Source organism: Hippoglossus stenolepis, chromosome 11 (assembly GCF_022539355.2).
Source record: "Hippoglossus stenolepis isolate QCI-W04-F060 chromosome 11, HSTE1.2, whole genome shotgun sequence".
Lineage (NCBI taxonomy): Eukaryota > Metazoa > Chordata > Actinopteri > Pleuronectiformes > Pleuronectidae > Hippoglossus > Hippoglossus stenolepis.
In genome coordinates, this window is record NC_061493.1 from 20,667,643 (window position 1) to 20,728,590 (window position 60,948).

The window sequence follows — 60,948 nt, forward strand, 5'->3', positions numbered from 1 at the left end:
TCTCAAGTGGACCTTGACTCGGTTCCCTTCGTTCTGACCAAACAGACGTTAAGAAGAATTGGGTCGTTCTACTGGTCTGAACTCATGTCAGGGCCCAGTCAACCCATATTTAAAGGGGAACTCCACCTATTTTACACATATAGTCATAATTATTATTATTATTAAGTGTGTTTCTAAAGGAGTTTTGACAAAATGGCCCTGATTCGGTTGTCAGGTTGCTATGGGGCTTTAACTCGATATATTTCAATGGGTATATAATTGCCGTGTGGAATCTTTTCTCTTGCAATGTTCTTTTCCATTCAACTAAGTGTCATGTTTTTGTACAGCAGGTTTTAATTTCACTATAGAACTGGGAGGACACTGGGGCACATACCTCCGCCAAGGCCAAACAATCCCACACACGTCCGCCATTCTTATCCAAAGAAGAATAAAAGGGAAAAGGAAGTTGTGTGACAATCAGCAGCAAATTGTACAACTTCATGGCTCCCAAATACACAAATGAATCTATTTTGTACACAAAGATCCACAGTTTGATTCCTGAAAAACGGACGTAAATCTTTTACTGTTAAGTAAAGATAAAACAAAGTCCTGTATCTGCCCCTTTAACCAGATCTGCACCAAAATATAAAGGGTTCTACTTCAATGGCTCCATCCCTCCAATGTTAGGTAAAGATTACTTTGGTACTTTTCTATGTAATTCTGTGAAAATGTAAACAAACTGACACGAGTGAAAACATTAACCTCCGTTGTGAAGGATTTCACAGGGTCCTTCAATTCCATTAACTGAAAATTAGGCCTTCAAATGTCTTAAATGGATTTAAATTTTAGGTCTTCAATATGTTAATGTGCATTATACTCTACTTTGCACTTTAAAATTAAGTTTTTTTAGAGAAATAGTTCAGTTTAATAGTTCGTAATGTCTCCATTTGTTTCTCAAAGATACAGATACGAGCTTGATATTCTTTCATATCTGTCGCAGTTGACATACGTCTTAAGTTTCATGAATTAATCTTAATTCTTAAATTTACTTATTGTCCTTGCTGTTAAAAAACCTCACACCCAACCCTAAACACACTGGCTGCATATGAGAGCTGAAAGAAGTAGGAATACACCAGAGAGGGAGTGAGAATAATCTACAGTCAACTCACATCATTCTTGTGTTTTTGGAGCTTGACCTTGGATAGAAATCTATAAAAGTAGCATAGTGAAAAGCTGGAGTGACCCCTTTTAATTCTTAAAAGTCTGTGGCATAAAAACCATGGATGTAGGTATTATTATTTCAAACCGGTGTTTATTTATGCAGAGGTTACATAAAAAGCCCAAAACTCCGTGGAGCTGCGTGAAGTCGGCACATCGCTGATGTTTGAAGAATCTCCTGAGACCCCGGATTTGAGAGGACAGCTCAGCTCGAGCTCCGTTTACATAACGTGAGCACATCTCACCAGGTTTCTCACACTCGGATGCTGCTTGTTCAGAAAGGGACTTAATCACATGAAGGGCTTTTAGGTTCTCTTTAATCCCCACAGTGAATAAAAGACACAGGAGACAGAATCCACATCTGTAAAAAAAACAAAAAACAGTCACATCTATTTTCAGCTAATGTAGACGGCAAAACGACGGAACAATACATATAATCACTACTTATTTCGACAGAACGTATACATTTCAATCACCTGCAACGATCCATGCAGCTTTTGGATGTTATTTTTCCACCAATAAAAAAGGAGCGTGTTAGCCGTGTTAGCAAAAAACAACTTATCTGATACTTTATAACAACCTCAGTGTTATATTACATTCTTTGTAACTCAAACACACCCAAAGTTACACGTTTCACAAGGACACTTGACCAGAAACAGAGGAAAGTGCTTCACGACACAACAAATGATAATAGTAAGACATGCACACGGGAGAAAATGGAACAAAGTTCTCGATGCAAGAAAAGCATTTGAGGCGTTTGAAACAAAAAATGGCAACAAGTAGGAGAGTCGGGAGGGAACGAGTCAAACGGGACCCGAAAAGGTTTCGACCTGGAGTCAGACAATCAAAACTCGCCAACGGCAAATTACCGTCGGCAAATTACCTGTGATCACAGCAGGAAAAGGAGCCGAAGCAACGAGAGCGTTTGAAAAACGGTGAAATCGTTTCCACAGTCCTCGAGTTCCAGAAGTTCCACTAACAGTCTCTGTTTTAAGCGAAGCGACCTTCAATTTGCTTTGTTTTGTTCGATGAGCAAACAGATGGAGCTCGTTCCACCACCACCTCGGTTGCCAAGCAGCTAAGGACGAGCTGCAATTGTTTTTTCTCTTGTTTTTTTTACCGTTTGCATCAACACAGCGAGGGACAGAGTAAAGTCTGAAACTAGCTTCAGAGCTCAGAGCGTGAGATTCGATCATTTAATGATCAGTACAAAGTGTGGATGAAAACAAAACAGCCAAAATCTGAGATTAACAAGAATTCAAAACATGTTAAACGAGACATTTGATGCTTTTTCAGGCTTTTAGTGAATATAAACTTGTCTAAAAATGTTAAAAGTTGACCAATCACACACAGAGGGGGCCAGCTGACCAATCAGAGCAGAGTGGGCTTTATCAGGAGGGGGGGGGGCCTTAAAGAGACAGGAGCGTGTTTGAGAATTGTTTGAGACAGAGGCTGAAGAGAGGAGCTGCAGCAATGTGAGCAACGTGATGTGTTTTCTGAACATTAGAGCATGAAAACCTTTTCAAGTAATGACATCAAAATTATGAACATGAGCAGATTATGTCTCCTTTGAAGGAATAGTTTGATATTTTTAGAAATATAATTAGGGCTGTTCACACGTTTACTTTGAATAATCAATAAACCCCATGAGTGTGAACTGAGACGGAGGCAAAAAAAGGATATTTTTAATTTGAAAGAATGATTGTTAAGTTCCAGCAGATATTTTCAAATATTAAACGAATACTTTGACATTTTTAATTGTACGCTTATTCAATTGCTGGCAGAAAGTTAGATGGGAAGATTGATGATAACATTCATACGTCTGTAAGTTTGATATGATGCTGGCGCCAGTTCGCTTAGCTTAGCATAAAGAGTTGTAAAGGAAACTAAATCTGCCAAACGTAAACAATCTCTGAAATTTAAAATAATCCTACTTATAAAATAATTCCCCCCCCCCACAGTTCCCACCCGGGTGTCAGAGCGGATGTGTGAACCATGAATGATTCATGGGAGCGGATACAAGAAGGCGTATCCACCTTAATATCCACTCTAACACATTCTCGCAGTGTGTTCTGAGAACAATGGGAGTGTTTGTTGATCAGAAAATAAGTGAGTGCGCAGCCTGAAGCAGCAGAATGTGTTGGCAACACGCGACCTGCAGCAGGAAATGGAAGCTGCACACAAAGCACTGCATCGACAAAAAACAACAACATACAGCAACCATTATTAAACACAACAACAAAAGGAGGATGAACAGAGGGAACACAGTGCTCTTATTCCAGTTGTGAGTTAAACAGTTAACACCTAAAAAATCTGATCAAATGTTTCTCCACGCAAAAGTTAATTTCCTATGCTGGTGTGTGGCGTTTTACAATTGACGGTGGCTCCTCTGTGCAGTTAGAGGTAAAAGCTGATCGGTGGGAAGCTGCCAGACGACTGCACAATCACAGGCTGAGGGGAAATGTGTGTGAAATGTGCAGCGGGTTGTGTGAGCTCACGCTCCAGTCTTCCCAGGTATCATCTCAAACTCGTCCCTGAGACTCGGCTCGGATCGTCGGGCTTTCTGGACACGAGAAAAATAACTCTGCGAGATGCTTCTGCTTTACATACATCATGTGGTCGGATACTTTGATCCGCTCACGCTGAATACATCTCCAGCTTGTGCGTCGTCCCGGAGGAAATCCGACCCGTGACCCCGCGATGTGTTACGGCCAACTCCGATCTGCCGAGCGACACCGGGGAGGAATTTAAAACAGGACGTTTTTACATTTTGCTGATGCTCTTGTCAGCCAGGTCGACTCTTAGCGAGCGACAAGGTGACACCAGGACGGACGGGTGTTGAGTTCTGAGTTGGTAGGAGAGTCTATCGTGCGGGGTTGTGTCGCTCTGTCGGGAGAAAAACAGATTTTTTTCTGCTCTTGATGTGGAAAGAAGTCAAACACGTTTCTAAATATGCAGCAGACACACAAAACACCCGCGAGCACGACTCCGGTGACGTGCAGGTCAACGTGCGTCGAGACGTCGGAGCTAAAATTGGGCTAAATGTGAAAGAAGTGTTTGAACTGAGCAGCTTCATCTGGGTCTTTACATTGCGTCTCTGTGAGGAGTTTGCACAGTTGTCATGGAGATGCATATTGATATGTATGCTCCATGCATAGCAATTTTACAACGTCTGCAAAGTGCACGCAGATGTTCAATCTTGACATGAAGGAAAAAAGCAGTTTGACAAAACAGTTCCAACTATATTTGCTTTAAACGTTTAAAAGTAGGAAATAAACAAACTCAGAAAGTGAAACTGCACTGAACCAGTTTGTTTTCCACTTCATCTGTAAAACCATGAAGATTCGGTAAAGTGGAGATAAGATCAATTCATTAATTAATATCAGCAGCTCTGTTTAAGACACTTGTTTTTCGACTTTATTTTTCTGCACTGACAAGTATTATGTTCAGATGTCAAAACTGATTGTAAACAATATATCTCACTGCGTAGGTTGGATCACTTTGGAATGTGCAGTGTAACTAAAACAGTAATTAAATCCAGCCCAGTGGTAAATTTGAGTCACTTTTTTAATTGAAAAAATACTTTTGTCAAACATTTGTTTCCAAGGTCAAAGATGAACCTTCATGTTTTAATTTACCCACAATGCTTCGTACCTTCTGTCCTTTAAACAACAAATCAGTGCTTACAGAGAAATGTATGTGTGATGGTTAAACAGTGCCGAGCGAGATGGTGAAGCTCAGTCATCACGTCGCCTAATTTAGAAGTCCTGCGACACTAATCACAGGAACGAGCGGGAGTCACGGACGCAGCCCGAGCGTCTCAGCCCACCTCAGCCACCAGACAACCTACACACCTCAGCACTTCACCGACGATTCTTCACTGTCCTGGAACAGATGCTTTCAAATGCAAAACAGCCGGAGAGCGGGAGCCTCGCACGCCGTGTCCAAAGACAAAGGGGAGGATGTGTTCGCGCGGTGATGCTGTACACAAAGAGGCACAAAGCTGGACGAGGAGACGAGCGAGACACCGGAGTGTGAACACCTTCTCCTGCCCCCCCATACAAACTGCAGAGTATATTACAGGCACAAAATGATAATACAATACAATTAACTTCGAATGGTTTCACCGCACACATTAATCTCTCCCTCAGCTGGGTCACAAATGACTTTCCTCCCTCCGTAAGGATGGGCTTTCTAATTGCACGTGGCTCTATATGCTGTGATGCTCGCTCTGTCAGTGGCACGCTCACTTAGCGAGCGCCGGGGACTCATCCCTGGTGCGGAATAAATAAGAAAAACCATCTGGACATCAAGCAAACGCCAAAACATGTCTCTTGAAATGCAATTTCACAGCATTGTATAAAAAAGCTGACATCTTGAAGCTGTGCGAGTCGAGACACAGCGTAACAACCAAACTATAAAAAAGCAGATTTACATCCACACCTCTGTTTCACCTTTGGAGGACGACTGAAATCTGTATTTTTAGTTTTTTTTGCTCACTTTGTGTTTTCTTTTTCAAATGACCTTGTTTTGTCGAAGCGTCTTCAAACGAAGCCGAGGGAATGAAAACTGACAGACAATCTGCTTTCGATACTCCCTCAGTCAGAGATGAAGGCCTGAATTATACTCGTTACAGATTAATTACAGCCTGACAGGAGGCCGTCACGCAGAGGAGACGGAGCGGCCGAGCTCGTCAGACTCCGACGTGACTCAGATCCTCTTCCACTACCGTCCTGCAGAAAGAAAATGTAAATGTGGCCTTTGCGATGTACAGCGCCCGCGGACATCTGAGCTGCTGAGGGCACTGCGAGTTGAAGGATGGTTGTTTCTTCTTCATGCTGGTTTTCTTTTCTTTTTTTTTGTTAGTCTTGGAGCCATCCTTTGCTGAACTCACAGAGCAGCGAATGGATCGATTAGTCAGCGCAGAGCTGTGCGCTGTGCACCTCCCCCAGCTCTCAGCTGCAGGAGAAAAGGACTAAATGTTCAAGAAGCAGAAGATATGATTTCTCTGTCGGACCTTAAATCCGTCAAACACACAAGTGGCTGGGTTTAGGAGGCACCACCGTAAACCAATCAGCCCTGAACAAAAGGTTTTGAGAAAGATATGGAGTGAACGAAGTGCTGAATTTGATATTTGTGCACATTAGGAAACTTGCTCTCTGTCGGTGTCGAGATTCAGTTGGTCTTTGACGACGATGGTGATGATGAAGATGTGGTATCTCCCTGCTGCTTCAGCCAGGGTCACGACAGCTGCCACGGTGGGTTGAAGAACTTGATGGCGTGAGGCTTGGCCCACTTGGCGAACACCGATTTCTCAGTGATGAAGCGGTGTCCTCCGTAGGGGGCGCTCTCGTGGAGCACGTACTCTGCGCACTCGTCCCGGCTGCCGGCCTCGTAGTAGTGGTAGGGAACCTTCCTGTAACCCTCCGTCCTACAGGGGAGAGAGCAGAGGAGAGAAAGGTTCATATCCCAGTCATCATTGTAACTCATTTAAAGATCTGAACATATTCCATCATTCATTACCTATAACTAGTCAATTAAGAGTTTCCAATTAACCTAACCCGGGTCTACATGTCTTTGGACTGTGGGAGAAAAGCATAGAACCAAGAGAAAACCTCCAGAGACACGGGGAGAACAAGCAAACCTTGGTTTTGTGTGGCTCAGGTTTACAAAGCTGAAGGTCCTTCAGCGATTTGAATGGAAGCTGCCCTGTGAAAGGTTCTCTACCTCAGCAGGGTTAATAAAAACAACACGGAATCGATAAAAACAGGTGCAGTGGAATAGATTCCTTCTGTATTTTGTGCTCGCTTTCTAATAGCGAGCGACGGCTTTATGAGAGGACGACTCTTGAAACAATTCCACTGGCAGAACGAACACAGAGAGAAGAGAAAGAGGCAGAGCGGCAGCCAGTGAGTCCACAGAGAGACGGTGGCTGAGTGCCAGCGAACGACGCCGCACAGCCCTGCCGCTGCCGCTCCTCTCCCGGTGTCACACGGCCGTGTGCACCAGCGCTAACAAATAAATTAAATTTCCTCCTCTGCACCTGTTGAAGTCCCATTACCGCTCAATTGCTGAGGTCAATTCGGACTAAAGCTTCGAACATCATCACACAAAACATCACTTCTTCTCGTTGTACTGGAGCAATCGACTGTCAACACTACTTTGTGTGACACTAAATTGTCCATTCGGAAACTCAGGGAAACTCAATATCCTCCCGTCTCACACAGGAAGGAAGGGAAATAGGCGAGTGACAGGCAGAGAGAGAACGAGGAGGCCTTAACTGCCTCAGTGAATTATAAAATCCTCCTGCGCTGGTTGAATTATCACTCTCTCTCCTGCCATGTGTCGGGGGCAGTTTTTACTTCAACTCCTGCTGTGCACGGGGAACACGGAGGGGATAAAAGGCTGGATTTCCACCAAGCATTAGGTAGAAGCGTTTGATTCGGGGATTGAGGAGCTCAGGTTGAGCTGCGAGAGCGGAGGGCAGACGCAGGGAGGGAGGGAAAGAGGGAGGAGTCCATCAGGGCTGAGATGACTGACTGAGCAGCCATGAGCACAGCAACAGCATCTTGTTTGTCATCCCCCCTGCAGCCTCTCAGCCAGACAGTAATCACTCAGCCAGCAGTCAGAAAGAAGATGACAGGCCGACATACAAATAAAACTTTTAGGCAGAGGGGGAATTGGGTGCAGCAGCAGCAGCAGCGGCAGCCGCCCGCAGCGATGGAGACTCTGCAGCCTGCTGGGTATTCGAGGCGGGAGCCCCTAATGGTATTCACGGCACAGAGAACCCAATATGGATTTCAGCATAGAAATTCAGCCATTAAATCCAAACGGAGGCAGTGGAAATATATTCCAACAGGGCAGTCCGCGGTTATGGGAGGCTGTGATTGGCCACCGCTGCAATGAATGTGAATCTAGCCTTCAGAATTGTGTGGGTATATGTGCATTTTTAATCCCGACATGGGAGGGAGCAGGAATCAGGGGCGGTGTGTGGGTGGGGGGGGGTGATGGTTGGTGTCTTACTTGCAGTAGGTGTCATTTATCATGCCGTAGATATGGATCTCTTTGCACATGTCCATGGCGAGGATGAGGGTGAACCAGCCGGTGCTGAGGTAGGAGCCGGACTGGATCCTGAAAACACACACAAATGCAGATGTTTTAATGTGATATCACACAGTGTATTATTATAGTTATTATACAATGTGATGATCAGGGACTGAAATTATTCAAACAGCCTCAAAATAACCTCAGCGGTTTAAAAGATGTTGATGTAAATGTTTGTACAGGACAGAACGATGACCGTGAGGTATGTAACCGTTTGTCTTTCAGTTTGAACTCTTTTAGAAATCGTAGTTCTCTCAGCCTGTGATGATGCTTGTGGCAGTTTTCTTTCTTAAACTGTAAAAGTGACCCACAGGAATTGAGCTGCGGCTGCAGGACTCAGGCTACAGCCACACTACTATGTTTTCATTTAGAAACGTCCACATTACTCCAGAGTTTTAGAGCTGCTGGTCCAGGTTTAGTTTTAAAACTTCAGGGCTGCACTTTAGTCTGGAAACGATGACGCACACTCATGACCTCTTGCTGATTGGGTCTTTTTGGGTCATGACGTAGCTTTCACTGATTCCTCAAGCTGCTCCACGGCAGTTGCACAAAGAGCTGTTCACCTGTTCTTTCATAATTTAGCTTGATTGGAGAATCAGTTGTTGTCATGAGTCCCAGGCACCGCAGCTACAGAGCACTGGTCACCACCAATATCGAACGTTTTAAACCAAACTCAACACTGCACTTCCTTGGGCCTTGTCCAACACACATACCAAGTTTGACGCTGATGAAATGATCGGCTCTCGAGATAGACGAGCCACAGACAGACAGCGATTTTCCTGAAGAACATCGAGACGATCATCAGATACACAAACCAGGCGTCTTTCAGTTTGTCTAATTTTCAGAACCCACTTACGATTGTGAACATTAATAATTCAAGAGGCCGTGTGCATTGAGGAAACTTCCCTCCTCGATATGAGAGAGAAACATTTCACTGGGTTGTTGAACAGCTCACCACAACAAGCCAACTGCAGCGTGTTATCCCCAGTGAACGATGCAGGAACCCAGTAGGCCAATCAATACGAACATGTATAATCTTTTCATCAGCACCAGACTCGTGGTGTTTCAGTTTTATGACCTATCAAAGTAAAACAAATACAAGCTTTGATCATCTTCACAACACGCCGCTGGGAGATGCATCAAGGTTTTTTTTGCTGAAAACCGGACTTGTAGCATCTGAAGTGGGTCATAAAGTACCCCCCAAAGCAGAGGGCCCCTCACTCCCCAAGGGCCCCGCCTCTAAGTAATAAAAAAAATACTATCAGGAGCCGGAGCCTTAGACCTGGTATAAATTCCTGAGTGTGCACAGCATGACTCTGATAATGATGCAGGGAGAGAAATGACAGTGTGGTGCAGTATCGACAGAGAGATTATGAAGGAACCACACAGGTGCCACGTAAAACCTTCTATTGACAGAGATTTAACTGGAAGAAATAAAAAATAAAAACATTTACAAAACCATTACAAATGAATTAGGGATGCAGCAAGTGATTAGTTTCACTATCGACCTGCAGATTATGTGGTTAACTGATTGTTTTGTCTATAAAAGTGCCTGTGACCATTTCCCACGGGGGAGGTTTGTTCACACGGCTTGTTTCATTCAACCAACAGAAACATATAGATACTATAGATTTATGATCTTATGAAACAAAAACACCATAAAACACCACATTTACTTGTATTAAATGACAAATAATTACTTGATAAACGAAATATGTTTTCTTGTTGATCAGTTAATTGATAATTGATCAGTTAAGCCACATATAAACAAAATATTACACTTTCTATTTATCAGTATTTTATAATATTTAAAGAGTCAAAACAAAAATGGATTCTATTTAGAAATTAACATATTAACCATCAGTTAATTGGTAAAAATAAATGAAAAGGTAGATCAGTTAAAGACTTTATCAACATATGTAAATTGATCATTTAATTTCTGAATTAACTGAAACCTATTTGGACAGGAAATCATTTTGACAAATAAATGAATTGCTTGGCCTCAATTGTCTTCCATATCGAAGATGACCAAAAAAAAATAATACCACCGTACTTTCCAGAAACAGCAAACAAAAGAAACTGCAGAATTTAAGTCAAGTTTCCTAAAATAAAATCAGTGTTTTTGTTCTGTGATGAATTCTGTCGGACACAAAGGTGTAAAACCTGTCTGTCATTGTGTGAAGTACCATGGACAGCTCCTGACTCGCTGCCGGTTCCCAGGATCAGCACCTTGGACAGCGGTCAACACAAACTCTTGGTTCAGATTTGTCAACAATTTCTGAACATTTTTCACTTGTAATCCCGTAAGAAAAATCAAGGAAACCTCACTTCACTGACAGTGAGTGTAGGTGTGGATGTGAATGTGAATGTTTGTTCCTTCTGTACGTCGGGCCTGTGGTACACTGGCGATCCGTCCATGTTGTACTCCACCTCTCACGCTGTGTCAGCTTGTCTTTAGAGGACAAGCTTCATGGTTAATGGGTGGATGTATGAATCACAAATAATTAACTATCAAACTTCTGTCTCATCGGCGTGCTGTGAAAGCAGCGAGATCGATGCGGGTTTGAATGACTGAAGGTTAATTTCAGACCGTTCAAGTCCAGATGCTCATTGTTCAACTCTCCTCATCACGGAGGAGCGTCTCCTCCACATTTCTCATTGTGTGTGTTGTGTAGCAGAGATGATGGAGAAGACACCTCATTTCTTGCCTCTTGTCAAATGTCTATTAATACCAGTTTTTCCATTTACATACAATTATGAATTATGATTATCAGCGATTATGAGCATAAATCTAATGAAAGCAAAGATAAAAAAGATGGCGGGGGGTGGGGGGGTCGGGTTGTATGAATGGATTAATGAATTTGCTTTAAGTCCTGTGTCCAACATGTTGCAAGACTATAATTAAAATGACCTGATAAAAGCTGTGATTTGTAAGAACAACACATGTGCAGCAGGTTCAAAACCGAAAAAGTGTAGGAGAGAAATTAATTCTCACTATATTTAATTTGGTTTGATTTATTTATGTGTCTTCAAAAACACATTTTTCCTTAAGATGCAATGATTAAAACATGATCCACGGAAAGTGAAACCCAAGACGGATAAAAACAGAAATAAAATCTTTAAAACCCAATAAAAGTTACAGCAGCAAGAGGCCATCAAAACAGACTCATATCTGGTTTTCATTTCAAATTCCTCGTGTTACAGTTTTCAACCTCACCAATACTGACATCACTCAGGATGCCAACAACTTAAATGCCACAAAAAAGTCTAAACATTGCATTCGCTGGGTTCACACACACACACGATGCTGCTCTGACCTCTTTGAATTTATTATTATTTATTCCAGAGTTGCTGCAAATGTTATGCAAACACATGCATCGTGAAATGCAAAGGGGTCAAATTGAAACATAGGAAAAAGAAACATTTACATACTGACGGTTCCACGCTTCTGTCTCTGCTGCTGTTAAACAACGAGCAGGATGCAACCTCTTGTTCAAGGACACTTGGACGAAGCTGTTTATCGAACCAGCGAACCTTCTGACGACGGACAGTCTCTCGAACCACACGAGCACCTTGATGCCGCTGCTGCTCTTCCTCGTGAAGTACGTCTATCTCCGGTGCTCAGCAATAATCGCTGTGGTGTTTCTGCTCTACATTCTAAGACACCAGTCAAGTGGAGTTCTCGTGTCCTTGTTTTCCAAGCTGATTGGTTTTTCCAGAGGTGGTGCATTTATTGTATTTTCACCTCCACAAAAGGAGGTTTGTGTTCATCTGTGTTTGTTTGTTGGTTTGCAGGATTACAAAAAAACTATTAGACGGATTACAATGGAATCTAATGGCAGGATTTTATACAGGAAAGGAAAGAAACCAGAAGATTTTGGTGCAGGATCCAGGATTACTTTCCACTTTCTTTAACATCTTTGTGTTCCTCCTAAAAACCCTAAAAGCCACTGCACACTTGCACCATATGGTCGACAAACAGTGAGATACGACCAGGTGATTAAAGCATTTAACAGCTAAAGACACCGATTTTTACCTCAGGACGTAAAAAGAAGAGTCACAGTTGGACAAGAATTCAGATCATTGTTAATGATGTTTAAATGTATAACTAAAGATGTTTTTCATACAAACAAATATGAGTATTTACAACACAATATACTTTTATGATTTGATCGTTGGTGTATGTACAGTAGGACACTAACGTGACCACACAGGAACAACCAGAAATTAATTTAGAATCCAATCAGCAAACTAAAGACTTCATTACTTTTAAATGTGTGATGAGGGCTTCAATAGTACTTTGGCGTTTGAGTTTGGAAGGACCAGTAAACTCACACACACACACACACAGTTCACACACTGGGGCCACGGGGAGGCGAAATTTCCGAAAATACAATTTGTCGTAATAAGGGAGCGGAGGAGCACAGGCGGGAAATGGCACATTATCGCTGATACACAGCTCGGCAGCTCTCAGCTGTCAGAGCTGTCAACACATCACTATTACCTTGCATTATTCATTAGCCATTTGCCACACTAACAGCAGACGCCCAGGCTCTTACACGCACACACACACACACACACACACACACACACAACCATTCATACATTTACACAAACATACACCACTTCCCCAGTGGAGAGCTGAATGTCCTGGAGCAGAAAAGCTTGCTTGAGTAAATAAAAGTGGGTGGGACCTGCTGACCCGATAACCAACATCTCAACGCAGGAAGTGGACGTGGAGAGAACGACGACACGAGTCAAGGACGGGGAACAGGCGACGTGTTTACCTATAGGAAAATTACAATGGGACAAGTTTGTAAAAAAAGGGACGTTGTTATTGTGTGGCCAATTTAAAAGAGAGATGGGGGGAAGCGGGGAGAAGCTGCTTCGGCAGGCGGCGAATAACAACCAGGGCCCGAGGACAAAGGGAATGCAATTTGCTTGTTTTATTAAAGCAGAAAAACAGCTTTTTACTCAGAAACGGCAAACAAAGGTGTCATGAGGTCCCGCACGACGCAGCCTGGCTTTTTTTCACCGAGCCTTTTATAGTCCCCGCTGCCACAGCCTTCTTGAAAAATGAAACTAAATAAATTGTGTTTGGGCACAAAAACAGAGCTGGACAAGAAAAAAAAGAAAAGACAAAAATGCGAGAAACAGACTGTAAAAAGCTCGGATCAATCCCTGTTATCGCTCCTTGCAACACGAGCCGGAGACAAGTGAGGCGGGAGTGATTGGGACTGACATGCTCGGATGCTGCGGCGCTACCGGCGCTGGGAAATGAAGGGTGTTTGAGAAATGAAGTCAGACACTCTGAGAGGGGTCTAAGTAAATAATCCCCCGAGTCTGACTGAGCTGGAGCTTGTTGTGCTTTACCTGCCGAGCGCCAGAGGCTAAAGAGCGGCGGAGAACTGGCCGGGATCAGCCTGAGTCTCCGCTGCAGACGAAACTGTTCAATAATTCGCTCTTGACATTCACAGCGGGGCAGCCGTTCACTTGTGTGTGTGTGTGTGTGTGTGTGTGTGTGTATGTGTGTGTGTGTGTGTGTGTGTGGGTGTGTGTGAGAAACTCAACCCTGACGAGTGTTTCAGTCGAACTTCGCTTTACTCTTTTTCTTTTGCCGTCAATCATAACGTCTCAATCCGTTTTACGTATCATCAAATAACTTTACATCCGTGTGATACGTACGACCTGAAACCTCTTTGAGAACATTTATTTGACGTGTTGTTTGACTTTTAAGTTTGGTCCCATCCACTAACATGGAGGAGGCCTGGTTTATGGTCTACACTGCAGCCAACCACCAGGGGGCGATCTAGATGTTTTGGCTTCACTTTTCGATCTTTACTCAGAGTCATTAAACGATACCACTCACGTCTGTGTAGGCTACAGCCAAGAGCCATTTAGGTTAGCTTAGCATAAAGACTGAAAACAAGGGAAAACAGCTAGCCTGGGAAAACAGCTAGCCTGGCTCTGTCCTCTATCGCCACCTACTGACCTGTCAGGATTCTGTAGATTGATGACTCTTGTTTTCTGATTGGTCGGGTGTCAGTTGACGGGTTTCGAGCTGTTATCTCGACCTTCACCGGCTCTGGAGTTCCGTTACCATGGTGATTCAGCCCAGTAAGAAGTGAACCTCACTTTCCCTCAGGTTAACATGAACCATTACAATCCACTGAGAATCCCCCAAACCTTCAGAACCAATGTGATTTGATGATCTGTAACTGTGTTGTTTTGCTTCACTCTCGCTGCCCTGATCAGTGTCCGTCTGAGGCAGACAGATGTTTTCACTGAGGAAGCTCTAATAAACACACAACAGACACACAACGTCAGACAGCAGCTGGTGAACACGCAGCTCGGAGCAGCAGCCACATATTTCTCCCCGGATTTGGGGGGGGGGCACGAGAAACAGAGATGAAATCACAGAGAATATTGGACATAGATTTTATCTGGAGGACAGACACATAACAAATGAATGTTAATGTGGCTCTAGATCTCTGGAAGTTTGTAGAATATTCACCGCGTCGACTTTATTAGCTGACAATGTTTATGTTTCTCTCAAGTGGCCAAAAAGGATCATTTAATTCTGCTTTAGTTTCATATTATTCCAGATTAAACCTCAATTATTCCTTTATTGGAAGTTATCTTACACTCAATAAAAAAAACTGGGCTGAAGACTTTAATTATTCAGGTTTCAAACGATCACAGTTTGAAGGAAACTTTAACGACTGAAGTCTTCTTCATTTAATCAGCAGAATTATGATGTCACGGTGAAGAGTAATCACCAGTGACTCATCACATAACTATTCTTTTTTTTTTTATGATGTTCACTACAGCAAATCAATTAATTTTCAATTAACTGTTAAGCCTCACTTCTCTCTTCTGATTAATACTAATTGAGCTGTGTTTAGCATCTGCTTTGTTCCCTTAAAAAGCTGCTGAATCACTGACTTATTACAAAAAAAAAAATGATTTTCAGATGTTTAGACTTCTTCTACACATCTTTTGGCTTTACTTGCATTATAAAGTATAATTTACCATTTAGCTCTAAGCATGACGTTGACATGTGGACTGTTGCGAACCAGAGTTAAGTTTAATGTTAACTGGACACGTGCAGTGATGTTTATGCTGCCTGAACTATTTCAGTATAAAGCTCAGGAACCCAAATCGTCCATTTGTGATTTTTGCTTCACATCTTTACTTACAGGAGTTTTTAATGGTTTAATGGTTCCATGTTATAGGGTTAGGGTTATTTTACAGGTTATTCTTATTAATGCTGTTGTTTCTACAAATCCGAGCTGCACCTCTGGTTCTTTCAGCTTCCGTCCTCCATCCACTTACTTCACACTCAATCCAGCTCGAGCGTCTCATCGAACCGAACAAAGTCTCCTCCCTTTATAAGAAGAGAGTGGACATGATATCAACCATCTCTCTCTTCCCCCTCTTAATCTTTTCCTCTTCGGTTCTGCCTCAAAGAAACTGCCAGTGGAGCAGAGCTCTAGTTGCACATTGTCTGATGTTACACAAGAACCATCGAACCACTGTTTTCAGAGTTGCTTCATTAGATGTTCTGCTTTAAAACTGATCTGAGCACCGACAACATGAACTTGCCTCCATGCTTCTTTCATCCTCCAGATATGAGCACATGTACTTCTCTGAGCATCGTGTCGCCCCAATGCAAAGAACGGCTCATTACTCATTTACTTTATAACAACAGGCCACCAGACGAGTCTTTACCATTTGTGTGCAGAGGAACAACAACAGTGAACCAGCTTAGAGGAGCCCTGGGACAAAACCAGGGACAAACTCCTGAGCAGAGCGTCGAGGAGAAAGCAGCTTTTTATTTCTTTTAACATGGAACACAGCAATTTATTTTAATGATTCAAATGAGCAACGCTGCTGTGTGAGCTCGCTGAAGCGTTTCTTGATTCTGCCGGGAGCAAACATGAAGCATCGGGGGGGTGACCTCTGCAACCTGCGCCCCCGAAATTTTTTTCTTTTCCTCAAGACTGGTTGTGTTTACTTTTGTACCAATATGTAGAACAATAATGAGTAAAGATGCAGAAAAGCTCCATAGTTTGTTTGAACGATGTCACATCTGAGAGAAACTCGCTGTTAATTCCTTTGAGCGTCTGCTGTTGTTGTTTTTGCTTTCGCTCTGATGACTCTGACTTTCAACTCCTGTCTTGCTCTTCAGTTTTAACCTACTTCATTAGTTTGACGTGTAGAATGGAAAACACATTTTAAACACACAAACACACACACATTTGTGCAGCTAACGTTATGAGGACATTGCATTGTCTTCCATTTCTTGTGGACAGTGATCCAAACCTTAACCAGGACGTCAGAAATTACAATTAGCCTCAGTTAAACTTTTGGTCCCCATCAACGAGAGTGTTAGAAATAAATATTGAATAACAAATATATACATACTCTTGATACTGTGTGTTCTTCTAGGGTTCGACCAGAAAACATGTTGATTACTTGTATCTAAAATAAAAAAACTCACTGTTTTAATTGATAAATTGACAAATGCTGTGCATCTAACTGGAGGTTCTAACAGTCCAGAGTCTATATCCCAAACTTGTTGACTTGCAAATAATGTGTTTATATGATATAACATCAGCTAATGTACGTGTGTTTTCCGCTGAGCTCCAGTCCTGCACTGCTTCTCTCTTTCTACCTGAGAAACAGAAACTTTTCATTTTCTAACAGGGTCATGAATCTTTGAAAGTCCTTTTTTCAAAAGCCTTTTTGAAGTATTGTATTTAACATAGCAAAATGTCCATTTACAGAAAATTATTATTTGGGGGACTGAATGCAGACAGGGTCCAACGTTTGTCTACTTTTTTAATTTCAAGTTCGTGGCACTTTGTCTGTTGTCCTTGTTTGTTTATGAATTATTTTTTAATTCAGGATATTTTGTGAGTTGGATTTAATATTTTTGTATCAAATGAATTAGTGTCTCTTAAGCAGCTGTTGCTCAGATCAAATACACAATACATTGAATAATGGAGATGACTCATAGAGGATTTGGTGAAATAAACAGCGGCATTGACAATTTCTTAAATGTTGCATCTTCTCCAGATGCAACATTTAAAACAAACTTATGGTGCAATTTAATTTAACTATAGTTGTCGTTTTCCGTTTTTTGTTGTACAAACTGTGACTCTTTCCCTGGTTTCACTGTCCTTCAGCCCCCAAATGCATCGACCTCACAGAAACAGACGATGGTTTTAGATGCTTTACTGGAAACTGAGACAGATATCTGTGAAGCAGGAAAGCTCCTGCTTCTTAACGTTCCCTCTAACAGCAACACGTGAATTCTGAAGCTACGTTTCCAGACCAAACAAACATGATTTGCAGCAGGATGCAGAATCTACTGAGTGAACACACACACACACACACACACACACACACACACACACACACACACACACACACACACACACACACACACACACACACACACACACACACACACACACACTATTTACAGACTGATCAACAGGTGCAAACAGGTGCAACGTGTGTGTGAGTGTAAACAGGGTCGAGGACGAGCTAATGAACCGAGACTTCAGAGGAAAACAGACACAACTGACTCACAACAATAACAGTTCATCCACATTTATATTAATTATTACAAAAGCTTTACTGACTTTTAGGCAAAAAGGTCGTTGAATCTATTTCTACATTAAAGCTCTGTCAAACTTTCCTTTAAATTCATGGGGAAGGTTAAATTCAGTGTAGTGTTTCCTCTCAATGGTGTGAAACTGCCTCAGACTTTACTTCTGTTACGACTCCACAAAAAAAACATCTTTTATCGGTTTGTGTCCTTAGTTGGATTTTAAACCTGTTTTTCAGAAGTAGCCCCCCGGTGACGTTCTACCGCTTTCTTTTATAAAATGGCAATAAAAGCTTTCTACTCTAACGTCACACAGAGGTGCAGCACATCCAAAGAATCAAGTGATAGCAGCGAAAACTCAGTTTATTATTGAAGAGAAGTAAACGTAACCGACAGTGACTAACAAAGGCTGATTGGAGGAAAGCGCCTCAGACAAACCCAGAGGATCATATAGGAGGTTTTTACTCGAACCACAGTCAACACAGAACTAAACCCAAAATAGGTTAATGTCAGCGCTAATTAAAAATCCAAAGTTGGGGCAGTCTAATAGCTGAGTAGTTAGGGTGATGATAAATTAGCTTCAGGGGGCATTCTGGGGTTTCCGGTGTAGACTGGATCTCAAGTTTCTCCACGTAAAACACAAGCAGAGACTTTTTAAAGGTGTTTTAGGTCCAGACGACCCTTTGGCTGATCTCTGTTAACGAGCTTTCTGCTTATGAACGCATATGTGGGGGCGTCGTGCAGACTGGAATATGGCGAGTGGATTAGCAGTAGAAGGACCCGTTTACGTTTCCATCACCACCAGCCTGGGAGCAGTTTTTAATGGGATTGTTGGGACAGGAGGCCGATGGTGACCTGAACAGCGGCTACGGAGACAAATCCGTCCAGCAGCTTATACTTTTCTTCCCGAGCTCTGACTCCGGGCGCTGGATTTTCATCCCTGAACTGTGAGTAAGCAAGTTGTGCGAGTTGTGACATCACAAGCCCACTAAAGTCCTGACACCTCGTTTTAGGGTAGTTTCTGAATATGTGGGCTTTTCTCCATGGATTTAGCACTTTGACACTTTTAACACTTCTAACGTATTGATGATTTCTTTAAAAGCTAAATATAAAAGAAATTACAGGGATTACTGTGCTTGAAATTAAGGAAACAGGTCCTTGTCTTCAGCGAGATCTCACCCTTCCTACCATCCCGACAAAACTTTTTCAAACATCACTGGAAAGTCGGCACCACAGGATTTTTTCCAGTCCAGAGGAATTGCACGTGCTTATTTCAATTCTTTCCCTTTGTCTTCGACCCGTCTTGAGCGTGTGCACCATTAGGTTTTCTTGAGGGTTGGAGACATTACAATCAATATGTTCATTCAGAAATTCCTTAACGTTCTTCTGCAACGCTTTACTCAGCCTCAGTTATCGCCTTTATTTTAAAGAATCCCAGAAGGAAGTCCGTTCAATCGCTCTTCTTCGTCTTGTGATGAATAATGTATTCTTTTCTCAGGGATTAGTCATTCGTGCCACAGTCCTTCAGGGCCTCATGATATTGGATTCTTATTCCTCTCGGGAGTCTTTGTTTCTGGTTCAATATTCTTTCAAATTTTCTCACTGTCCAATGTTTTTTTTCTTCTTCTCTATTTTCCTGTTCACACTCAATCTCCAACACTTTTATCCGTTCCCTCCACAATATCAACTCTTCTTCTTCTTCTCCTTCACCTCTTGCTCTGTTCCTTCCTCTCTCTGTCGCTCTCTCTGTTCTGACCCTCTGCTCTCTGCCCTCCCCACCCCTCCCAGTTAACGGCCTTGCTGTCCTCAGAAAGCAGATGCCAATATTTATACGAGTGCGGCGAGAGGACAGAGGACAGAAGGCTGGTTCGAAAAATGGACAGAGAGGTTCTAACTCCCCGTGTGGAGGCAGACGCTCCAGCAAACAGCCGACAGTCGTGACACCCCGCACTCATATATCGCACAGTGGGTTTTGTAAAGTGAAGTATCGGCTGAATAATCCAGGGAACAGCGAGCTCTCTGCCGCCTCAGTCAACCCGTGCTCCACTTTAGCGATGATGGAGACCAGGAGGGAGCGAACACCAGACTCGGTGCTGACACAACCGTGATACAATGAAAATAGGAGAATTTGATTCCCTCAAGTGTCCCAGAAAAATGTCAGAGCCTCAAAGTGAGCGGCGGCTGCTGATGATACATTTATTCAGCGAGATTGTCGACGTTATTCAGCCTTTTCTAAAGTGAGATCCCATTTCTGTTCAGTTCAGTGTCTGTAATGTCTATTTGTGTTGTCGAATGTCATAATTATCAACTCTCAGGACAAACTTTTAGGGTTGTTTAGATGTGGTCTAGACAGATATTATCCAATCTGGATAAAAATTTAGTCTGTCCACAGTTTAGATTCTGTTCAGTCTGGTTATGTCTGATGTTTTTGATGAAATGATGAACCTGTCACCTTGTGCAGATGCTTCATGGGTCATTAATGTTGTTATTATATTAGAAACAAGCGTTTGAAACTGAGCCTGAACCCCATTGATAAAGTAAATTACTACACACGTCACAGGCCAACACTGACGACAATGAACTGACAATCAACAGTAAAGGACGTAAGACTGAGGACATGCACAGTATTTTAAAAATGAAAAATATAAAAATCGCAGCATATCAAACCAAAACACAAGCACCAGTCACACTAGTGCCCCTCGGCCGTCTCTCTTCCTGAAATGTAAAATGATCAGTTGAGATGTTTGAAGTTCTGGTTGCACACAGTGTAAAGTGCTCGTCTCTCCCCAGGTCTCTGAACCGACGCCCACGTCTCCCATTTGTTCAACATCATCATCCCACACCGGCCTCTTTGTTGCGTCCATGGCTGCGGGCGCGATGACACTGAGCTCCACTGACTTCTGTTGTTGACTTACAGTATTAAAAACCCTCAAATCTGCATGTTTACTGGTGCCGACTGAAAAACACTGCTGGCAGGACACAAACCACTGAACAGCCAAACTAGAAAACCTGTCTTTAGTATCACGCTGGTTTAAAATGGCAAAACCTGCATAGAGGCAAATGTTTAGTGAAGCTCACGACTTGAGAAGCAACTTCACACGTTGCTTTTATTGAGTTATGAGATTCTATAACTGTGCACTTCGTCCTCTGGATTGAAGAAGTATTTATTTAGTATGACTGAAATAAGGCGGTGATTCAAAGAATGTGCATTGGGATGAGAAAATAAACCATTAAAGAATATGTTCATTATTGTTGAATATTATTTTCAAGTTTCATATATTTGGTTTGTAATTGTGTTCTCGTTATTTATAGAGAAGTTTATGGTTAAACTGTAAAATATCCACATTTCTCTGTAATGTCCATATTCTACATAACTGTTTAATTATACTTGATGTGTCACTATCTAATGTGTCTAATTATAAGTTGTGGGTGTTGGAGATGATTCATTCTGATGATAATAGACCTGAAATCTCACAAATATTGTTGCTTTGATTTAGTTAAGTTCAACTTCTTTTAAAACTCTACAGACAAAGAAACATTTTCATCTTTTTCTTAGTTCTGAACTTGTTCTTTCATCAACTGATACATGTTGACTTCTGCTCTAAATGTGTGTGAGCAAACTATAACTATCACAGAGGTAAAGACTTTTCTCATGTCATAATTAAAGTTCCATAAGATATTTAATGTCTTATAGAACTTTTTAAGCACGGCTCTAATGCTGCCACGTTGAATATGGTGCGGTTAAGAATAATACGAGTCAGAAGCTTTATGTGAATTTTAAAACAAACGTAGCCGAGGACGAGTGCTGTGTCTAAATCTGGGACTTGGTTCCCTGCGGACTCTGAGCCCCGTTAGCATGACGGCTGCTGTGTCCACTGTCGCACCGCATGTGGAAAACATCTATCATCCTGCTGCACTCGCAGAAAGAAATACACCAACACCCAAATGACCAACCAGATGGTCCTAAATAGCAAATGCCCAGAAAAATACATATTTCTCTCTCCCCCCACATCCTGTGTCCTCACGGCGATCTCCCCGCCTCCTCCTGACGAGCGGCGCTCACGGCGAGGGGCTTCCACTGATCTCATCTCCGCCTGGCAACCAGCACTTTAATAATTCTCTCAGAGCAGAAGAAGGCATCTGATGCTTTTATGCCCACCACCACCACCACCAGCACCACCACCACCACCAGCACCACCAGCACCACCACCAGCACCAGTCCAGCAGTTTTCTGTCATTAATTTCCCAGCACCCCAGTGAGTCTGAGGCAGAGACTTGAGGAGAAGACAACACATCTTAATCTGTTTTCTTTTTTTCCTTTCAGTGTGAGGTGAATTTGTCTGAGCTGTTTGTTTTACAGCTAACGTTTCCTCTTCTGTGTCCCCGAGCACACGCAGGATTTTATCTCGGATTCCTCTCGGATGATATTAAACCCTCGTTATCATTCATAACTCAGAGCCTTTCAGTGTTAAATTCATTAGCTGCTTACAGCTTTGACAATGAATCAGAATTAACTCCCTGCTTTTCCCTCAGAATAGACAGGTGCTTCTTGCCATTAGCTTTGTTGAACGGATCCAAAGTCTGACAAATCCTGCGACGAATTTCCACACAATAGAGAATACTACGTTCCCAATATTATACAGCCCCAAGGAGAGGGCCATATTTTTTACCACGGCAGAAAAAATGTGCGTATGATTTGTAATATCGTTTCCATTTATTCTTTTGAGTTTAACTGATTGCACTCGACTGCTTCAAAAGTGAGTCAAAGTCAAACGCAGTCTGCCTGCACTGATAGTTGTTTCACACAGTCACCGCCCACGGATAATTTTCCCCGTCTCCGTCTCTGTCTCAACACTTCAAAGCAGATTCCTCTCCGTCGGAAACAACTGGGCAGATATTCCTGACTGATTGTATAACCCCCGTCTCTCCTTTTAAAAAAGACAATGCCAGATTAGTCGACTGGAGCTGAGCAGTGCATCAAAGTGTACCACACACGCCAGGCACATTTTTCGGATACATTTCCGGGGCCTGTAGCGAACGCACTAATCCTCAGAAACGCACAATGGGCGGAACAGAACAATCCCACTCGGGTTTCAAGTCATTTTAGTATTTTTAGTTATCAGTAGCTCGCGCTGCGTGCCAGTAATCTGAGTATCTTCAGGATTCAGTGTCTGTCTTTGAATCTCTCGTTGTCTCGTTGTGGGAAAAAGCTCTGAAACAACATTCAGACGACCAGACGACACCTAAACTCTACAGACAACAAATTTAGAGATTTGAGAAAACAGAGGAACAAACTTAACACTGCAACATCACTGCTGCTTTAAACTACATGTACATATTACCCAAAGAATGACAAGTGAAGCCAAAGCGCCTTGATCGCCCCCTGGTGGCTAGCTGCAATACAAGTCAGAAACCCGAGCCTTCCTCATGTTAGCAGATGGGACATGGTCCAAAGTAAAAAGTTAGCAAGAAGTTTTCTGTCATTTCAGCTCCTTCTTATCACACAGATGTTTGTTCAAGTGCTCATGAGTTTGTTTTTTATTCGTTATGTGATGCTATGGAAATGGGTTGAAGCATCACGATTGACAGCTGAATCTGACTCGCGATTGGTCGAGTGTGATTTCGGTGGGACTGGTTCCAAATGAGCAGGATGGCAGCGTTTTGTATTCGGGATATTTTGGCTTCATTTTTGGATGGCGAGAGAAAGTAGGGACAGATTGTCCATAATCACTCTCAATAGTCTTTTGAATTTATTTATCTCTTCGGGCATAAGATAGATTTCATGTTTCCATTTACTCTCTGCCATGTTTACTCTCTGCCATGTTTACTCTCTGCCATGTTTACTCTCTGTGTGATGTGCCTCAGTTTTCCACTGCTCTGTTCTTTCCCTTCCTGTTTTAACTTAATCTTTTTTTGTATTTAACTTGCTTGTGTTTTCTGAATCTTTCCCTCAACAGACCCTCTGTATTTTACCTCCCTGCTTGGATTTTTGTGTCCTTGTTTGTTTGCTTTTTTTTAAACTTTAACATCTACCTGCCGACTTGTGCTTTTAGGTTCCTTTTCTAAGAACCGTGACAGTCACCAGCCTCACAAACAAACCCCCGCTGTGTGTGTGTGCACGACAGCTATAAACCATTTATGAAGATTATTTTGTTGGAAAAAACGCAGAATAATAAATGATGGAGGGTCAGGAGAGGTGAGCAGGAGTCTGAATGAATAAATAAGCCATTTTTATGGTTCCAGGACAAAACAAAAAACAGAGGAAGTAGAAAAACAGTGAGGTAAGTGGCGGACACAAAAAGATCTACTGTTCAACATTTTAATGGGATTCCTGTCCAAGACCAGGAGAAGGGAAAAACAAGGATTAGTGAAACAGATGAGGACCAACTTCGGAGATTTCTCCAGAGACAAAGATCAAGACACAGACGTGAGACCCCGAATTACACACAGAACTACTTATCATCATTGATTTCAAAGCTCAATAATCAATTAATCTCACTGGTGCTGCTGAGTAAGTGAGAGCAGGCGCCTCTCGTCGGCGACGCACCTTGGAGAGCTTCACAATGGGGAGTAATCCCTTGAGAGAAAAAAAAGTCCAATAACCACAGCACTAGGCTGCTCTTAAGCCCCTCTCCTACAGTAAAGAAGATTTATGGAGGCTCACAAAGAAATGTGTTACGGCCTTAATATGCAAAACCCATCTCGCTCCGGCAAACGCAGCACAGCCCCTGGTTTTACAGGAGGCTTACAGCACACGCTGCCATGATTTTACATTTTCATGTTCATCACACCACATTATGAAGATGGCAAATGATGCCGCGCACAAATCAGAAATCTGAAAGGTGTGACAGATGGAATAATGGAGCGATTATTCTTCCTTTAACACATCACACATTCAGTAATTTGACACATTTACACAAAGCCAGATCTCCCTATCCCTCCACGTGCTCCGCCTGTGTGTCTAAACTATTCATAACTCGTTCATAGTTCAAATCCGAACACACACGCATGATGCACAATTTAATTTTCAGCGTGACACTCTCCGAGGACTTTATTATCTCCAATGTCCATCCATTCTCGCTGGAAAATCATCATTTAAAAGTTTTCTTTAGTTTTTGATTCATAGACATCCGAACTTCCAAGGAACTGCTACTTTCTCATTATCTCCACCAAGGAAGATGTGTTTCGCTGCTGTTTGTGAGCAAGATTACGCAAAAACTTCAGAACCAGTGTTGTTCAGCCTTGGTGGGGGGGGAAGTGTGGACCAAGGAAGAGCAACATATTGAGTATCAACACTGCTCCTGGAACAATGAGCCTGAGGACCTGAGGGCAGCTGGAAGGTTTTACATCTTCAATCGTGAACTTTATATGTCCTGGCTTTTGATGGTTTTTTAGATTTTATTATAATTTTCTTATTGAATTATGTTTTATTATTATTTCAATGTCAGCATTTCTTTTTGGGCTCATCAGTCCTTTGTGAGGCATTTGGAACTGCACAGTATGAAAGGTGCTATACAAATTAAGTTTGATTGGATGATTGATAGAACAGTATATGTAACTGTCTCTGTGAATAATAAGAGAACAGCCTCGACAGCCCGGTCTATATGAAAAGTGGCCTGAGATGACTCCTGTTATTCTTCGGCTCTATATAAATAAAGTTGATAACTGTCAGGCTCTGTCTGGGATCAGTATGATTAGTGTGTCAGTGCATCTTCAACTCAAACGGAATGTGAAGCAGTAATTCGCTGCATCGGCTGATTGAAAAGAAACGCTGGTGTTTGTCGGGCAAAGCAAAAAAAACGTCTGAAACATTGTGTGTCGCCGGCTGAGAAACTCTCCAACAGGCGTCGCTCGGTTTGGGGAGATGAGGACTTGACGATTTCAGAAGCAGATTTTAATGCCGCTGCCAAGATTTAACTCTGTTCAACACAGGGTCGTACAAACATAATCTGAAGCGACTCGTTCACGTCCTATTTAGAGCTGCACACGTAACGGAGCATCGCTGACAGGATACATCACAGCCGATGCTGCACTCGTTCTTCTTTCTCAGGACACTGACAGGAGATCCATCTTCATCTGGCTCATCACCAGTCGGTATTTTTGCCGTAGTTTTCAGTACATTTGCCTGTGTTACCTCAGTACAGTGAGCACGAGGACACAATTCTTCAGCCGCTCTAAACATCAGAGGAAAGCTACTTTAAGTCAGAAGGTGTTAGAGGATCTCAGAGACGTGTGTATATACGGAGAGAGAAGGAAGTTATCTGGCCTGTCGGGAGACTCGGGATTCAGCACATGCTGCAGTTAAAATGTCAAAGCTGGGAGAAGAAGAGGGGGGGCGAGAGCGGGAGGAGGCGGGGGCAAGTGGTAAAAATTTACAGCGGTGAAACACTCATGCCTGACCACAGCTCCGGGTTTCACACACTCTCAGGCTCTCACCTTCACGCCACAACACACACACACAGTCACACACACAGTCACAGGTCACTAGGCCACTAGTGGGTGCAATAGACTTTGCATTAACTTCCTGGGAACTTACACTTAACATGACTACTTCCTGTCTAACGCTAACCAGAACATGACGTTTGTCCCCAACTGGACAACATGTTCCAAATTATCTGGTGTTCCGTCTGAGATTTGTCCCCAACGACTGTGGAAGACATCAGACTGTTTATAAAGATGGACGACACGATAGCTCCTAAAAACTGTAGCCAAATCAACTTGATCGCCACCTGTTGGCTGCCTGCAGTACAGGTTATAAATCCCACCTCCTGCATGTTAGTGGATGGGACATGGACTAAAGGACCAGTGTGTAAGATGTAGAATTATCAATCAGCAGAAATATGTTATCTTCATAATTAACCTGAAACTCAGAGACTAGATGCCACTAAACCCAAATGAGCCTTAAATGAAAAAGTTCATGTTCACGTTCATTTTTCTTTCTCAAAGATGGTTACTGACGTTTTTGTGGAAGTAGTGGAGACACGTCTTTATATACAGTCTATATGACACACACATGCACACACACATGCACACACACATGCACACACACATGCACACTGGCATGAACCACTGGCTCAGTCAAAGTCACATTAATTCCTTTTCCGCTGGAAGCGCTTGGACAAAACTTTCTGTGTGAACTGTAAATACATTAATCTGCAGAGAGGATTAATGTGGAGGCAAAAAAAAATATTAACAGACCATTAGTATGGCTGCAAGTTATTTATTACATTTAACATCACCCGGTACAGGGCAGGACTCATTTTTTTACAGACAGATGATTAGTTTTTGGAAGTTTGGTTATAACGCCGTCGACATCTGGGGCTGCTACTGCCAATTACATTCATCCCCAGTTAGTCTGATAATTATTATATTTAAGAAATGTCAAGTAAATGACTCACGGTTTCCTAAAGGCCAAGATGACCCCTTCGAATCCTGATGAACCGTCCGTGGCAAAATAAAAAACGTTCTCACGTCACAAACTGAGGAAAGCGAAACAATAACTTGATTGACAGAATAATTGCTGATTCATTCTGAAAAAATAGTTTCAGTTTGACTCGATGTGTTTTTCTGGAAAAAGCCTGTGAAGCTTATTATTTAATATAAAGGTGGAAAATCTCAGAAAACCACTTTTCTCAATTCTATTGTCAATTACGTGACTATTCTCGTTGTTTATACAGTTTTTTTATGACCTACTTTATATTCTACCGCGTTTATTTGTATGATAATTTTCTTTTGGGCATCTTTTGATTCTCATTACTTTCTGCTGCCGGAGCTATAACTTCTCAATCGGTGAAAACGAGGTTTCATCTTCTGATCTCGAGCCCGAACGTGGACAATCTCACTCTTTTTATAAGACTATTAAATTCTTATGAAAAGCCAGAAAGAGTCTTGGTTACACTGGTGCACAGATATAATGTTAATACGCACTGACACACTGGGCGGCTCTGTGCTATGAGGCTGTTTTATCTCTGTTAGGGTGATATTTTTCTGAAGCCACAGAGACATTGGATCTAATAAGGCTTATTAGATGTCTGGGTTGCTCACGTGTGTCGTGATCGGTGTGTGTTTTCGCCGTCTACCTGCGTTACTGCTCCGCTGGTGGATTAAACAACTCATGTGAGTCACACACGATTGTGTGAGCGTCCGATGCAGAAGAGGTGACGACAAACACGTATCCCTGTTTGTGTTCAAATTGTTGGGGACATAAAAGTAATTTTCTCTTATCAAACCACTTGTTTTTTTTACTCTTTTAAATTAGCGCAGAAAATCCAATCAGGTATAAAAGTGTGTGGACAGTTGTGACAACGTGACGGAGGCAGATCTATAAAGAAAGAGTTTTCTATTGTGATGTGGAAGACCTCGACTTCCCTGTTGACCTCTGACCTCCAGCCAACACCTCCTGAGATGAACTGGAACCCCGACTTGGTTCAGTTCAGTCCTGTTTGTTCCACCTATGTTTTGCTGCTTGAGTTTTTCGTATTGGTTTAACTTAGTTTGAGTTTTGGGATCTCCTGAGGTTATTGTGGCCACTGTAAGCCTGCTTCGTGTTTTTCATTAAATTCAACTTCCCCTGCCTCAGCCTCCGTGCCTGCATGTCGGGTCCTTCCTGCGAGGACGTGACACGTTCCACCATCTTTTAGCCCCTCTACCCTCGGGCAGACACTTCAGGTTCATCACATCACAAACAGATTCAGAAACAGCCTCCAGCCCCTGAGCTATAAGAGAAGTGAACGCTACAGACCAGCGACACTGACACTGATCTCCAGCGACTCCCAGCACGACACAAAACCAAAGACTGTGCATGCATATGTTTCCACGCTAACATCTAACAACACCTTAAATGTATGTAAATATGCACTTAACATATATGATGGCATATTATTTAAACCAATGAGATATATTCAGAATTTACACCTGTGCACATTATTACCCTCGTCGAGGAGGTTATGTTTTCACCCCTGTTTGGATGAAGATAATATTTGGGGGAATGATATCTGTGAGTGTGAGCACTTTGATGCAAACCTTCTGGATCTAGAGGTAGCTGGTTTAAATGTGGTTTCATAGTGCTCTGGGTTAGGTTTTCAGCCGTACGTTAAAAATTGGGGCTAGAAATTTGCCACTAGCACCAACGTGTAGGTGAGATAATGTAATGTGGCCTTGGCTCTGAGGCTTGGTTGAATTCACAGGGACTGTTCGGCGTTGGAATTGCTTTTTAATCACGTACTTTATGACAAATCTGTTCTATTCTATTCTACTCTGTAGGTTTGGATATTTATTCAGAGCAGGATGGATATATCACATATTGTTTTTTAGTTTTTTAAATGTACACACAGTCTGAATGGAGGCTGTAAGAGGATGAAATGACTTTTCATTTTAGACATCCATCCTCTGAGGATCATTACATCAAATGCAAAATGGCCTTACAGGAAAAGTGCTCTTCACCTTTAGCTCCTCTTCCTCCGACAATCACTTAATTTCGCTCTGAGACAAAAACGAGGTCACGAGAACACAGGAAACGACCGGTGGCTGGTCCCCTCGTCCTCTGGGAGCGGACACTGGTGACTTCCTTCTTCTCCTGAACTGACCGGTTCTGACCTGTTCAACAGCTCCCTCCCCCCCCCCTAAACGCCCGTGTTTCCCGTGGATTCATTTAATACGATAATTTCACGGCAATTACAAGCTTTCAGCGCCACAATGTGATGTCGTTACACGCTCGCTTTCAGTGACAAACTCCGGATGGAGAGCCACGCGCTCGGCGCTGATTGTAAACGCTGTGTACAGTGAATCACGGCTCCATGTGGAGAGGAACACAACGGATCCTCCTGCTCTCTTTCTCTTTAAACCACTTGCAGTGATAAGCATGAAATTAAAGCTTTGTGGTGAGATGCTGCAAACACCGGTTGCAATCTTCCACACGAGCCAAAACAGCGACGCTCCCGCTATCGGCACTTTCTTCTTCTGTTGACGTCCAATACACAAAGCAATTACAGATACAGTCACGTACGGCGCACGCTGTAAACAAGCCCGCGCTCAGGTGGGGAGTCATTTGGCATCGAAGCCGGTGAGTGCTCTCGGTCATATTGTGACTCAGATTGCATCGACAGAGCTCAGTGATCAGAGATTTCTATCTGTCGGAGCCTGGTCCTCACTTCCCCTCGGCCCTCGTCTCAGACCATGTTCCCCACCTCAGCTCCAGGGACCAGTCCAGTCGTTGTGTTATGAAGTTCAACACATCCAGGTTTTGTTTTAGTTATCTGGCTTAACTGAGCTTTACATGCTGGATAACCAGTTCTATAGAGCTGGTCATTACGAGGCTCAGTTAATCTTGGCTACGAGTGTGTTTATATGAACGAGGTGTGGTCTTTAATTACAAGTCACATTGTCCTGAACCATGAATTTAATATGTAATGAAAAATATATTCCGATACCTGCAGGTTAATCTGACCATTTGTAATCAAAGGTAAAACTGTGTGGAAAATATCTTTTAGTAGATTTTTAATAAAAGCCCGGAGGTTTATCACAATCCATTCATCACCACAATCCACTCATGTTCTTCTGAGCCACAGTGAAAGAATAAAAGCATTGTCAGGAATTCTGTTGGGATTAAAACATCTTCATTCAATTAAAATGAAGATATAATATTTATTATCTTGTTATTTAGTGGAATTCATTCTTCCTCCATTTATTAGATGATCTTAAAACATTTTTAAAAGCTCTTCAAACTATGCTGTTTATTGTTTGTCACTTTATTTTGTCCCTGTCAGGATCCTGTAGGAACGATGACTCTGGTTTTCCTGTGATCTTATTGGTCAGTAGCTTTGATCTGGTCCTGTGACGACCTGGTCACCACGTCGCCTCCCACACCACAAACAGAATCCCTGAAGGGGGTGTGAATATGAAATCTGATAAAACACAAGTCTTGTGAAATCTGCCGCTCTTTCACACAACAACTAGAAGCCCGATTCACACTTTTTTGTGTTATAATCCATTTGAGCTTTAAATCCACGGGGACGTCTTCTCCGATCCGTTCGGCGCGAAGCTGCTTCGGGCGTTTCAAACTGACAACATCGCAAAAAAAAAATGTCCCAGATCTGCAGCACACGACTTTGCTCCAGAGCCCTTCACACTGACAAATATTGAACAGGATTTCAGACTGTGATTACAACACAGAGGCTGTTGAACTAAACGCTGTTTCATTTTCAAAACTATTTTAGGATGAGTAAGCGCGGAGAGCCAGGGGCACGTACACTCACATGAAGTGGACGGCTGGAGATTATGAAGCATGATTACACAGCTGTGACATTCACGCTAATAAAAAGAGATTAAAATAAAACTCACCACATATTCCGGGGGCCCAAGAGAGCGGAGCATCTGCTATTTGGTTCATCTACGATTAGACTGACTCGCCCTTAATGATAAATTGCAGATGAAATATCAATTTTTGGTCCCTGCGCCTGCCTGTTATTTAACCAGAGGGATCATCGAGCCGTTTAAGGATAACATCTGTGCTTCTGTTCAGTCACTTGTCTCGCTTTTACCATTTGTTTTTTTTTACCATTGATTCTTGTCCAGGATGAAAAACAATGTATTTCCTCAGATTATTGCTCAAAACAAAGAACAAAGCACTGAGTCACAGTTCCTCTGTTTCTTACTTAAATCTATTGTGCGAGTTGTTTATCTGACGACAAAAAGAAACCAAAGAAAATAACGTCACCTTAGATTCTTGATGTCAAATCGCTGATGTCTGAGCAGTAGTTTCACTTATAGGCTGCTTGGCCACTTCATCACCATATTGCATCAGACATCAGACACAAATACCAGCTGAGGGGAATAGTTGTTAATAACTTAACTTAATAAATAACTTAATAAAGATCCCCCCCAAATAAAAATTTAAAATTCGGCTCATATCTGATTTCATTTTCCTAAAGATCTCTGCATAATTACTTTAGAAATTCACAAAAATGTCACAAAGCTCTACGTCACTACGTCAAAGAATGTGAAAATATTTGTGGATCTGCACTAAAGTGTAACGGGTTCTTCCCTGATCCAAACCCCATCTTTCCACTGAGTTTCATGGTAATTTGTTCAGTATGTCTCTGTGTAATCCTGTTAACATACAAACACACAAATGCAGATGAAAACATAACCTCATTGGTGGAGGTAACGAGTAAATCTGCATTATCAGCATTATGATCGGTTGAAACTTAAACTGAAGAAAGATTATACGCTACTTGACGAGTCATACCTTTAAAGTGATGTTTTAATGTGTATGTACCATTACTGTTGAACCTCCTGTGCAAACATGAGCATGATATGATGAACATTTCTGAAAGTGCACTTGCAAAATACATTATATATAATGTTAATCTACTGGAATGCTGTGAGCTCTGCATTAGAATTGAGGGAAATGCAAATGAGTGGTGAGCCGACAGTAAGTGACACTTGTGGTTCCGCCTGTGGACGAGCATGAGCACATGTGGTGCCGTTTGATGAACTGGCCCATATACTGTATCTCAGGCGTTATCATGTGGACGAGGACACATATGTCCAGCACAAGCTCTGGGATAAATGTGACCAACATTCACTCTGACTGCAGAAGTGACTCGAAATGTGAACTGGATGTTAATACTGCGTTTGTGCATCAAAAGATATTCAGGGCATTCCAACCTGAAGCTGAAACTTGCACCTTGGACTGGACACGTCAGGGATGAAAGCTCTTTGTTTGATTAAATACCGGAATGTGCCAATAAAGAATAAGAAGAACATGGGCTGCAGAGTCCATTTTAACATATTTTAACAAGCTCTTACATGTTTTCATGAGAAAAGAAAGGAGAAACATTTGATGGTGGACGATGGATGGATGGAAAACACAACGCTTCTTTCGATAACTGTTGCTATTGCACAGGCACAACAAAATCAAGATGGAATAAAAACCACCAACACAGATTGTGAAATTAACCTTATTATTTGTGGTGGGAAACAACGTCCACCTCCACACAAACACAAACTCTCTCTCTACACATGTTTTGAAGGAGCAGCTGGAAGCACAGACCCAGGTCACGCAGGCCCAGGTGGCGGCGCTGTAAAGTGACAGTGTGATTTAAGTCCCGTGTCGTCGTACGCTCTGTTATCTGCCGCCGCTAACAGGGCCGCGCAGATTCCGTCCGACAGCCAACAACTGCAGCTCAGGAGGCAGAGCTGATAACGGAGAGAGGTTCGGCCCGGCGCCTCTTCCAGCAGCAGTGTGCAATTACACAGGTTTAAGCGGCTGTCGGACACATCTACATCTCGGGGCCCCAGTCGGACGTTTCATTGTCTTGGCTTTGGTATCGATCCAACTGGTTTGTGTTCACGTCTCTGAGATTATTTTCTCCTTTTGGGCAGATCACTGAAGGGATGAGGGGGCTGATGGGGAGAGAGAGTCCAGGACACCACAGGGACGTTACACCTCGGACCCGGTTTAACATCTGTCTTCGGCTCTAAGTTCAGGTCCTTGGATCTGATAACACTTTCTGAGGTGGTCTGGGTCGCATGTGGCCACGTTCTTTTCGCCGTGTGAACGCGAATCTGTCGTGGGCCTCATGTGAAGGATCATCGACTCAGCTGGCGTCCTCTGTCCTCTGAATCAGACTTGTAGCAGAGAATGAACGTCCTTCAATGCTCATATTTTTGATTTGTTCGTGGCCACTATCGCGATATCAACACATAATGATTTGTATTTTTATCAAAAGGGTAAAAATCGTCCTTCATAGTAGATCTGCACACAGCACATAATTAATTCAGCCCCTCCCGACTGTGCTCGCTCTCTCTCTCTCTCTCTCTCTCTCTCTCTCTCTCTCTCTCTCTCTCTCTCTCTCTCTCTCTCAGGATGAATCTTATCAGCAGGTGTGAGTTGACCACTTGTGATGTCACCTCTGAGGACAGATGTTGACACCAGGTCGAGGCCTTGGAGAACATCAGGCATCAAGATAAACCTTTTCTCTTTATTTGAAAACACAGTTTTGTTTCCCTTCCTGCAAACAAGGACCTTTTTTCTACACTCTCCTGTTTTAATAAAAATGATTCTCAGTCTACTGTGTTTTTCGATAACTGGATATTAAAAAGCATTTCATCCCTGTATCTCCTAAAGAAGAACCCCTCCTTGATATTTCGAGGACCTGCTTGGTTTGACATTACACAAACACATTTTCATCGTATCCTTTTTTTTGCAGATGACATGAAAGAAACCAATGCACTTCACTGTTTGTTTTCTTCTTTAAGAAATGATCCTATCACTTTCCCAAGAGTCGACAATTACACTGACTTCACAGCAACACTTCACAAAGAGAAAACATGTTTTTTCCCCCAAAGACTTGTCGCACTTGTTTGTGTGATTTCCGAGCTGTTTTTCATTACCACCATCCGTTTTAATTTTCTCCCCGCTCCCTGATTTCCTTTAAGGGGATGTGTTGTGCAGCCGCAGTAATCGACTGTGTCCCAATTCCGTAATACAAAGCAATTTTAAAGCCGATGTTGATATTGTTTATGCACTGAAATAGTGAAGAAGGAGATTGTGTGCAAAAATGTAAAATGCTTTATTTTAAATAATCATTATAATAATAGCATAACCGCTCCTCTAGCTCAAGATGGCATTTCTTTCCTTCTTCACCACCATTGTATGGAATAACCATAACTCCTTACGAGTGACCAATACGAACACGTCACTCTCTTCTCTTGGTTTGAATATGTAATATAATGTAAGTCAACAGAATATATATATAACATATATTTAGTTGCTTTTAGACATTTTAATGTGAAATTGCCACAAATTATATATCTTTTAAAGTTTCTGCCCAGAAATGACTGACAGACACTTTTACATTTGTTTTTTTAAATTACTGGCTGATGATGATTAGCCCACACACCTCACATCCAGCACTGACAGTAAACCTGCACACACACACACACACAGACACACACACACACACACACACACACACACATAAATGACAGGTTATTATATAATAACAGTGTTTTAAAAGACTGAGAACTTCTAGACATTAATAAATGTGTTTTGCGTGGCTTAATGGCTTAGGGGAGGAATAAACGGTTTATTTTTAGATGTTTGACTGTCACATTGCTGTGGACTAATACTTTGCATAGCTGGTGTGAAAAGCTCCACATAATAACACTAACTGTGCCTTTCCTCCCCCTTATTACAGTAATATATACTGTGTTACTGCTGCAACAATGTTTTCGGACAAACACACACAATTGCAGACAGGCGGAGACGTACAGTCAATCCTCTCAGAGCTCATCACATATTCATTAGGTTCATTGTTGCAGCCGGAGTTTAGACTCTGTTACCAATCAGAAATGATTGAAGTGCTGCATCTCACCCAGGAGCGTTATGTCCTGTAATGAGATTCTTCTCCCCCGAGCGTCCCTCCCTAATCCCACGTCTCTATCTGTGCTTCGTGGACCTTCGGAAGTGCTGAGCCGAGTCGAACACAGACGCTCGACATGAAATTCAGTGTTAACCCTGCCATCCTGAATGCCAGCGAGACAATGGAGCTGAAATTGAATGGATGCTGTGCCTATTACCGAACATGTTAATCCTCTTAAGAAGTTAAAAGAGGTCTTGATGACATGCGGGAGGAGACAGGCGTGTGGAGCTCAGCGGAAACGAGCGACGGCTGCTCCGAGGAATGAGGTTCATCCCAAACAATAGCGGGCCCAGATTGGCTCTTCTAGTCATTAACCTGTGATTCTCTTTGGGGGAAGTGATGGAAAAGGGAATAGCCAGGTGGGTCTGTCTATACATCACTGACTGTAGAGTGTCCCGTCTCCAACAAACAGACACGATGCATGTCACAAAACCAATATGCAGACCAATCCCCAGGTTATCCTCTACTCATCTGCAGCTTTCCACAATGTCTGCAGATTCAGAGCGTGCCAAAGATGCTGTTGTTGGAGAAGTTGTGAAACCAGCTGCTACTGGAGGGTTTAGAGACGCTGCCAGAATCATGCTACCTCATTACCCAGATTTTCCCCAGACCAGCATTTGGCTGATGTCGATAACCCCGGCGACGCGTGATTCTGAGGCTCCACATTAAAGCTTCTTCTTAGCCGATTGTCTCCAGCGACATGTAGATTCTCTTCAGAGGGAAAGTTAAGTAACTCGCTTCGATAAGGCTTCATGAAAGGGAGAGTGAGAGACGAGGGAAGCCCCGAGCATTGGGCAGAGCATCAGCAGCGATAAGGTCGATATTATAGCAGCGAGCAGCTCAGCGTGTCAAAGGTCTCAGTGGTGAATTTGTCGAGTTCTGCTGGACTAAAAGCAGAAGCAACAAATACACAGTGCTTCGCTCACCTGTCTTTCCCCGTCTCCTTCTTGAAGACCATGTCGCAGTAGTTCATCCTGTCCTCCGTGGTGACGTAGATGCGTGCGTGGGGGTAGTTCTCCGCAGCCTGCCGCAGCATGTTGTACACGATGCCCTTCCCGTCCTTCCTCATGTTTCGCAGCGGCCCCCACACCACGTAGATGGTGTCGTTGCCCTGCCCGAAGAAGTACTGCGGCTTCTGCAGCAGCAGGGGGACGCTGGTGTGGGAGACGACCCTCAGCGTGGTGCGTCGGCCCACGTCGTGTTCGAACCCCCGAGTCGGAGCGTTGTTCATCCGCCAGATGCAGGGCGAGCGATCGATCTGTGGGCCGGCGGCCTGGCCCAGCATCTGGCCGGAGCTGGACACGATGCTGCAGAGCTCACAGTGCAGCTTCAGGGGCTGGAGGGGAAAACCATGAATAAACCAGTGTTCAGTGTTAGAGCTGTGGCAGAAAGGTGATGGTTTCATTCTGTACGCCTGAGTGGTAGTGTTGTACTGGATTGTATTATACACTAAGTAGGTTGTATACTACCCTTTAATACAATAAAGAAAATATTTAGAACCTTATATTTTGAATAACCAGTAGACGTCACAAGCCGATCACATTTAGGAGTTATTCAAAACAGACAAGACCCAAATGTCTATTTCAATTACATTGTGTGTGTTATGTTGTGGATATTATGTTTAATAAATCATACTAATCATCGAGAAGCTAAAAATGCAAGAAGTCTTCAAATTAAGGTGTTATTGCCGATTTTCTATTCATTAAAATTCACAGTATAAAACATCAATAACTAGCATATGTCACATGTAGGTGTTATTCTAACAAGACCAGAGATATATGCAGCAATCATATAATATAGCAAGTTTCACACATCATACAAAACTACAAGTCTTGAAATAATATATAATGTCTAATAAAGGAACTTTATCTGGTGAGGTAATTGTTGACTCCTGCAGAAGTTAAATTCCAATTAATACCGAGACAGTTGAAAGTAACTGGAGAGTTTTAATGTCTTTTAATTTAACTTAATCAAACTTGAATTCATATTTTTCCAATACGAATGGTAACCTCTGAGAGTGGTTCTGTGAAATACAGCCTCTCGTGTTTCTTTATGGTGTCGTACTTTGTGATCTGCTTTATATGCGAGGCAGCGATATTAAAGTGAGGTTTTGGCAAGTTGAGGTTGTGTGATCGCAACATAAAATAAAATGCATTTGGTAATTAGATATAAAAATATTCACCGGGGTTTTACGGCCCGACATAATTTTCTTTTATTCCCTAAGATTGATGTCGCTGTGCCCAGAGCTAACATTGATTAGGTTAATTGAACACGAGACCTCAGAGTTACAACACGGCGACAGCGCAGGGCAGAGAAGCGAGGAAGTTGCGTCATTTATCTTACTGTATTTTTCTTTTTTTGTGTGTGTGTATCTTTTATTACACTCCAGTGGAGCGTGGCCATTTGTAATGTTTCTTCGATACCAGCTCTTCGCTCCAGTTTGCGAAGGGAGGAAGAAGAAGAGAAGAAAGACTCCTCGGAATGCGAAATGAGAGATTTACCTAATTTGAGATAATACGCTTAGTTTGCTTTGATGAGATTAAATTGACTTAAGAGAACGGAGAGTTAGGAAAGGAGAACTCCTTGTGTCATGACTGCGTCCCGTTTGATCATTTGCTGAATGGAGACTATCTGTGATATCGCCCGTTTGAATACAAATTCGTGTTTGTGTTGCCTTCTGGCTGAACGTTGGTGCTGAGAACGTGAAACTCTCCCTCACATGTTCCGCGTTGAATCAACAACATGAGAGTTATTATGTGCAAACACGATCCCGCAAGACGAGCCGGTGAATTATATTACTACCACTTTATCAGCACTCGTGTTGTTGTTGTGCTCACGGAACACAACAGAGGGTCGACTGCTAAAGAGGAAATGACACCAAATCTGTGGATTTTCTTTCTTGTCAGACATCAATTACTCTGACATGAGCTACCTGCTATTTCTTTTTTTCCCCTCGTGAATGGATTCACTCACGGGATCAAGAAATGATCCCCGGACCTGAGCTGGTCGCTCTGCATTTACTGGCTGGTTGAGACACACATCACAGCAGCCTTGAGCTGCCAGCGGCTCGTCCATCATCACCCGCTCGCCCTCAGACCCTCTCATAACTCCCTCACGCCTCTCAGCACACGCAGATTGTTCTGGGCCCTGTTGGAAACGCTGGTTCGTCAGAGGAAACCGAGCGCCGGCGAGCTGCTGAGCAGTGGTGGAGCTGGGATCTGCCTGAATCAGGGGCCATGAAGGGGGCCACAATTTACACAGAGGGGTCGATTATACGTCCAGAATCCTCATGCACCATTCCTGATTCAGTCAGATGCACGTTTGCTGTTACCTCTACATCTCTGTGTATGTCGCTCGTATATCTCACGAACTGTTCATCTAATCCACCTCACACGTGGCATGTGTATTCTTAGTGGTCGTGGGGAGTGCAGAGCTGATTTTCGGTGCGATTTGGACTCTCCATATATTCAAGGTTAATAAAAAACTGAATAAACAGCCTTATCGGTCAGTCTGCGGACCCGGTTAAATCTTCTTCTACGTCCTTGAACTACAGCAGCGGTTGGTGGGGTCGCACTCGCATCATCTTATTAATCTGATTACTGTCCCCCATATCGGACTGACACAGACAGTCGTGGACACTCATAGAATCACTTCCTGTTTGGCCATTTGTCTTCAAAGTGAAAGCGCTGCGCTCTTTTTGAAAATTGCTCATCGTGTACTTCAAGAAAGATAGAAAATAGATTTCAGCTGGGACCAGTGCGCCCCCCCCCCCCGGATCCGCCCCTGCTCCTGAGCAAGGCATTTACCACACATATAAATAAACACAAGACAGACACACAAGCTGCGTGAAGCTCCTGTTATTAAACAGATTCATTCAAAGATAAAAACAGGCGTCTGGATAGTTTAGAGTCTCAGCAATAAAAGCGACAGTGAACATTATTGGTTTCCCTTGAACACTAATCACGTTTACATGCGTAAAGGAAGTGTACAGAAGCCTATCTAATAATAAAAAATCCTACTGAAGCATTTTTATTTAGTGTGTATCGTAGAGCTGGAATCTAGCTGCCGAACAAATTCATGAATATTACATCCTGTAAATCAATAACAATGTTATGGCCTCGCTCTCCACTCATCTGTGATTCACATTTCGGCTTCATATTCACGGCGGTGCTGTTTCAGTGTGCCGCAACGTAATCGCACACAGAGAGAGCGTTTTTATAATCCCAATAAATTTGGTCCTCTCTGATAAGTACAAAATCCCCCGGCCTCAGATTTTAATGCACGAGTGTGTTAAAAAATAAAGTAGGTTATTAAATAAAAAACTGCTGGCTTAATTCCGGGGACATGGTCTTCATTAAATTATAGCACTGGGATGTGAACTTAACCTTGACGTTCATTAAAATGCTCTAAACACGATTAATTAATAAGCAATAATTATTACATTAAAGTCCCAGTTTAAGATGCCTCCCTGGGACTTGGAAATCCGTCTGCTTAAGAATTCATTGATTAGCTGAAGCTGTCTGCGCGGTGAGAGGTGATTTATTCTAAAAGCTCCTCCCGGGCTACATGCACACATCCTACTACAAACAAGAAAAATAAAGTTTATACCTGGAAAGTCATTTCAGAAAATGGAATAGGTTTTTATCCACATAAGCAACGTGGCTCTCTGGTTGGCTGGGTATTCTATTAAATATCACAGAGATTAAACAGTACAAGCCTAAATAACAGAAACCATTTCTGAGAAACTTCTGTTGTTGACTTTGACTTTGTATTTTAAACCATGTCCCACTTGCTAACATGGAGGAGGCAGGGTTTACGACCTATACTGCAGCCAGCCACCAGGGGGCAATCCAGATGTCGTCCGTCTTTATATACAGTCTACGATTAAACCGCAATTTAATTAAGTTTAATATATAATAATTCACAGTTAATCTAATCTGCATGAATCAGAATTAAAATTGCATCCATAGTTGCATCCAGCGACTAAAACAAAACCCTACATTTCATTTACAGGTTGGTTTTGTCTCGTGATTTATTCCCCTCCATTAAAAGTGTTTTTGAACGCTGCGTCGCGGGTCAGGGAGCTACAGGGATTTTCTGGTTCCACAGTTTAACGCTTTTGATCAGGCACTACAGAGGCTTCCATGCAACTGATTTACATATCATTATAGCCTTTACTGGCTGAGAGACTCCTCCAGTATTAATGACGCAACCTGATATTGAAAATCATCGTTTGAAACTGGATAGCTGCTAATTGGAGATTAAGGAGGGATTTAACAATTGATAATAATAATAGATGAACAGCTGGTGCAATCAAATCCAGACCCAGAAGATTTCCCATTTAAATAATCCAAAAATAGAAGCACTGTCCCCTCGTGTTATATATTGTGTACATCTCAAAGAGCCTGTATATTTTCAGTTATAGAAAGACCAGAGGTTTGAATGTAAAGCGCCACAAGACAAATGTTTCCTGTTTCTCCTGAAAAGCAGAGCAGGAGCCATTCATCACATCTGGAGACAGACTCAATCAAAGGAGGGAAATAAGGCCGAGCATTTCCACGCTGCAGGGTTATGCATTATAAAAGCCTGCCCGAGGTTAATAACACCTCAAATGACGCCTCACTACGGATCGGGGAACGAATGCCTTACTGGCCAGCAGAGATATTAATGCTTCTTTAGCTGTTGCTGTGTATTTAACAGAGGCTGACAGCTCCCACAGCAGGATCCCACTCCCAGTGTAATCACTTACGACACCCGGGCACACCAGTATCGTCTCCACCAGACCTCCGAGAGTCTGGCCTCTCTTTGTCAAGACGTCTCAGGAGTGCGGAGAACTCGTTTGACTCTCACGTTCAGACCAATCACTGCTCTTTCTGATTTGCGATAGAAAGCTCACCGGTTGGTTAATCTGAGCTGAAAAGACGCCTAACTCTGCAGAAGCCGCCGGTCTTGTGCGGTGATTTGCATAAATTCGCCACGAGGAGAGGGCAGTGATTTACGCAGTCTCATCTGAAGGCAGAAGGGGGTGCACACGTACAGGCGGGTGGAGGACGTGATTGCCTCTGGGCCCGTGTTGTGTGGATGAAACTCTCCAAAGGCAGAGGGGATGACGCTCCCCATTAATCTGCCAATTTCAGCCGGCTGAATATAAGGTGCACTCTTCTCATGAAAGATCGTTCCGTCCGTCGCAACTTCACCTGCAGATGTATCGATACCGAATGTCGTGATTCCCTGTCTGCGAAATATGTGATTTCCCTGTGTGGCGACAAGTATAAGCGAAGTTTTCCGTTTTTCAGCTGCCTCCCTAAACAACAAACACACAGCTTGGTTCTTACATTTCATAAGGTGGGAATTAAAATGCTCTGATATATTCAATTTCCATAAACCGTGTGGGGAATATACAGCACAGAGCTGTTGAAGGAAGGAGGAAGAATCGGATCACGGACTTGTGTGTTTGAAATTATAAAGAAATGCCGTGCACAAGAGACATCAGACGGACGTTTTCAGATCCAAAATCTGATGAAATAGATAAAAACAATCCTCAAGGACATGCTGTGCTTTTGTAAAAGTGCATTTGAGAGCAGCGTCATTATCGAGGGGATGTTGTATGTTAGAAGGTCTCACTTGTTTTAACCACAGCATAGTTCAGCCACTCTTGAGACAGTTATTACAAATAATTTAGGGCCAATTTCCAAGATTTCTTTCTTACCAGAGATTTTAGAAAATCACGGCACAGACTCAGCTCTCTTAAAGAGTGATGAGTGATCTCCTCTGGGCTGCGGACGTCGATTCATGCTCTACCTTGATTGTTCTAGATCTCACATGGGTTGACATTTCTAGATCCACTGATTCTATTCTGACATTTCAAACCAATGGCCACTCTTCATCCACACTTGCAGATTTTTTTATGTGGAGTTCTGCAAGGCTCCGTTCTCGGCCCACTTCTTCTCTAATTTCCCTCAGTTTAATGAGAAGAAGACAGAAATCTTACTCATATCATATCATACCACTGTTATTGGCCAGAATCTAAACTCACCTTTCAGCCACAGCTAATTTCTAGTTCAGTTTTAAAGTTTAAAGACATAATGAAACTGAAATCAAGTGTGTGTCTGCTCATGTAAGCTTCTCTTGTACTGAACGTCTCTCACCGTCTGTTGGGGGATGCTGACGTAGCCCAGGTGAGGCTTGAAGGCCTTGTACGGCTGCTTGGAGAACATCCAGTGGCTGCTGAACGTCTGACCGAACACAGGCTGCAGGAGGAAGTAAGGCTTCTCCGAGTAGTTCACCACGACCACGAAGAGCGACACCGCCACGATCAGACTGGTGGCGATCACCGACTTCCTCTGTGGAGGGAGAGACAGCACGAATGAGTCTGAGGAACGAACCAGTGTTTCTTTAGTGTTATAGTTTAACAGCTCAAAGTGCAAACAACAAGTAGAGGCTTTCCAGCTTTAACATTTGTCTGACAAAAACTGCGTGGCAGAATATTTAGTGCGTAATTACAACGATATACTAAACAAATATAGTGTGTAAAAGCCAATATACAATATAACAACCAGGCAAGAACAAGTAAGATGATTTTTGTTTCTTTATTCTACACTTAAAGGTTATGAGACACTTTTGCTTTCTAAATGTATTACACAGATTACATAGATTTGTTATCACACTGTGAAAAACACTGTGTTTATGGGACGGCTTCAAAATGCAGAAATGTGAGACGCATAAAACTTGATGAGAAATTCTGTCAGTAAACATCCGTAAAGGTTCAGTGTGTAAGATTAAGGAGAAAGGATCTATTGGCAGAAACTGAATATAAAATAATCCTAGGGATGTTTTCACTAGTGTTTCATCTAAATTAACCCTTAAATACTTTATATTTAAATACTTTATATTTACATCAGGAGTGGGTCCTCTCTACGGAGGCCGCCATGTTTGTTACAGTGGATCCATTGAGTTTGTATGACAACGGAAGGCTGACACAGGTCTTGTTTGGAAGGGGAGGGTGAGGTGAGGGGTGTTCAGCTGCAACATGCATCCTCACCACTAGATGTCACTAAATTCTACACCCTGAACCTTTAACTTTCAACATGACCGAGTCAAACGCCGTTTTCAGACGTGACCTGCGGAGGATCTCCAGAGAATTGGGTCCAGACTCTCTCTGCCTTCCAGACATGCACAATGCATTAGGGAGACAACCTCCCCCCTGTGGTCTCTATATAAGGGGGCCGGGCAGTAAATCCAGGTGATGTACAGGCTGCTAATAACTTCCATCCCCTTCCTTCCTGTCATGACACCATCAATTTTGTCCAGTTGGCTATTTTGTTTAGTTCTTTGATGAAAATGTTGCGAAGCAGCCAAGTGGTCGTCTGGAGCTGAGAGGTATTACTGCCTGACAGACAGAGCTGAGAGGGATGAATAATGGATAAGAGACAGAGGACGAGGAAAGGTCTCACAGAGGAGAGGCTACTGGCAGGGCAGCGCCGAGATCAATGCTCAGAGGAGAGAGAGAGAGAATCAGACAGAGATGAAAAGTTTGTTGTGCGACGACATCTCAGAGCCTGAGGTGATGATGGATTTCAGTTTTCTTCAGGAAACTTCAATAACGTGCTGCTAATCGAACAGACAACACAGGTGGGAAACTCTGGGTTTTCAGGGGGAAGGTGGTTATTTCCGAGATTCTTTGAAGTTATCTGATGGCGAGGAGATTGAACGTGGCGTGACGTAATGGTGAAGCCCCCCCCACAAGCCAAAGTGCCTGCACCATCAGAAGCTCTGATCTCCAACATCAAACGTCTCAAGGGAACAGCTGGAGGCTTCGCTGCTCAGAGACAAGATCAAACATGTGGGGGGGGGTGGATGAAAAAGACGGTGACCATTTGCTGCCCTCGACGGGCCAATCACATTTTACCAATTGCATGTGCGTTGCATCACGCATCATTTCATGGCATTACTGGCCATCTTTGATCACAAACAGAAGGGTCTCAACTTTGATCTCGTGTGAAGCAGCACAAAGACGACAAATGAGAAATTCTTCTCTGCCGCTCTCTTCTGTACTTAAAGTATTTTACAAAATAGCACAAAAAAAACCTCTCTCCTTCGTGTCTTTTTCCCGAAAAAGCAAAGTCAGTCTGTTCTTTGTCGTTCTCAAAGTAAAAGAAAACAAATGGCAGGTCATTTTCTGAAATTGTCCTGTAATAGCCAGTCATCAAGAGTACATTACGGAGCATGAAACCAATCCCTTACAGAGCTCAATGGTGCTCTGGGACTGGACTAAAAACAAGCTGCAGCATCCATCTGTTCTCATGAGGACAGAAAAATGTCCTTGTCTCCTTCAACCTCAATCTGGCCACAAATCACAGGGGAAATGATGTGTCAGAGTCTGGAGGCAATCGCAGGGTTCTGTGTGGGCGTAGCCGGGCGCTGAACCTCCACGGGCTTCGAGTGCGAGACTCAAACTCCTCTGCTCGTTCGCTCATCCATCAGGGCGATCAGCCCGCTGAGGCGTTTGACGGAGAGGTTGAAGCGCTCCACGTCGGGGAGGGAGTACAGCGGCGGAGTCGGGGGAACGAGGACCATTAACAGCAGGGAGGCAGCGGAGCAGTTAGGAAGTTTTAACGTCAGAGCTTTCGGTCAATGCTAAAACATTTTGCTCGAGGAATATGACTCCGCACGCGGCCGCAATGACCTTGTTTGTGACCATCAGATCAGACAGTGATGGCCATTAACTGCTCGGCCACTTAGGGCTGCAGCCCCGGGACGTTTCATCTAACACACCCTGAGCAGAAATCTTTGAGGGGGCTATGTTGGAAGGTGCTAAAACCCACTCTGAGCAGGTATTGATCTCAGCTCCCAGACAGACTGTGTGGGATTGTTGGGACCCGGGACACCAGGGAGCCATAGTTGTCTCTCCTGCCTGTGTGACCAGATTACATATGGGAGGGGAAAGTAGAAGAAGTGCGTTTGACGACCGCCTCGTCCATTTGTGGCTGTGACCTGATTGAACTGTGAGGAAACTGAGGGATCACATGACCTTAATGTCTGATAGAAGCTGCAAAAAATAACCAGTCAAAGGTCAAAATGCTTCCTCCATCACTGCGAGCAGCATGTTTAGTTTGAGTTCATGACATTTTTCTGCTTTTCTTTGAATAATCTGAAAATAACCGTCTAAACATCACTTTCCAAATCAATCACGGCAGCAATTTTCATACTAAATGTACAGCAAATAGGCAATAAATTTGTAAATTACGGAATAATCAGCAAGTAGCGCTCCGTTCATTTGTGAGATGAATGAAAACGCAAAACAAATTAGCTGTTTATTTCCTCGTATATAATGTGCAATCAAAGTTTCACCTCCATCAGGCTTTATCTGGGCATGAAGAGAATACAATTTCCCACAAAGCCTGGCGCTTCAGCTCAGTAACAACGGGCCGCACTGTAGTTCAATCCGAAAAGCTAATCACGATGGGTATTGGAATAATGAAAGGCTCAACCTGAAGAAAATGGCTCATGAAAAAACATATCTGCTATTTTCAAGTGTCTCCTGGGCATTGGGCAAATAAAAAAAGGGAAAATTACATTTGCAATGCAAAAGCGCTGCCTCCCTGGTACCTGATTCTTCCCACCACGGTCCACCGAGCAGTTAAAATCCAATTTCAATTAAGGCGTTTGAGAAAATATTTACCAAGTCTTCTCCCCCTCTCCTCCTCCTCCTCCTCCTCCTCCTCCTCCTCCTCCTCCCCTCTTAAGCATCAGCCTCTCCAGGACTCTGAGACGGCCGCATAAACACATCTGTGCTCTTGAGATGAAGAGTGGGGTCCGGACACATCACTTCATTCATGTCACATTCCCAGAGAAGGTCTCACTTCAGAAGTCCAAGATAACAAACTGCTCTGATCCCGGGAAGAGGAAGAATCGACACGGTCGTGCACAAGTTCCCCCTCGAGTTTCACCCGGAGGAGCTCTGAGTGCCACAAGAACTGTGGGAGAGAATTAATGCAATTTGTAGATATTATTGAATTTAGATTAGGTTTATGACTATATGAATAATTCCATTCAGGAGCTATTTACACAAGTCTATTGGGTTTTGACTCATCACATGAGCACATATTTGTTTTCTTTTCTATTTCAGTTGCCAGTGAAAGTAAATCATTTACTCCATTAAACGTTGTAATAGCCCAAAAAAATAAACTCCTGCAAATCCCACTTAAGTAAAAGTAATAGCTGCAAGACGGATTCTGCTGCAGATGGAAAAGACGTCAATGTCCTGGTCATCCACATTCACTCCCAGATCGTTGTTGGTGGACGTCACATCTCAGCCTCAAACTCCTGGATGTTAATTAAAGAACACACACTTCTCTTTGGTCTCAGCCATGTTGGTGCAGGTGGTTCCTCCCACACAAGCAGCTCAACACCTCCCTGGATTCTGGCTCCGTCAGCTGGGTGGTGCAACAGGTTCGGTAAAGCAGGCAATCGCCAGGGGCCCCCCCGAGCTGAGAGGGGGGGCCCTGCTCTCCTCACTTTCCTCCTTAGCTCCGCTTGAACCCTCTTGAGCTCCTCTGAAGACCTTCTTCTTCTTCTTCTTCTTCTTCTTCTTCTTCTTCTTCTTCTTCTTCTTCTTCTTCTTCATCTTCATTACTACCAGCGTGTTTAAGTATGAACCTGAATCTGCATCTTGAAACTGTAGAATTACGACATTTGGAAGAGGCAGAGTACAAACACGATGTGTTCACTGAGGCACATCAGGGACGGATGCTGAAGCTGCAGCAGCAAAGTTAATCTCTCATCTGGGAGGTGTGCATCCTGCTGATCCCTATCGAGCCCAGCAGAGGGGGCAGTCCCCCCACACAGCTGTCATGAGGCAACGGGCGGACCACAGGGGACTCGAACCTCTCGTCTTAAAACACAGGATCTCAGAAACTTTCTTTTCAGACAACAACACATTTCTCATAATCAACCACCTCTCACAATAAATCACAGTTACATTTGAATCCTGTCCGATCCAACGTGACAGCGACGCCTTGGCGTTACAAAGCCTGAATATAAACAGCTAAAAGAGAAAAGTGCCTCGACAGAACCAGAAATCCAGCAATCACCTGCACTTAATTATTTAATAACAACATTAAGTGAGTGAACACAATCTGCAGGATGTTCTATCACCAGCAAACTGCACAGGAGACACTCAAACATGAGCCAGGGGACGAGACTTTATGCTGAGGGGTTTTAACGAGAAAGAGATGAGTAACTTCACTTATTAAATGATCTAATAAAAATATATAATCGTCCACAATTTTGTTTATATGATGCTTTATTCCTTCTCTCATTGCAAATCAAGTATCAGGTTTTGGACTGTTGCTCAAAGACAATCTGAAGACGTCACTTTGGGTTCTGGGAAACTGTGATAGGTTTTATCCTGAGATTTATTGATCAATGACTTATCAATAATCAGCTGTTCAATAATCTGAATTGTTAGCTGCAGATCCACATTAATTTAAGTAGTGATATTTATTCCACTGCAGTTATCTCTTACTTATTTATGACTTTAAAACCCTTGTGAACAATGAAGCAAATCAATTAACAACGGCTCTACGGAAATAATGGATTTTTATTTAATTGTCGCATCAGTGTGATAAATCTTGATCTGCCGGGTTTTTAATTTGATGGATTATCTGAAATCAGACATCTCAGTCTGTTGTATATCTTTGTCTCTGAACAGTTTACATCTACAGATCTGGAACAACTGAATCATTTCCTCAAGCTGAATCCTTATGTCAGCTAATGCACGGACTTCACAGTGAGATTATCCTTCAGCTTCCCAATGAGTATATTTGCAAAAATACATCAAAATTGCAATATTAATAGTATATATACAATATACAATGATAGATCATTTTACATTTTTCTTTCATTTCAATGGATTGTTAACTTCAGTTACGTGTTAGGAAGGAGGGATCAATTAGGACACATACAAAGCTCCTTTCTTTTTCAGCCTCTTTCGTTGTATCTTATAAATAATAGATATTCATAAGTATGTCCTTGCTATAAAAGTCCTTGCAATCAAACTTGAGTTATGTCCAATAATGGGAAGCGTTTCCTTTCTCCGGCACAATAACAAAAAATCGGTCAAAGCTGCTGCCCTTGGTGCACGCTCCTTCTGTGGTGTCGCCCTTATCGCCGGTGACATACGAGAAGAAAATCCTTCAATCCAGGTCAAATAAGCACTAATCTGCTCTGTTGGCACGATACAGGATCATTATGGTCCAGAGCATCATCTTAATGTGAAATCTGTTTGTTTTCATGCTCTAACAATAAGGAGGAAGCACATTTATCATCCACTCAAGTATCAGTGCTGCACATTACAGCCTTTATCACATGGTGCAGATATGTGCGTGTTAGTAACAGCACACGTGTGACCGCGACAGACGAAAGCATCCAAAACCCATTTCACTAATGCATATCTGATACCAAATGGAACATAATCCCCACAAGTACAAAGGATTAAACACTCAATATGCAATATTCACTTCTCCTCCCGGATACAGCAAACTTTTTGGGGTGAAGGGGGGGGGGGGGATAACGACGTGGCACCATATGTTCACAGACGCAGGAGCTCTGTACGCTCGGCTGCGTAGGATGATGCTCGCTCACTTGAGAAAGCGAAGAATTTGTCAAGAAGAGAAAAGAGTAAAAAGCGGTTCTCTGTGGCACTTTAGGAGGATGAGCGTCTGTGAGCCTGTCAGACACAAAGCACACACCGATTTTATTTTGACTGCGAGTTACTTAGTACAATTGATTCTCCCGGGATAACGCCGCGCTTCATTTTGACAACGCTCCTAGATAACACGCGTGTGACCCACATAACCACCGGAAAGTACAATCCCCCAGGTTTATACTGGATCTCTAAATGCCAATTCCACTTCCTCAACTCATATTTGCCAAATAGATTACAGAAGAGACGCCAGCGCCCATGATCCAAAATGTCTCGTAGCGAATCGCCCATTCACGGGGAAATTAATTCTGCTATAAACTTTGGACAAGAACAGTTTAAGCTTTATCGTACTGTAATATCTGAGTTTTTAAGTGCCGGCTCTTGCAGACGCAGATGGCCGACGGTCAGAAGAGACCGAACTGCTGGCAAAGGACGAAGCTACTGTACAGTAATAAACCAGCTGCTCTTCGTCCACCCGAGGTGTCTTCACTGGGCCACAAGTCAGGATGGCAGACGACCAGTTTGCCAGAGAAGTTTAAAGGAGACGTGTTCTGCTCATATTCAGGTTCGTAATTTGTATTTACTGTAAAAGGTTTAAATGCTCTAATGTGCAGGAAACACATCACTGTCCTCACATTGCTGCAGCTCCTCTCTTCAGCCCCCCCCCCCGATCAAGCCCAGTCTGCTCTAATTGACCAGCAGGTTTATTCTGAATCATCTCAGGGTTGTGGCCAGAGTAGCCACTCAACCACGTGAAATATCAGCTGAAACAACAAGTCCTTTCATAAGCTTTAGGATCAGGCTTTTCTGTGGTAGAGGAATTTGGGCTTTTTAACGTTACAGATATTTTACAGACACAAAACTACATTAAAAAACTAGTACAAAACTAGTAAAACAATAAAAAAGGCTACGGTACATGTAATACAGAACAGATGCTGCACATCCCGTTTTGTATTTCAACACATTTCGACAGAATGGCAATTGTTCTCCCAGTTTCCTTGTGTACGAAGGACGAAGGCAGGGGGGGGAAAAACATTGACCACGGAAAATCCATTTCAATTTGCCAAATGCCGGAGCAGGATTACTGACATTTAACAGCTGATATTTCCCCTGAAACTCCCTGTTATCAGGCCGTAAGTCCGTAATAGAGCCCCCGTCTCATTGATAGTGATTACACATAGCACGACTGCTCACACAGAGAGATTTAAATATATATCACCAGCGTAAACTGCAGCGTCTTAAAGGCTTAGACATAAAAAACAGAGAGATGCATTCCATCATCTGCAAAACAGCGTCACCAATTTGCTTCTCCACTTGACTAAACAGTCTGAGCACAGATTTTTCCTCAAGGTGCTGTTTGTTAAAGAAATGTGTCTGAAAAAAGAAAGTTCTCCTGAAGGCTGCTGGAGACAGGAAGCAGACGTGCACGCTGCAGTTCCAAGTGACTCAGCAGTAAAAATGACTTTGTCCTGTTCGGAGCTCAGCCCTCAGAGAGGTGATGACTCAGATACCTTGAAGTCACAGACGCGTTGTTCTAACTGGAGAGATTGTTTCTGTCTCCTTCGACGACTGTGACTTTTAGAGACACTTTAGTTATTATGTTTTTTAAAACAAAAACACCTTGTGCTCTTTTTATTCAACAGAGGAGGAAGACGTGGGGGAGGCAGAGGAGAGAGAGAAACAAAGAAGGAAAGTTCACAAGCAGAAGAAGAAAGAGAAATGAACAAGTTTGCAAACTGCTCAACCTTTATCTGAAACTATTGTTCAAATAAGTGATTAGTCGACTGATCAAAAGTTAGAGGGACACCCCAGATATTTAGTATTTTACTGACATAAAGAAAGACCAGTTATAAGAGTTGTGTACTGTACAGCACACTAACATGCTCCCAAAGATAATGATAATGCTGACAGTGTTTACCATGCTCGCTATTAGCACATTTTAATATGCAAATATTTGGTCATTAGCATGAAACGCAGAGTACAGCTGAGGCTGATGGGAATGTAATTAAATCTGTGATGGACAAATACAAAATCTGACATTAGAGAGAAAGAAAGAAGTGATTAGAAATCATTCTGAAGAGAATATGAATGTTTGCACAAAACTGCATAATAACCCAATCGTCAACCTCATATCGGCTCTGGAGGAAAAGTCAGAGAGCTCCACTGGTATTAGGATTAATCCTCTGGGAGCCACGAACATCAGTTCAGGCCAATCCAACCAAAAGTTGTTAAAATACTTCAGTCTGCATCCAAGTGGAAGAAAAACCAAAAGACCGACTCATTCCCGGACTCGGCCAAAAAGAAAGGTCAGAATTAAAACTGCAGAGGCTGAGATATCTTGACTTTTGGGCTCGTAGTTCATCAAGCTCCAGAAATGTTCCCAGAATGCAACTGGATTGTGTTTTATTAGAACCATGTCTGCTGGGTAACTGCTGATGCCTTCATGTCTACGAAACCAAACTTCTCAACCCAAACCCGAGTTAGACCTCGACATAAGACCCCAGGAAAGCTTGAACTGTATCAATATATTATCATATTACTAATATTGCTGGTTTAAGCAGATTCTACTGTCTCTGATAGACAAACACAACTGCAACTAGTACAATTGAGGATGATTATTATATATTTACCCCTAATTAATTCAGCTTCGGGCCCCATAAAGGCTAGGAGCGGCCCTGGCAGGATTGTTTGTAGAATCGTCCCTGGCCCCTAATTAGATAGAAAAATGTCCTTTCCCTAATGATGCATGCGGTGGCGCTGCACGGCCGGCGACCCGGAGTCGGTGCAGCTGCAGCTCGTAATTCTGCAGCTGCTGTAGCACTTCAGCCAGATAAAGATTTCCCCATGGGGACAATAAAGTATATTTGATATGATTTGATTTGATTAATGATGAATCCCAGCATCCGAGTCGACAAATCTCTCCCGATGATAATGTGTCAGGATGAGGTTACAAGGCTTCGAGTGCCAAACACAAGATAGAACATCTGTGGAGGACTTTTCATTTGAACTGCAGCACGACAGTGGACAAAGTCGACTGAATCATCTTTGTTTTCCGAGCTGCGGAGGTTTCCAATCAAAACCGTTGCAATGATTTGGTAACAAAGCTTTTGATTTTCTTTAATCCTTAGATGAGATTGGGAGAGTTCTCTATGAGGGTTTGAATAACGGCATTATGAAACTGAAGAGAAACAATCCAGCCAGGTGGAACCAGCCAAGGCCAACCCCCCCCCCGCTGTGTGGCACACGTGTTCTTTCAGGAAAAAAACGCACACTTTGCAGAATCTACTCGGCCTCTGTGGTGCTGCTGCACCGTGTTGGCAAATTAAACGTGTTTGTGTGGGTCAGGGTCCGGGGAGGTGGAAGCAGTGTCAGCGTCGAACAACACAAACAAACACCTGCGGCCATCAGGGAGGCGAATAAGATGCCAAAGTGCAAATGTGGAGCGACGGAACCATCACGGAGAGCAACACACCAGGTGACTAACAGCAGCACAGGCGTCTCTCTAAACAACAGCAGGCTCGCTGAGCAGATACAATATCACCCAGAGTGCACCGTGGCATTTTGAACAGCTGCCCAGTCCCCTTTCTTTTTTTTCATTATGACCACAACAACACAAAGTTCCAGGGCACAGGCGAGCATAAAAGCAGATAGGGGGGGATTATATTTCGTGAAAAAAACTGACTGCACTTTATTTAATGCCCTCACTTAACCGCCAGGCTCTATTTGTGTCTGTCAACCTCTCCAGTTCACAGAGGCAATCAGACTCCCGGTGCCGGCGCCCCGAGCTCTGCCAGGCTTCCACCGGGGATAATAACGCTGAAACCTTTTATTAGATGGCTTGGTCAAGAGCCCTCAGGCAGGGGGCCATACTAGGACCACACCTGGCCCCCACTGAGCACGTCACCGACTCTATATCACAACCTGACACTTCAATAAAGAGAGAGAAGAGGAGAGTGGATCAAAGCCCGGATATTCGTCAAGGATATCTGATGCTGTGTTTGTCATCTGCAATTTTTGCGACGGGAAGAAAATAAATCCAAACATGTCAAGGCAGTGAATCAAAGTGAAAGAGTTGGTCTGGAGGGAGCGGGCGCGGCAGAGTTTGCAGTCGAACAACACTAATGCAATTACGGGGATTTTCTGCCTGCTCACAGGCTTCGGTTCAAGGGCGGAGTGCGGGATGCTCAAGGCGAGTCGGGGTAACAGCCAGCCGCCTCGCTGTCTGGAAGAGCTGAGAGAGGAAATACATAAAAGGTTACAGCAGAGATCCAGGATATTCTGCTTTCTGATGCGTCCATCCTGGATTGAATTGGACTTTGGCTCAAAATTTCATCCCTGAGAAACGACAGGGATGTAGAGATGTGACCGAGACGCTCCACAACAGGATTTTATAAAACTGTGATACTAAAAATTGATGCTCCAAAGAAAGATTTCACCTTCCCCCTGGCCGAGACGAGAAGCTAAAAGGACACGGTCAGGTGCATCCAAACAAGCTCTCCTCCAGCTACAGAGAATTCAGTGTGGACACGGAGCAAACACTTGAAACCGCTGCTTCAAGTTTACGCCCAGTAATCCCACTGACTCTTGACACCTCCTGCTGCCCCTTTTGATTCTGTACGACTTATTTTCACAGCATTTCTAAGCCCCATCCGAGTCTACGGAGAGCATAACTCCTTATCAAACATGGCCTCTGCCGCCTGCTCCTTCTCTGCCGGGGCTTTGGATCACCCCTGTGCCAATGAGCAGCAAGGCCTTGCCAGGAGTACATCAAGCTCTCGGGCCTTGCCAAGTATACAATGTGCAGGGGGGGACTTGCCAAATGTAATCCAGCAATGGTGCAACACCCTCAAACGAGTCCAACTGGCCGGGAGCTGTATGACTCTGTAAATATTTCATGTGAGGGAAATCAACACAAACCCGGGAACATAAACGCTGCTAAAAGTCCGAATTTGTGATTGCGGGTCCTGAGAGTGCAACAGGGAGGAAAAGGATTGAGCAGGATATATTTGATACAAAGTCTTAGTTTATATAGTGTAGTAGTTTCTTTTAGAATGCAGTAATATAACTATTCTCTTCCCTGTGATACAAAAAAAGTGGTCAATTAATATGTACACGCACAGAAAGTGTATCGACTTTATTTAGATTAAGGCAGCAACTAGAAAATGTTTTCATCATCGATTCATCTGCAGATGACTTTCTCAATTCAAGGCCTTTTAATTTGGGATACAACATATTAGAAAGCAGCGAAGACGCTCTATATAATTTACTCAAGGCCAAGATGACACCTTTATTACTTTGTCTGGTGAACAATCAAAAATAATAAAATGCTGTTCTCTGTTCCTTACATTCGAGAAACAGTTTATTAGTTGTCAGTTTCTGCAGATCGACCATTTGACTGATCAGCTCTAATTATGATTTTAAAAAGTGTAAAGTAAATCAAGCAAATGAAAAATCTACCTTCTAAACTCGCCTCTTCTTTACATCTCTGTAAACCAATCATCGTTTGTTTCAGACTCAACAAGACATCTGAAGATAAAATGAGCATTTCCAATGATTCTTAGTTAAGAAAACAGCTCTTTTTTTGCCACCTTGGAAACATTGCAGTCCCCGACTCCACCACAACCCAAACACACAGACAAGTGGTTCAACGGAGCGTCCGACTACATCTCATTTCACACAGACTAAGCAACCATGGGTCACTCCGTCATACATCCACCGTGTGAAGTCCATCCGGTGTTTGTCACCTCCGCGCTGCAGTAGGTTGGCAAATCGCCTCCTGGATCATGTTCCAGGACAAAACTCCAGATTTGGTCCACGAGCTCGTCAAGGCCGGATGACGCCATCTGACCAACAGCGATCTGCCGCCTTGGCAGCTCCGGCTTGCAGGTTGCCGTGAAGGCACTCAGGCAGTCGCTCAGTCTTTATCTACGAGTAGGAGTTCACATCTGAGTGGAGAGGGAGGTGTAAAAGAGGCCAGTCTTAATCCTAAAAGGGCGAGTGACCTTTTAATCCCTGAAGAAGAAGAAGCAACGCGAGCGGCTGAACGTGTGTGTGCAGACAGGTGAAGAAACAAACACTGAGGCTGCCTCATTATCTGATAATTATCCTTCCAAAGAGATGGATACACACTCATAAGAATACGAGAGCCAGAAGAAACTGGTGCTGGAGGAAAGTTTAACTGTATTTCTTTCTGTTCAGACCCCCACAGAGATTGAAGATCATTGAGAAGCAGCCTGAGACAATTAATGAAATGATAAAGAAAAATATTCTTCTGATTCAAAACATGAGCTGAGATGATGTTCTGATGAAAGAAAAATGAATCTTCAACTCAACTCAACTCAGATTCATTGGTTTCAGCTTCTAATCAGGTTTTTCTTTATCATATCTATAACTATAACAGGCAAAGTCAAGACATCACTATGGGCTCTATGAAAAATAAAAACATCATCATTTTGTTCCAGTTCTTTTCACCAAAACAGAAAGTCAAGTTGAAGAGTTTGGTTTGTTTTTGGAGTCAAACATCAGATCTGGTAAACAGCATCAAACTATATTGATAACGTCACTAAAGATGTGAAAAGTTTCTTGGAAGTTGAGTTTAAATTAGTTTGGATGCCGCAGGACGTGAGAAGACAATTAAAAAAAGCAAGTGTTTACTTTTGAAATTGAAATATGCTCTTAATTCATAATTTTTGTGATAAAATTCTCACAAAACAAAGATCATTATAGACGCCAAACATTCAGAAAATCTACATAAAATCTCTGTGTTTTTTTGATCGAAAACAAGGAACCATTATATGTAAATCCTTATAGTTAAGTCTCTGATTCACTCATTTGAAAGTTTTAAAGATTTACTTAAAGTCAATGAGCTCTGAGACGATCTCCACTTTTAAAAAATACAGTTAAAAGTTTTGTTAAACCAGTTTGTACTTTCTCCTGATGTCTGGAACGATGGGAGATTAATAACTCTCGTCTTCCATCAGTATTGATTCTGTCCGTCTTGCTCTGGACTAATTTAAGCATAAAAACATTGACATCGATGTCACCGCTTTAAAAAGATCTTTGTGACAGTACACTAAAAAATAGGAGCAATTTCCCCAGTGGTTCCTTTGCCGCTGACATGTAATTTGATTCCGCTGACCAGGACTGCAATTACAGAGTGGAGCTTAATTTGTAGGTTGCCATATCAGCTCTTTCATTAAACTCTGGTTTGTCTCTTCTTTGTATTTTGTCCAAATCGGCGTCCAAACAGGGGACAGACACGGACACGACCGCGAGCACATGATCCAACCACCCAGGATTAGTGAGCACCTGAACTATACGACCTGAAACACATCGTGGGATCAAGTCCAGCCTTAAGTCCTCCCAGATGTTCATAACATTCCCTGTGCGATTGAAGGGGTCAGCCCTCTGGCCCAGTTCCTACCTCAACTGTGGATTAATGCCAGATCGGACGGGAGGTTATCACCCTGGGTTACCACTATAAATACACTAACCCCTTCGCACTAGCTTGTGTGTGAATGTGGCTGCACAACAGATGTAGGTTACATTACCATGATAAAGCAGCTGCACGCTCAAATGGTACCCTGTCGGCTCACAGGGTTTAAAGAATTGATGGCTACAGCCGAGCAAAAGACAAAGACTTCCTTAGCATTGTTTTCATCTGCGGCGACTGGCTGCTTCCAGCAAAAGAGCCATAAATACCCACTGTACACTACATACTGTGCAACCACACAGCAGACACACACAGTTAGCAGCTAGCTGGTGAACATGGTGGGGAATAATACATCAACTTGCTTCTACTGCCCCCAAATGGCCAAAGCAACAAAACTCCAACTTAAAAACCATAGAGGTCATTTGTCCCTACCCTCAAACACGACTCAGTTACTTGGTTATGTTACTCGAGTTGTGCCAAGTAGTGGTAGTTAGTTTACTTTGTAGATGTGGCCTTCGTCTTTGAGGCTGGAAACTTGGTTGTGATCGACGTCCTGAACAACAGGAACACAGAGATTGGTCGGTAAAGAGATTTACAGGGTTGGTAAAAACTTTCTGGATTATTTTTACAGTTCACTGCCCCAATTATGCAACAGACCTCGATGTGTTAATCAACATCTATCAGCTCCAACTCCAACACGCTCCGCTAAGCAACACTCGCCATTGTTCTGAAGTAAACAGAGATGCCAGAGAGTTTGGAACGAGCCAGAAACCAAAAGACAATCAACACCAACATAGAAACTCTACCGCCACTAGCGTTTGGTTGGTGTAATTGCAGCGCGTCTCACACACACACACCTGCGCACAACTGTGAATGCTCGGCCCCGTGCACAGGCTGCGTGCGCACCTACGACGTAGCTTCAATGTAGAAGCATGAATTTGGGCATTAGCCTCGCGACAAACCTTTATTCCTCACTCCTGCACTGTAAATTTGTAAAAAAAAAAAAAAATCTAAAACTCTTTTGAAACTATAAAACAACGGATTCTCTCATTTCTCATGTAAACCTCGGTGAACAGGGTAAAACAGATAAAGGGGCACAAAGGGAAATCCGAGAGGGGATGTGATAAAAACCAGCCTCATTCAACATCCTGTCCGTGCTTTCTCTAAAACTGTGGCAGGGCACTTTTTATCAGTCGGTCTTCTGCTGTAACACAATCACAGGGAACAACGAGGGATTCAGAGAGGTGCCATTCATCCCCGAGACTCTAAACAACTGGGACACTCACTGCATTCCCCCATAGCCGTGACCGACACTCAGGAATGACTGTGTCTTTGGGTAAACATGCATGAATTAATCAGAAATCCTCTTTGTGTGTATGAGTTTGTGTTGTGTGCGCTCTCTGCTCCTGTGAACCTGCATGAACCCGTCACAGACACTCTGGCCTTGTTCTGCCATGTGTGGTTACAGGAGAAACAGCAGCATCGCGTCTTTTGATGAGAAGTGATGGAAGAGCTCATCCTGAACTATGACGACGGCCTCGGCCTTTTCCAGCTCGAGCACAGATCTTCACGCATGAGCAGCCTCCAATTAAAACACAAGCTAACAAACAGGGGGAACCTGCACGTCAGACATCCCTCTGCTGGCCCCTCTCTCTCCAATTAAAGACGTCAACTCGGAGGCAGAGATCGAGCAAAGTTTCTCTCAGTGTCGTGAATTATACAAAATAATCATATTACTCATATTACTGATAAATATTGAGATTTAGTCAGAGAAAATACAACTTTGTGAATAAAAGAAAATCCCTGATGCCAAAGTTCAGTGTTTGAAACGCATGTTTGTGTTTTTATCCACGGTATAAAAGTATTTATTCTAAGTGCCTTGATGGGGATGAAAAGTAAAGCCAATGTCATCAGCAAATACTTTATCATAACAAATCATTACTGGCTCAGACGTATGTCAGTTGACAAGAATCGAGAAAATGCAGAAGAGAAACCACAAAGATATGATGAAATGTATGAAATGTTCACGATTACGTGGTTTTGTCCACAAGTAAGAACCAGAAAGACAAGACAACTTTTCCACAATGAAATGTCCTTTTTCACTACAGATCACAACTCTGAAATATTCAATATATAAAGTTCCCTTATCAAAAGAAGGTTCAGTTTTTGTTTTGCATTTATGTAAAGAATATATTCATGATATCAGCAGATACAAATAACTTTTGGCCTCAACAATCCAGCGTTATGTTTGGCCCAAAGGGGAAAAAAGCAGCTCCACAAGTTTCCAAAAATCATCCTGTAAAAGTGAAATGTTGAAATCAAGACAGACAGAACCTGAAAGTCCAGTCACACTTTTTATCTGTTCATCCTCTCAGCAGCTGAGATGTGAACTTGACAAGTCATTTAAATGATAAAAGTCTTTAGCTGATTATCTTTTAGTTTGAGCAACAAAACTGTTTCTCAGTTTGAAATTAAGCTGCTTTCCTCTGTTTTGTATCACTATAAAATTTAATATACTTGTTTTTGTACAGTTACAAACAAACAGTCTGAACTTTACAAAACTCCGGAGACCTTTTTCACAATTTACTGACATTTAATGGAGAAATCTTTCGACAGAGTGTTTTGCGTCATGTATAATAAACTGCACATGTGGCTGTGGCAGCGTGTGTGGATGTCAACATCTGTATATCTGTAAAATACCTCAATTAAATGAACTGAAAACAGAAAGAGGAAGAGGAGGAGGAGGGTGTGAGTCAGTGTGAGGAACTTCTCATTAACTTTCTCCTCATCTGTGAACACACACAGTGAAGTAAGAAAGTCATTCAAAGTTGTTCAAATCATTAAAGTCTATTATATCATCGTTAGCTGATTCTCAGTTTCTCAGTTTGAAACACTGCTGCTCCTCTCGTATCACTATTAAACTAATACATTTGTTTTTATAAAGTTGATCAGACATAACAAACTATCTGAAGATTTCAACTTTTCCCTTTTCTGACATATAATTGAAAAAGAAGTGACGGATTATTCGACAGATGTAGGAAATAGTTGCAGCTGATGATGAGCTACACATCTGAGGAACTTTTCATTAACTTTCTCCTCATGTGTAAACACACAGTGAGGTAAGAAAGTACATTTAACTAATTTCATTCATAGAAAAGATTATTATATCATCATTAGCTGATTGTCTTTTAGTTTTAGAGACAAAACTGTTTCTCAGTTTTAAACTATGATACTTTTCTCTACTATAATGTTTTGTTTTCCGTTGATCAGACGTAACAAACTATCCGAACATGTCAACTTGAACTTTATGGAATTCTGGAGACATTTCTTCACTATTTTATGATATTTAATCTGGAATAAACATGAATTATTCAACAAATGAATCGATCATGAAGGAAGTTGTTAGTTGCAGCTGTAACTAATCCCACAATGTGTGTTCAATGTCGTGTATGGTGAACTACACATCTGGCAGAATGTTTGGACGTCCACATCTGTAAATCTGTACATTAGCCAAGGCAAAGAGGAGGAGCGAGGGAGTCGGAGTGAGGGAGTTCCCACTAACTTTCTCCTCATCTGTGAACGCACCTCTGCAGGATTGTTAAAACTCCTGACACCATATCAACACCTGAACACGTCATGGAGGATGCTGGCCTGCATCTGCTGCAAACATGGGCTGAATGCACAACACAAACCAGGCCCAGCTCCCCCCCCCCTGTGTCACATCTCCTCTGCACAGACACACACAATAAACCACACAATCAGGGTGAAAGCAGGAGAAGCAGAGGGAGGGTTGGTTTCCTCCAGCAGGAGCAGGAGGAGCAGCATCATCCAGCTGCTCCGCTTCTCTCTGCTTCTCCTCCTCACATCTGTCTCAGTCTGACCACGTCAACACCTCCTCTCCTCCTTTTCCTCCTCCTGTTCTCCTCCCGTTGTCCACACAGATGAGTGACAGACACACACACAGAGAGAGAGAGACCCACTCACCTTCCACATCCAGGCCATTCTTATTTCTACGCAAACAATGGTGGACCGCTGTGGATTCGCCACCACCACCACCACCCCAAAAAAAGAAAACCCCCACACCGATCACCGCGTCCGTCTCCTAACGCACGGAGTCATGCGCGCCCCGCACGAGGACACGCAGATGCGGGCAGCGGAGATGCGGTGATCGGCTCCATGGATGTCGGTGAGTTCCGTTATTCGTCGCCTCTCTCGGGGCTTTTTTTTTCCTCCGGTGGAGCTGCCGGGACCAGGAGCGACGCTGCGCCGCTACTGGCCGGCACAGGGCTCGGTCCCGCCCCCTCCCAGTCACATGACCGCCGCTGGTTTCCTCCTCGCTCCAGCGTCTTCATCACGTCAGTGGGCAGAAGATGGTTCATCACTACACAATGTGCTTCATCTGTTTTATACTGGTTTATTGAAGTTATAATGGGGGAAATGAACAGGAAGGAATCTGCAGCTTGAG

The 60,948-nt window shown here is 42.9% G+C and overlaps 1 protein-coding gene across 1 annotated transcript; it reads right to left on the minus strand.

Annotated features, from left to right (window-relative positions):
* Positions 1-1,497: 1,497 nt before the first annotated feature.
* On the minus strand, positions 1,498-60,695 carry st6galnac3 (ST6 (alpha-N-acetyl-neuraminyl-2,3-beta-galactosyl-1,3)-N-acetylgalactosaminide alpha-2,6-sialyltransferase 3). Its single transcript, XM_035171349.2, has 5 exons — positions 60,468-60,695; positions 42,495-42,689; positions 36,273-36,682; positions 8,221-8,328; positions 1,498-6,628 (listed from the first exon to the last, which is right to left on the minus strand). Exons 1-5 carry the CDS (start codon positions 60,483-60,485, stop codon positions 6,439-6,441), a joined length of 921 nt encoding a protein of 306 aa, XP_035027240.1. The 5' UTR covers positions 60,486-60,695; the 3' UTR covers positions 1,498-6,438.
* Positions 60,696-60,948: the final 253 nt, after the last annotated feature.

What these genes read in the sequence shown, in the direction of transcription:
- st6galnac3 (XM_035171349.2), bottom strand. An exon ending in TCAGCATCCCCCAACAGACG is followed by an intron (nt 36,683 to 42,494) that starts GTGAGAGACGTT and finishes TTTCCCCTCCAG; the next exon opens with CCCCTGAAGCTGCACTGTGA. An exon ending in AAGGAGACGGGGAAAGACAG is followed by an intron (nt 8,329 to 36,272) that starts GTGAGCGAAGCA and finishes GTGTGTTTTCAG; the next exon opens with GATCCAGTCCGGCTCCTACC.